This window comes from Ipomoea nil, unplaced genomic scaffold (genome assembly GCF_001879475.1).
Source record: "Ipomoea nil cultivar Tokyo-kokei standard unplaced genomic scaffold, Asagao_1.1 scaffold0482, whole genome shotgun sequence".
NCBI classification, from domain to species: Eukaryota; Viridiplantae; Streptophyta; class Magnoliopsida; order Solanales; family Convolvulaceae; genus Ipomoea; species Ipomoea nil.
The window spans coordinates 4,558,141-4,610,000 of NW_017616910.1; the positions used below are offsets into that span (position 1 = coordinate 4,558,141).

Here is a 51,860-nt window from a genome sequence, read left to right on the forward strand (position 1 = left end):
GGTCACAAGCCCGGAAGGATTCAAGGTCTATTTTGCTCTCATGTACCAGTTCCACCCGACCAACAACGAAGCCGAGTACGAAGCGTTCATTAACGGCTTACAGTGCGCTCGGGACTTGGGGGCTGAATACATCCGGGCTCAAACCGATTCCGCCCTCGTGGTTGGGCAAGTTCTCGGAGATTATGAAGTCAATGGTGAGCGTTTGCAGTTATACCGAGACCTTGCCATGGAGAAGCTCGCTCAGTTCCGGGGATATACCGTCCGGCACATACCCCGATTGGATAACGCCGATGCAGATATCTTATCCAAATTAGCTCAAGACGCCCCGGAACACATGTCGAAGATAGCTCGGATCTTGGTGATCCCGAGACACAGTATCCATCGCCTACCGGTCAATCCAATCCAACCGGTGGAAGACAACTGGATCACCGATCTGAAAGAATTCCTCGAGCACGGTCGACTCCCAGGCGACCCCCAGCGTGCTCGAAAAGCCAAGCTGAGAGCCCCGAGGTTCCAAGTCTTGGACGGTCGTCTATACCGGCGATCGTATGGAGGCCCCCTCATGCGTTGCTTGACCGCATTTGAGGCTGATTTAGTCATGAAGGAGCTTCACTCGGGAATTTGTTCTTCGCACCAAGGAGGCCGATCGCTTGCCCGTCGTATCATGCTGATCGGGTACTACTGGCCGTCCCTCCAGCTAGACTGTGAAAAGTTAGCTCGGGAATGTGAGACGTGCCAATTGTTCGCCCGGATGCCTGGACGACCGGCAACCTTCTATCAGCCTGTCACGACCGCAATTCCTTTCGCAAGGTGGGGGGTAGACATCTTGGGCCCCTTCCCTCAGCTTTCCGGTCGGAGAAAATTTGTGATCGTCGCCATCGATTACTTCTCCAAGTGGATAGAAGCCGAGCCTTTAGCCACGATCACCTCTCAGCAATGTGCTCGTTTTCTCTGGCGAAATGTGGTTTCCCGCTTTGGCGTGCCCGTACATCTCATCAGTGACAATGGCCGCCAGTTCGTAAGCCAATACTTCCAGAACTTTTTGGCCACGATCGGGACGACTCACATCCGATCGTCGGTGGCTTACCCGCAGGGAAACGATCAAGTGGAAAATGCAAACCAGACGATTTTGGAAGGTCTAAAAAAGAAGTTACACTCGGCTGGTCGTAGTTGGGCCGATGAGTTGCCATATGTCTTATGGACTTATCGGACGACCCCGAGGGAAGCTACTTTGGAGACCCCTTTCGCCCTGGTTTATGGAGCTGAAGCCCGACTCCCGATCGAGGCTTGGATCCCGACTGATCGAGAGAGAACTTACAATGCGGAGGAGAATGAGCATGCAATGGCCGTAGACCTCGATGCGGTCGAAGAAAAAAGAGAGCTAGCTGCTCGGCGTATGGCCGAATACCAGAAGCGTGTTAAGAGTTCTAAAGACGTTCGGGTCAACCCTCGTTATTTTCAGGTTGGGGATTATGTTCTGCGACGAAGGGAGGCCAGTCAACCTTTAGAGGGCGGAAAGCTAGCTCAGAACTGGGAAGGGCCGTATATCATCAGCGCGGTCATACGGCCGGGCACGTACTGACTGGAGACGACAACCGGTCGGGTAATCGAGGGGACTTGGAATTCCGAGCACCTCGTTATGTTTAGGCATTAAGCCTATTTTTTGTAATCTTTTGACGAAGTGGGGGCTTGTCCTGCGAGTAGGTCCCGGTCGTCGGTTGTAATTAAGCTTTATGATTGTAAGTATTTGTTAAACCGCCTGCGAGCGGGAAGGTTTTAATGTATATACGATCGGTGATTGCTCGACCGCTTGCATGCGGCGGCCCGGTCGGTTATTCTCTATACCTCTAGTGCATGCAGATCGATTTATCTTCAAGATACACCGACCGGGCGAGCCTATCGACCGGTCAGATGCGCTCCACATCGGCGGACATTCGAGTCACGCCACCGATCGGGGAAGCCAGGAGCTCTCAGCATAATTCCCCGATCCGTCCAGCTTCTTTCCACGATTGCACCCACTCGTGCCTCAAGCGCACAATCGTGTGGGGGCTGGGATGAAGGAAGTATTTACAAGCCTGCCGCTCGGTTATATTCCGACCGTAGAGACTTGCTTATTTTCAAAATTTCGTCAAGGCCTAGAGCTCGGGTAAACCCGGTCGCTTTTGGCCAATTTACGACGAAACGTCAGATGCGAGACCAGGCCCGAGGGCCAGACGGTCGAGCGACTATGGTCGGCGTGTAAGCATGATCAGTTTGTACGAGTTAAAAGGAAAGACGTACAAGCACAAAACGAACAACTTTTCATAGACAAAAACGGGGTTCATTGATTGGAAATAGTGCCCGGAACAAATTCGGGACCGGGCTCCCGATCAGCGCTCTTTTACAAAAAGAAGAAGAAACCTAGTCTACTTCTTCAATTCCCGAGCTTCGGCAGCTGCCTCCTTCCCGCTCGAAGTGGCCGCCGACGATGCCCCAGGCTCGGCCGCCTTTTCCTTGGGAGCGAAGGGGGAGGGGCCGAGGTCGGCTAGGTCTGGGGGTAAAGCCAACAGGACCAGCTGAAGATCCTCTCCGTCGAGAGCTTGCTCCAACCGGGTACGGGCCCGCTCCAGCATTTTGCGTTGCCCGGACTTGAACGCCCATCGGCCGAAGGAGACGATCAGGTCCTCTCCGACCTTAGTTCCCCGGGCCGCCGTGAGAAACGCTGAGCCCGACTCGCTGTCCTTGAAGACAGTCTGCACCAGCTCGCTCGGATTATCGAGCCGGGCCTTCAGCTCTTTCGCCTCCCCGATCGCCCGTTGGGCGACTTTCTCTGCGAGGACCCGGTCTTCCTCACTCTTTTTCAGGCCCTTCTGGGCCTTCTCCAGCTCGGCCTGGATGTCCTTGATTTCCTTCAAGCGACGAGCGGCCGTTTTCTTGTGGTGGTCGGCTTCTTCGGCCAGCATGGCCCGACCTTGAAGGAGTTGGGCCGCTCGGAAAATCTGCAGTACAAGAAGATGTTCGGCGTTAGCCCGGTCGAAGACATTTGCATAAAAGAGAGAGTTAATGGAAGAGAGCTTACCTCGGCCAGATCGTAGCCAATCTTCTCGGCCACTTGGGTCGGGGTTATCTTCCCCAAATCCTCCCTAGCTGGCCCGGCGTTGCCGATCCGGGCCAGTATGGACGTAGCGTCCCTTTCTCGCCCGACCGAAGGGCTCGGGCTGCGTTGTTCGCGGCGGCGTTTCATGCCGCCCACCTCGGTCACGCCTCGGTCGGGGACCTTCTCCTTGCCCTGGGCGACTTCCACCCGGGTGATCAGGACGTCGGAGGGCTCGACGATAAAGCCCTCGCCCGTCGTCACGGTCGAGGTACTTAGTGGTCGGGCTGAGGGGATCTCCTTTTCCCCGGCGGGCTTCGCCTTCGCCTTCTTCTTGCCGCCAAGGGAGATCTTGGCGGGCAGGGGAAGGGGGGCATCTTCGTCACCGAACTCCGCCATAGCTGCAAACAAAGAAATCGAGTTAGTGTGATCGAGGCATAAAGTTAAGTCGGGAGGATTAGCTCGAGTTAAAACCTTTCTTCCTTCGCCTCGACGGTTTGGCGACCGTCACGCCCATCGGCACGGGCAGATATTTCTCCCGTAGTTCGTATGTAGGGGGCGGGAGCTTAGCCGCCTCAAGACTCTCGGCCGTTCGGAAGATTGTATACTCGTGCAGCTCGCTCGAGATCCGACTGACCGTCTCCTTGAGCGCTTGCGTCTCGTCCGGCACCACTTGTTTCCGAAAGTGGGTGCTCCAAGCGCGGTCAACCGGGAGAATCCAGGGGTCGTATTTGATGGAGAAAATCCTATTCTTCCACCCCTTGTTGTTCCCGGGCAGGCCTCTGATTGCGCACATGTCGGCTCGGGACTGTAACATCAAGAACCCGCCCCCGTAGCTGCCCGGGAGAACTTTGACCTGGTAGATGTAGTTGAAAAACTCCATCGTACAGGCGGCCTCATGCCGAGCGCATATCTGCGGAAAGCAGGCGATGATCCGGTGCGAGTTGGGGCAAATCTGGGCTGGGACGACCCGGTAGTTGGCCAAGAAGGCGTTCAGGAGGGGGGTGAAGGGAATGGCGATCGGAGCCATCAGGGAGTCGTAATGCATCCCGATCCACTTGCCCCGATGCCGATCGATGACATTCCCTAACTTCCGGCTCGTGTCGAATTCCACCCGACCTCTGAGCCTTTCAGCAATCCTAGCCGCTTCGCCTTTGGTCAATCGGCTCATTTGTTGTTCGACATTCTCGCTGTTCAAGAATTCGAACTCCGTTGCTGCTGGTGCGCTTGGCCCAGCTGTGTCTTCCTCGGCCGGCTCGGGAGTATTTTCCCGGTCACCTCGTCGAGGAGCAGTTTCCGGGTGGTCCCCAACCACCCGGGTAGGCGTTTCCCTAACGCCTTCGGGCGGGGAGCCCTGTCTGCCTGATGAGGCTCCTTCTTCTTCCTCTTCGCCGGAACTCCCCGATCCGCTTGAGCTGGAGCTCGATGACCTAGAGGAGCTTGACGCGTTGTCTTGTTCGGAAGCCCGCTCGGGGGCTGGCGCCGGTCAGTGGATGACCTCGGGAGAGTAGGACGTGATGTCCACCTCCTCGTCGCTGAGGTACTCGACCTCCTCGTCATAGTCCGCGATCGAGGCGTTCTGGCTGTCAGAATCCGTCATTTCGATCTACCTAGAGGTCGGTCGGGGTTAGTAAGGGACTTAAAATGTCCGGGACAGTTAGTTGGCCTAGCAGTTCTACCTAAAATGGAAGCATAAAGAAGAGAGAAGGGTTGAGAACTTACCGAATGGAGGAACTTTGCGGGGGAAAGCTTGAAGGTCCTTGCTCGATCGCCTTACTAAGGTGCACTGGTCGGGGCTCTCTGAGGATACCGACTGAAGCAGAAGAGTGAGGAAAGTTCAAATGAGGGCCTCAAAGGCCTATTTATAGGAGAGCATTTACGCGGGAAACGAGCCCACTTGCTTGACACGACCTGCACTGATTCCGAGGCGACGGTTGCAGTCGCAGAGGCCGGCAGTGGCCGACACGTGGCGAAGAAGGGAATGACAGCTGGCCGGTCGGTTTAGCGGCCGACGGTTGGGCTTCTTCACCCCGTCCCGTTTTTTCCCGGACGATCAAAAAGGCCCGGGCTGGGGGGCTCTTGGTAGGGAATATCCCGACCGACAAAGCTTCACCACGACCGAGATGCCTTTGTCCTTTTCTCTTTGTCTTTACAGGTAACAGGTCGGGCTCCTTGTGAAGAACCCGGTCGGGAGTTGCCCGAGCGACGGTGTCGACCGCCGAGCGGTAGCCCTTTGGCGAGAGAGCTGACGAAAGACACGTGGCGACTCTCTACGACGACAGACAGGGCACCCGGGAGGATGACACGTGGTGGCTACGTGGAGGACATGCCGAACGGCTGGAATCCTGTCCCCGGCATAGCGGCTATAAATACCCACAGTAGCTACAGTGTAGGGGACTTTTGGACGATCGATAGGTTGTTGTTAGAGAATCCCGACCGCAGTCAGTCGGTACTCAGAGCAACCAAGTAGATTGTACTTAGGGCCTCTACCGTGATCAATAAAGACATTTACTTGCTTTAATTGGTTTCGGGTTATTTCATATTGCTTCCGTATAATTAGCAGTATCACCCAGGAACAAAAAGAACATCAGACAACCGAAACAGTGTTTTAGAAGAGGCTACCGAAGATGAACCAGTACCAACAATAGGTAAACACTTACCGTCACCAACACGAAGATGATCCGGACCGTTATAAGAGACCGTCGAGGACATCAAAGACGGATCTGGGGTGGCATGGTTCGATGCACCAGTGTCGGAAAACCATTGCTGAGTGCTAACCGAAGCCGCATCATCCACAGGATACGCAACATGCGCTCTCGGCCCCGGAGCTCCATCGTACCGCCGAAAGCACGAAGCGGCCGAATGGCCCTCGCCGGAGCAGATCTGGCACTGGACAGCCCTGGCACCGCCACGCCCTTTGCCGCGACCACGGCCGCGGTTGCCGCCTCCATGCTGCTGCCCGCCCGAACGGCCTCCACCTCGCTGAGCCGCCATGGCGACCGGAGCAGCAGCAACATCATCAGCACATATAAAACCCTGCGAAACAAGAAAATCGGATAGCTCGGGCAGAGACACCGGAGCACCCCTTGTGAGCGACGCCACCAAAGGACGATATTCGGACCGCAAACCTCGGAATATATACATATTCTGATCCTCTAGCGTCACCGGACGGCCGGCAAGCACTAAATCCTCGATAAGCACCTGCGCACGGCCAAGATAGTCCGGGACCGAAGCATCCCCCTGCCGTAATCCTTGCAACTCGCCCACCAACCGGAGGGCACGAGCCCGTGTAGTCGAACCAAGAACCTGTTCGATTGCCAACCACAAATGCCGAGAAGTGGACTTACCGATTGCGAGGTGCATCATCTCGTCGGACAAGGATGAGATTAATAAGGAGAGCACGGCCTTATCTTGATGGAGCCATGCACTCCGAGCAGCGGAAGACGAAGCCGAGGAAGGCACGGCAGGAACAGCTCCCTCGGCAGGCGGCACGGCAAGCGCGGTGATCGGCGGACATACGGAAGTAGCATCGACAAAACCCAACAACCCTTGGCCATCAAAGAACGGAAGAAGCTGAGTACGCCAAAACAAAAAATTGCGGGATGTCAACTTGATGGAGACGAAGTGATGCGCCAAAGAGAAAGACACCCCCGACTGCAGCGGTGCAACAAGCGCGGCCTCGGAAACGGTCCGTTCAGAACTACCAACAGAGCCGTCATCAGATCCGAGGTGCGCCATTAGAGAGAGGAGAGAGAAACCTGCTGATACCAGATGAGGATACGATATATCTGAATGAATAATAATGAGTCTGTACAGGAGTATATATAGTAGTGAATAGTAAACCTATAACAAGACGAATACTAATAATAATAGGTAACGAATACTAATTACTAATAATAATAGGTAACGAATACTAATGATGATAGAGTCCTAATAGTAGTAGACTATCCCTTTTGTTGGTGCTGGACACTGGGGTTTCATTCCCCTAGTTTATCGGTTGTTAGTTTGACTTAAATGTTTTAGTTTTTACCCTTAGCATGTGCAATCACCATGGAGGGTGATTGTGGCGGTGACACTCCTTTAAGTTGTTAATTAAGTTTATTTCTGCTGCTTAGTTTATCTATGAAGGTTTAGTTTGTTAATCAAGGTTAAGAAAAAGGGGGTGTTACAATAGAAGTTGAGTGTAATCCTCATTTATAGGATGAAAGAAGGAGGGAAAATAAATGCAAGCAATCAAAAAGGAATCACCACAAATCAAAACGGCCAGGAGAGGATAATCCGGTCATCAAATCAAGGCTAGTAAAAAGGAAACTGATGGAGCGTTCACATTGGCTGGTTCTGGAAGCCGAGTACTTTCCAGCACTAGCACAGGTAGGCTCAGTCCTAGAAAGTAAGTGACTAGTTGATGGGGTATGGACCCAATGGGATAGAGGCCTAAGGGAGGAGAATGGATAAAAGAATGGGTTTGCTGCAATGGGCCCAAAGAATAGGGAAATCTGCCTCGTTGGCCTTGAGAATACCTCGTGAAGAGCTCGGACGAGTATGGAGCCAAGTTCGGGGATTCGGCATCAACAAGAGTCGGCCTAGCAGCTGACCGTTGCCACTTCAATGCCCGCCATTAATATGGGTCAATCCTGCCGTTGGAAGAGTCCAGTAACGGCGACCCAACGTCTCTTGGCCTTTATTTCCCATTACTGCGCATTAATGCTTGTATTTAGTTGGTGTAAGCCGGCTACCTATAAATAAACCTCCATCAAAATGTTGAAGGGGAGTCTTTTGCAAGTCCAGAGAACACTCGGAAATTATAAAGCTAGCCATAGATTTGTAACCATTTCTTTCTTTCAAAGTCATTTTCTACTTTCTTTTCCGGTGAATCCATCTATCTGACGGATTGTGTTGGACCTCCGTGGGATGCCAAAAGTCCTAAAATCAACACATGTCTTTCGTTAGGATTAGCTTCATAAGAATAAATTAGTAGCTAGTGCTTAATGCGCCCCACTTCCCTGTGGATCGATAACCCGGTACTCCAGGTATTATTTGTTTGAGAAATATACTGCATTCAATGAACATAGAGTTTTATAATTATGAACATAGAGTTCAGTAATTATGAACATAGAGTTCCGTAATTGTGAATATAGAGTTCAATAATTTTGAATATGAAGTTCAAAAGTTATGAACATAGAGTTTTATAATTATGAAAATAGAGTTCAGTAATTATGAACATAGAACCGTTTTCACCTTGCAAGGTGGACACGGTTCCACGGCATAACAATTGAGGTTATATTGGATGGGATATTAGGGCATCGGTGGTCGGTCCAAGAGCGGTTTGCTAGTCAAGCTCGACAGGTGCTTAATGATGGTCCAAAAGGCGGGCCCAATACGTATGGTGGCCCGGTCAAATAAATAATTGTGGTTGAGATAAAATATTAAAAGCAATTGTATGACAATCACACATTTATGGAAAGACAATCAAGTCAACATAAATTAACTCTACTTTCCTAAATATCCTTTTCTTCCCTAAATCAACTACACATTCTAAAATATTCCACTCTACTATAAGCAGATTCTATTGTTATATACACCGGAGTTAATAATAATTCAACATAACGGTTAACACAATTATATATATATATATATATATATATATATATATATATATATATATATATATATATATATATATATATTTGTGCGGTTGGCCTTCTCAGGTGCGATTGTGTGGTTGCTAAGGTGCGTGGTTTTCCTTCTTAAGATGTGTTATTTTATTTCTTAATGTGCGTGATTTGTATGCTTAAGTTGCGTCAGTTATTGAAACTTAAGGTGCGCCATTTTAAAACCTTAGGAGCGTGATTTGTGTTCTTAAGGTGCGTCGGCCTAGAGCTTTCGGTGCGCATGGTTTGTATTCTTAAGGTGCTTCGTTTGTGTGCTTAAGGTGCGTGGTTTGTGTACTTAAGGTACTCCATTTTAATGCTTAAGGTGCGTCAACTACACAACCCCACAAGAAGCCATCCCCGCACCTGAACCCTTCCATATTATATATATATATATATATATATATATATATATATATATATATATATATATATATATATATATATATATATATATATATATATATATATATATATATATATATATATGAAGCCATTCAGGTGAGAACAGGGTTGCCCAAAAGAGAACTAAGAACTAATCACAGCCATCCACGTGTCCAGATCTAACGGATCAGAAACATTGATTAAAAAAAACGTGGTCGCATTTTCGTAAATAATTGAACATTGAAGTGCAAGTAAATTGTGTTAAAAGTGCAAGTAACATTTTCATATATTGCACCTAAGTGCAAGTAAAATGTATTACAAGTGCTACAAATAATGTACACTAAGCATCAATATTAAGTGCACTTAACGTTATCATTAGTTGCACCAAATGTTGTTATTAAGTACACCTATGTGAAAGACTTTCATTAGGTGCACGGATGTTAACAATAATGTAAATTAAATTAGAGTTTTTTCCCATTTTTGTCCCTTGACTATCGCTTATTCTCAATTTTGCATTTCGACTTTTAATTGCACCCAATGTAGTCCTTTGACTTTAAAAAATTACCCCAATTTGGTCCTCCGTTACATTTTCCATCAACCAGCTGTTAAGTTCGGGGGTATTTTGGTCCATTCATCTGCTGCACACATTGACTTCTTCTTTTTCCTTTTCATTTTATTTTTAACCAAGACCTCTCTCAGAACTTCTTGGTTTGGCCCCATTCCTTCCGACATTTACCGGCTCCGGCACCTCGACCTTAGCGGCACCCCATGAACCCCAGAAACCACCGGGGAGTTAAAGGTGTGGAGGAGATTTCCGATGACCTCCGTATAATGCCGACCCAGGATATGAAATTGACTGGAGAAATTATTGTAGCAGAAGCTCCGAATCTGAAAGGGGTTAGCTTGACAACAGAGGATGTAGCAGAGGCGGCTTTGTACCCAGGCAGCGATGAGTCTAAGTATGTGAGTGGGATGAACCTGTTGATCAATGGGGGATATTCCACAACCAGGCGTTAATCGAAGCTCTGCCATGGAGGTTCCCGTCTATCTGGGTGAACCAGATTCCCAGTTTCTTGTAGCTGAACATAATAATAAGCTTTTATCCCCGTCGCCAGAAAAGAAAGACTTGTGCGAACAATCGCGTCGCGACTCTGATTTCGTTGACCACCGCCCCCCGTCGATCGAGGCCTTGCATGGGCAATCGGAGTCCACCGTTGGAGTCAGGGATGCTAGGGATGTTGATCGCCATCGCCAATTTGTTAATCTCCCACCTGTTGCGAACTCTCAAATCGCGATGCAGTCAACGTTAATGGAGGTTCTCCCGGTGGTCGCAGCTCTGCATGGTCACTCTGTGGTTGTGGATTCCTAGCTTAGTAGCATTCGTGATAAATCTTGGAGGAAGCTAAGCAGTCGGAATTGGATGAACAACCACTTTTCCAATTACTCTTCCGGTGTCAAAGTAGGCAAGCCCGAAGCTCGAACTGGACCAGCCGGCTTCTCACCGGGTTAGCATGTTTAAGGAACATAAGGTCCTGGTTTAGGAGGGGTTGTAGGGCATATTGAACTGCGCATATGTTACCAAAAACAGAGACAAAAAATAATTATTGTTATTTGTTAATTATAAAAGGAAACAAAAAACACCAAAAAGAAGAAAGAAAGAGAAAAAACTCCAAGTCTGTGATGATGGCATGGTGAATGAAGCCGGAAGTGTAAGTGTAGAATTTGTAAACGGAGCTGGAATAAGCAAAAGACCTGCGGCGTTTTATGGGCGTCGCCGCCTCCTTGTCCTGCGCCGACGCCTTCCAATACCTGACCCAGGAGATGATGACACCACGCCCCTCATGATCTCCCTAAGTGATATGAACCTGTTCTGGTGCATTATAACCTTGCGGCGGAGGGAAACTTTCAACGGGTTCACCTTTTCTCACGTAGAAGCTCGTCGTGCCTCCATTGCAGAGGTGCGGAGCTTCAAGGAAGAAGAGAACGGAGGTCCGACGCAGATGACGGTGAGAGAGAAAGCTAAGCCCAAGAGAGAAGAAACCCACAAAATACAACAAAATGACTGAAATACCCCCAAATTTAACGGCTAGTTAACGCAAAATGTAACGGAGGACCAAATTGGGGTAATTTTTTAAAGTCAAAGGACCACATTGGGTGCAATTAAAACTCAGAATGCAAAATTGAGAATGAGCGATAGTCAAGGGACCAAAATGGGAAAAAACTCATTAAATTACTTGCACTATTTAGTGAAAATGGTTGCACTTGTAAGTGATTTTACTTGCAGTTTTTACTTGCAAACTTGCACAAGTTACTTGGACTTTTAACACATTTTACTTGCACCAAAGTTCGAGTTATTTACAAAAATGTCACTGCATCGTTTTTTAAAATTACATATGATTCGTTGAATCTGGACACATGGATGATTGCGATTGGTTCTTAGTTCTCTCCTGGGCCTCTCGTTCTCACTTGAGTGCCCCCCCCCCCCCCCCCCCCATATATATATATATATATATATATATATATATATATATATATATATATATATATATATATATATATATATATATATATATATATATATATATATATATATATATATGCTAAGGATCCTGTGAGAATAGTGCCCTAAGAGAGAAATAAGAACCAATCTCAGCTTTACATCCGTAAAAGTTCAACAGATCTGATCAGATCTTTTTTAAAAAATTGGGGGCATTTTCGTAATTATCATTAACTTTACTGTGCAAACTTTAACACTTAAATATGCAATTTTTAGCAACTACATATGCAAACTTGGTAAATTTTATAAAATTAATGAAAAAGCTAAATTTTAAATCTAAATCGTAAAGGATAGACCTTAAGCAGTAAAATGTGAACCACTGAACCGAATAAAACCAAAAACTTAGTCATAAACTCTAAAATCGAAACCCCAAGTTCAATGCACTTTCACATTTTCTACAAGTGCAATCTTTTAATACTAAATATTTAAAATATTAATACTAAATGTGCAAACCTAGAAAAGTTTAAGAATTACTGATTTTAATTTTCAAGTTTGAATAGTAAAGTTGGTGATAATACAAAAATGCCACGATATTTTAAAAAAAAAAATTGATTTGATCCGTTCGATTTTTTCAGCTGTAAGGCTGACATTGTGGCTACTACCATCAATTCCTCATATCTTTGGAATAATTGTAAAGTATTGAGGTTGAACAAAAATTTTAGATTAAATACATTGAATACGGGGTTGATGCAAGAGAAGTTCAAGATTTTGCTAATTTGATTGCTTCGGATGGTACAGTTGGTGGCCCTAATGATCGATAAGGAGAGGTTGACAACAAAATATGTTATTACCCTCTATTGGTGACCCTATTGTTACAATTGTGGAAAATACATTTCTAATGTTTGGGAATGGGAATAGTGAACCTAGCTATCTTGATAGTTAGGTCATATTAGCACCAACGTTTGACGTGGTTAACTCCGCAAATGACTACATGAGTGCATTACATGTAGCTGAAAGCAAGACATACTTAAGTTGTGACATTGTATGTAACTCTGATTCAAATATATGTATCATGGCAAATTTGCACACTCCAGAATTTCTAAATCGTATAAGAGCTTCTAGTGTTCCTAACCCTTCATTGACGTTAAAGGTTGTTCACCAGCAATGTTATTGAGAAACATAGACTATTCACTTTGTTTATGCAATGGTACCAGATTGGTTATGAAAAAACTTTCACAACATATCATTGAAGGGAAAATACTTTCTGTTAGCCATGCATGAACTAAGGTATTGGTTCCTCGCATGACAATGACACCTTTTGATCCAAGACCAACATTCAAATTTCAAAGGAGGCAATTCCTACTTATGTTGTCATATGCAATGACTATTAATAAGAGCCAGGGACAAACTCTATCACATGTCGAACTACTACTGAAGAAACCAGTCTTTGTGCATGGTCAATTATACGTGACTACATCTCGGATTAGCAATCCCAATGGATTAAAAATATTGATATGTAGTGGTTCAAATAAAGTTAATTAGTACTTCCAAACTACTAACATTGTTTATCATGTAATTTTTTTTTAGAGTTTATTACCGAAATGGTCCCTCGATTATTGCGAAATTACCAATTTGGTCCTCGACAATTTTTCTTACCCAATTAAGTCCTCGACTTTGGAAATGTTAACCATTTTGGTCATCCGTTAAAATTTCATCCATAAAGCTGTTAAATTTAAAGACAAAAATGTAATTTCATATATTTTATTTATTAAAACTTTCCTTCTTCCCCGTTAATCCGGTCTGACCAAACAAAGTATCCAGCTCTATATTTTCAATTCCAATTGCATATTTGAGTTGGTTTTCCTGAACCATTCCTTGCTGTTTTTAATTCGTACTTTTGGATAATAATTTAATCATTTCATTTTTTTCTTAGGTTTAGTCTGTCAGCATTAATGAATTTTTGAAGCCTGCTGAAGTTGAGAGGTACTCCGGTTATGGCAGTCGTGGCCGTGGTTTAATCCTTTCTTTCTTTCTTTCTTACTTGCTTCCTTTCCTATTTCTCAAACTTTCTCATGATTCTCTTTTCTCTTCTTGTGCGAGGCAGGTACTCCGCCGTAGCGAAGCCCTAGCGAACGGTGCAAACTCGTGCAGCAGTCGCATCCGTATCAACGGAACCTCTAACTCGTGGGGGAGGTAGGACCTTCACGATTCGCGAATGAACCTAACCTGCTCGGCAATCTAGCCGGCCACATACTCAACTCGTCAACAGAACTGGTACTGGTGGTTCTTTAATCTTTCTTTCTTTCTCTGTGGAATTAGGCATCGTACTTTCAGTGTGCACACCCCCTGATCGGGATTCAAAGCCCAACGGGTAGTATCCAACCTAGTAACTCGGGAATATCAACCTCGTTACTTCTAAATATCTGTCGGTCCTCTGTGATCGTTTCTTACTCAAGAATATCGACCAAGTCACTTTCAAAATATTTGTCGGTCCTATGTGACTGTTTCTTTCTTTTCTCAAACTTGTTTCTTTCTCTTTTCTTCCGAAAGGACATAGTCCTAACGGTCCTCCAAAATACTATTTTTCCTCACAAATAGATAGCATATAGATATATCTCATGCAACTTGTTTCTCATGCAATTTCTCTTCTCATGCAACAAACTTACTTATGCAAGCTCATGCACATAATTCTCAACAACTTTTCTTTCTCACATTTTTAGAAATCGAATATCATGCAATCTTCTCAATGCAAATAGATAATGATTTTCTAAAATAGATATAGATTTTTGAAATAGGACTTAGGCTTACCTAGAGCCATTTATATACTTTGCTCAAAGGAATCTACTAACATGCTCTTTACTGTGAAATAATTTGCTTAAATCTCATTCACTGTGAAACAAGGAATCATGCTATGCTTCATGCTAAAAATCTCAACACTTCATAAATCTTCTCAATAAATACTTAACAAATATTGATCATGCTTCTCAACTCAAAACATACTAAAAAACTAGCAATGTCATTCACTGTGTAAACAAGGGATTTATGCATTGTTCTTTGCCAAATTCTCAAATACTTAGTAAAACTTCTCAACAAATACTATCAAGTATCTAGGCATGCTTCTCAATCAAATAGCAATATTCAAAAGCTATAATTTCATATGCTGATAGAGTTCACAGACAACAACATCAACAGAGCATTCATTTCTCACATTTTTAACTGTAAATCATGCTTTCTAACTCCAAATCAAACGAAACTAACTTCTACTAGTGCATCGTAACGAGCCCGAGTGTCCGAGTCTCAAGGGCCCATGAGTCCCGATCTGAACAACGCGTAGCTGAGCCACAGAGAGCCCGGTCTGAACTGCCTTTGGCCTGGTGGAGCTTGGTGACGGGGCTAGAGAAGCCCCGCCAAGCTGCGGTGCAAGGCAACGGACCGTGCCAAGGTCCGTTGCCCTAGTCCGCTGCCCAACAGACCATGCTAGGGTCTATTGGCTAGCTCCGTTGGGTAATCTGGTGCACCATCAATGTGTACCAGACACCTTCTTCTTCACTTGCACACAAAATCAGTGCAAACCAACACTTCTAAACCATAATAAATCAATTATAGATCATCAACAACACACAAATAGCTCAACCACAACATTTATCTAGCATTTCTAAACATTAAAATCTCAATCTAGCATTCAACAGAGATTAAAAAAATGTAGTTTGGAAGTCCATGATTTATACCTTAGCTTGTTCTTCTTCTTGTGTGGATCCCTTCCTCCTCTCTACTCAACCACTACCTCCTTCACCACCTAAACACCTCAAACAAACAATACATACAAAGCTTGAGGGAGATTCTCAAAGATTGGAAACAAAGAAGGGAAAACTAGGAGGAAAGATGAATGAATGGATGAGAGTGAAGCTTAGAAACCTTACTGTAGGAGTGTAGGATATCTTCTTCTTCTTCTACAGAACTCAAGAGTGGAGAGGCCAAGAATGGGATCAGGAAGCAACAATGAAATAGTGAGGTTTATAAAGAATGCAAAACCCTAGGTGAGAAGCTAATGATTGGTGAAGGGCAAAGGGGTAAATTTGGCTTGTTTATATAAAGATCAGACAAAGTGATAGAAAGTTGATGATTCACCTTGCATCATGGACCAAGGTCTCAAAAAGTGATTTTGAATAACTTGGGGTCAAAAATAGATTTCTAAAAATGATTTCTAGTTAAAACACTTGGTTCAGGTTTCACTCAGATTGACTTTTTGGGTCATACATAAATGTACTCGAAATTTAGGATTTTCGGAATAGAATAAATCTTGGTATTGAATTTATTTTAAAAAACTTATTTTAAAATATTTAATTCAAACACCGTTTTCGAAATAAAATTTTGGAAGAGTTAAAATGGCTATTTTAAGAATTTTATAAGATAGAATTTAGAAAAATTATTTTTGGGTTGTCACACCCCTCCCCCCCCCCCCCCCCTATCGTATCCAACCTCCGGTGGTGATAATGGTGGCCAACTGAGAACATCATCTCTGCATCAGAAAATCAACATAAAATACACATACAATTTACAGTATCATAAAATCAACATAAAATACACATACAACACCACTAAGAACATCATCTCTGCATTATTCTTCTCATCGCCACAACCGCCGCCCTAACGCCTTCGTCGTTGCCATTGTGTGCCGCCTGCTCTTCCGCTGGAATAACTGGAGGAGAATCTCGCTTGCTTTGCCCGCGGTACACGTACATAGGCCAGCTTCACGGAGACGTTGAACCCGCCGTGAGGGAGATGAGGGCTGCGGATTAAGGCGAATATGAATCAAATATTTGATTCAATTTTTTTGAATACGAATCCGCACCGACAGCACCAACCACCTCCCTCTCCGGCTGGAGGTTTTGGATTAAGTACAAGGTTTTGGAATGGCACATATCGGAACGATCGAGTTCTCAAGTTGAAGCAGCCAACGCCGGTGAACTTCGACACTGAAGTAAAATTGCACATACAAGATCGACGGGAGAGGGAAAGCCGTAGCTGATGGCCTGATGATTGCATATATGAAATTACATTTTTGTCCTTAAAATTAACAGCTTATGGATGAAATTTTAACGGATGATCAAAATGGTTAACATTTTCAAAGTCAAAAACTTAATTAGGTAAGAAAAATTATCAAGGATAAAATTGGTAATTTCACAATAGTCGATATACCATTTCGGTAATAAACTCTTTTAATAATTTGTAATTTTTATTCTTCTTTTTAATAAATCTCTTAATTTCATATTCTTTCTTTTTTGTTTTTTTGTTTTGTTTTTGCTTTTGTTTTTTGTTTTTACAAATTTTATTGCAATATGTTAGCTATATAATTAAATTTGTTATTTCAAATTTAAATTCAAATAATAATACAAATGTTGCTTATTATTCTAACGTAACAATAAATTTTTAAAATGAACATAATTAAACTTTTAAAAATATTAAATATTACATTGTATAGTTATACTTACATTTTTTTTAATAAAATTAAATGTGTAGTATCATAACATTAAAATAATACTTATAAAATTTTGTCTATGCATTGCACGGGGAAAATACTATCTAAACTTAAATCGGTTAAATTGATTTTTTTTTTTTAATTTTATTTCTCGTTGATAGCCAAGTATTGAAAAATAAAATTAAAAAAAAAAAGAATATCGAAATTTTCAAACCATAAATTTAAAACTCTTGGATGCACATGGAAGACCGTAGTGATGACTATAAATTTTCACAATCCTTAAAGTGTTCATTAAAATGGTTGCATTTTGTGGATTATGGAATTTACAGGTCTTTCATTAATGCACGATTTAGTGAATTAGTGTCATTGACTTTGTATTATACAAAAATCTAAAAACATATTACGTCTTAATCAAAGTTATATCCCTCATTTATGTCCATATTTTTAATGCTAATCATTTTGTACATTGTGCTTTTAGAGTTATACTATATAATTTTTTGGACAAAAATACACATATGTTATAACTTCCGTTATCTTTTCCTTTATTATTATCATGCACATGCATCCACCATATATTTTCTTATATTCTTTAATGATAATAATATTTGTAGACATTATATATTGGATTATTATAATAAATAAATTTGATTTCATATAGATTTTAATTACTAGGGATTTGTTAGTTATTTTAAAAAATATATAAATATTGGGCATATGTTTTTGCGCATGCACATAGAAAAAACTAGTAAAATGAATAAGGGTGAAATAGATCATCCAAGTATATACCGAATTGCAATTTAGTCACTGAACTCAAAAAAATTACTTCGAATTCCTAAACAATGCAAATTCATGCAATTTAATTTAAAATGACTTCTTTATCTGTTAATATGCTAACGTATCGATTATTGTATTTAAAAATAAATTTTTAATTCTGATAATTTTAAATAAAATAATTATTTTAAATAAAAATAAATAAACAACAGTTGGAGCCATTGTTTCCATGGTTGATCAGAGAAAAAGAAAACCCCTTTGTCTTTGGTCGGTTATGGAGACGAAGGGCTCTGTCTCCATAGATGGCCTTCGTTTCCAGCATTCTTTTTAATTTTAATTTTAAAATAATTATTTTATTTAAAATTATTATTAAAATAAAGTAAAAATTTTATTTTTAAATACGATAATCGACATGTGAACATATTAATGGGTAAACAAATTAATTTAAATTGAATTACATAAATTTGTATTATTTAGAGATCAATTGTAATTTTTTAAAGTTCGGTGACTTAATTATAATTTAGCGTAAGGACAGTCGGACACAGCAGAACATTATAAAATTTTCCTATTTTTAAAATAAAAATTTATTTGGATTCCCCAATTGGTCCGTCAGATTGTATCCGTTACACCCTCGAAGCCGCAGCCCATTTCCGCCGTCCGTCTTCTCCCCTCTCAAGCCCCTCAAATTCAAAATTCAAATCTCCAAAATTTTAACACCGCTCAATAAATTCCTATAAAAAGCCATCGCCCAATTTCATCTCCCATTTCCTCTTTCCCGGACAGCTCTCCATTTTCGCCCCTCCATCTCTCTCGAAGAATCTCTCGTTCCCTTTTTCTTCCTCTGAAAATGCGTGAGATTCTTCACATTCAAGGTGGCCAATGCGGCAACCAGATCGGGTCCAAGTTCTGGGAGGTGGTGTGCGCGGAGCACGGCATCGACGCCACCGGACGCTTCGACGGGGATTCGGATCTGCAACTGGAGCGCGTCAATGTGTATTACAACGAGGCTAGCTGTGGGCGGTATGTGCCTCGGGCTGTTCTCATGGATCTGGAACCGGGTACCATGGACAGCGTGAGATCTGGGCCCTACGGCCAGATTTTCCGGCCCGATAACTTCGTGTTCGGACAGAACGGCGCCGGTAACAACTGGGCTAAGGGGCATTACACGGAGGGAGCTGAGCTGATTGATTCCGTTCTGGATGTTGTTCGCAAGGAAGCGGAAAATTGCGATTGTCTGCAAGGTGTTTGCTGAAATGTTTGTTAGAATTTATTTTGTGATTTGATGATATTCATGTGTGGAAAAACTTGTAGGTGCTAACGTGTTCCGTTGTGATGTACAGGGTTTCAGGTCTGCCATTCGTTGGGTGGAGGAACTGGATCCGGAATGGGGACCCTTCTGATTTCAAAGATCAGAGAGGAATACCCTGATAGGATGATGCTGACTTTCTCTGTTTTCCCATCATCAAAAGTCTCAGATACCGTTGTTGAGCCTTACAATGCCACATTATCCGTTCATCAGCTCGTGGAGAATGCAGATGAGTGCATGGTTCTCGACAATGAGGCCTTGTATGATATTTGTTTCCGAACACTGAAACTCACCACTCCAAGCTGTAAGCCAACCTACTCTTTCAGGATGTAATTGTGTTTAATGATACTTCACAAATAATTAGCTCAAAAGTTGTGTTAATCTTAATGAAAAACTGCATAGAGGATAATATCCAAACATGCTCGATGCTTATCCTTTACTTATAGTTACTTTCTTCCATTTTTATTGATCTTGTTCTTGTCAATCTCAATTCTCAACATCATGGTTTGTTGCAGTTGGTGATCTGAACCACTTGATATCTGTAACCATGTCTGGTGTTACCTGCTGCCTGAGGTTTCCTGGCCAGCTTAACTCTGATCTCCGGAAACTTGCTGTGAACCTCATTCCATTCCCCCGTCTTCACTTCTTCATGGTCGGTTTTGCTCCTCTTACCTCGAGAGGATCTCAACAATATAGTGCACTGACTGTCCCTGAGCTGACACAGCAAATGTGGGATGCGAAGAACATGATGTGTGCAGCTGATCCTCGACACGGGCGCTACTTGACAGCTTCAGCTATCTTCCGTGGGAAGATGAGCACGAAGGAGGTTGATGAACAGATGCTGAACGTGCAGAACAAGAACTCTTCCTATTTTGTGGAGTGGATTCCCAACAATATGAAATCAACCGTGTGTGACATCCCGCCAACTGGTCTCAAGATGGCATCCACATTCATCGGGAACTCAACTTCGATCCAAGAAATGTTCCGTCGGGTGAGCGAGCAGTTTACTGCCATGTTCAGGAGAAAGGCTTTCTTGCACTGGTACACCGGGGAGGGAATGGATGAGATGGAGTTCACGGAGGCGGAGAGCAACATGAACGATCTGGTTGCGGAGTACCAGCAGTACCAGGATGCAACAGCTGATGAGGATGAGTACGAGGGTGAAGAGGAAGAAGAGTATGAGGATTGATTGATCCCATATGCACAAGTTTTACATACCTGTCTGTAGGATACTGATGATGTTGTATTGACAATGTCAAAACCATTTTTCAATGGGATTGCAATCTTTTACTCTCTGTTGGTTACTCTCAATATTTCATCAATCGCTATAACAGTGGGGATACTTACACAGAAGGAACACACCACTGAACAATGTCAATATGCAAGAGACAGATGACAACAATATGATAAATACTAATGTCCTAATTGCCAAACTAATTGTTTGAGACCTATCAATATCTGATAAGCCAACAATGGCAGGTACAACTATTTTGTCTTGATGCACAGCTCAATGGATCAATTAATCTAAAATAAGTTTATAAATTTTTCTTTAAAGGAAGGTATTTCCCCACTAATTTTCAAAGTAGGAGCAATAGGAACCCTCAAGTTTGGGATTTAAACTTGTGTATGTTTATATAGAGTTGATTGGTAGAATAAGATTGGTGGTTACTTGATCTTGATCTCCAACTAGCATGTCAAGTATGGGACAACTCCAGCCAAGAGCCAAGTTAGTTATACTGTTGGTTTGATAATCACAAGGTTACAAGTTAATCAACCAGTTGGAGCGTTCTATTAGTTTTCTTGGTTTGAATTAGTTAGCAGGGCCGTCCCTGGGCAAACTTGCCCAGGGCCGGCGCACAAGGCCCCCAAATTTTGGGGGCCCCTTATTTAAAAAAAAAATTATACTATATATATATATAGCAGCGAATAGCGATTCTGCATGCGAACTTTGCGAAGCCGACTAACCTATTCCCTAATGGCCCGTTTGGTTCACGGAATAGGCCAGGAATGACATAGCATTCCCAGTAATAGGTCTATTCATGTGTTTGGTAACCGTTTCTATTACCGGGAATAATATTCCCGGTAATACCCTATTCCTCCAGATAAGGTAATAGCTATTACCAGGGCCCCCCTGGTATTAGGCTATTACTGAGTTCTCATGAATAGCCTAAAATTTCTACTTCCTATTTTACACCCCGTCACCACCACCAGCACCACCACCCCCACCGCCACCAGCACCCCACCACCAGCACCGCCGCCGCCGCCACCACCACCACCATCGCCGCCGCCACCACCACCATCACTACCAGCATTGCCGCCGCTACCAGCACCACCAGCCCACCAACACCACCGCCACCACCGCCGCCACCACTGCTGTCACCGCCACTACCACCGCCACCAGCACCACCACCCCACCAACACCACCAGCATTGCCACCACTGCCGCTACCACCACCGCCGCCGCCACCACCGCTCCCACCGCCACCGCCACCACCACCAGCACCACCACCCCACCAACACCACCAACACCAACACCAGCACCAGCACCAGCACCGCCACCACCCGCCGCTACCACCACCGCCGCCGCCGCCGCCACCACTGCCGCTACCACCACCACCACCATCGCCGCCGCCACTACCACCACCAGCAACACCGCCACCATCGACACCACCACATATTTTTATAAGGGTATTTATGTCTTTTAAAACATATTTCATTTCTATTCCTTAAACCAACCAAACACGGTAATATAATTCCTAAAGTCTATTCCTTTTGAGAACCAAACAATATAATATAATTCTTATTCTATTCCTTGCCTATTCCATTCCTTATGGAATAGCATTCCTATTACCTCAAAATTCATTCCGTGAACCAAACGTGCTGTAAGTCCTTAATATAGCGTTCGAATTACGACGGAGTGGACGGACAGAGGAGAATCACGATTCACGAGATATTTCTACAACAAATTGTCTAGGTATTTGTTTATTACTTTTGCAGAGTTAATATATATCCAATCTTTTGAGCAGATGACGTGTGTGAAGGAAGTTGCTACAGCTCTCTGAGTATTTGTTCATCCTCCACTTTAATTTGAGTATTATTTATAATTTCAGTATTTGAGTAGTGCTCTTTTTGAGTTACTAATTGATTATGCAAAATTGTAAATTAAATTTGTCAATTTGGGAATTCTCAATTCACTAAATAAGTTATTAAAGATGATAATTTGCAGGCATTATATAATTTAATTTTATTCTTTGTCCAGCCAGTACAATTTAATGAATTGACGCAAAGACGAGATTCAACTCGTGTGCTACTGATTCTTCAATTTTTTTTATCATACAAATTCTAAAGTTCTTCAATTCTCTTGACAGGTAATTAAAATTACGTATTGTTTTACAATTTTTGTTTATTGTATTATTTACATGACTTAATAATTCTGATTTCAGAATAATATATTCAAGAATTTGTTTCTTGATTGATTATTTATTCATAGAGTTTCTAAATAAATTTTTATTTTTCCTTAGAATTTTATGTCTTCTAGAAAATATTCATCTGGGTTTGAGAAGCGTAAAAAGAAAAGAAGAATTGAGCAACTAACTCAATCTCAAAAGGGAGTTCTTGAAAAATTCATTATAAAAAAAAAAAAAATTGTTAGATGAAAAAGTCAAATAAAGGAGCAAAAAGATGATGCCAAGAAAAAATTGTTAGATGCTAATCTTCATATAGAAGATCAAGATGATTGTGAGATTGGAAAAAATCTAAAATCTAAATGATACTGTGCACAACGATGATAGGTATCACTGTGGCAATGAAAATAATAAGAATGTTGGTAGTTGTTTAGATGATGTTGGTCACAGTGATAAACTAAATGATTAGCTTTTATTTGACTTATATGATCCAAGAAATTGAGATGCCCTTGATTCTAATTAATAGATATTCTTGTGAAAAATGGTCCTAAAAGAGATTTATCGATAAATAAAGGTTCCAAAGATAAATTCTCTAGAAAATTTTCATCAGCATTTTACACAAGATATATGTCAATTTTGGCTAAAATACCCTCATTATTTCAACTATTAAAATTTTCCGGTGAAATTTGACCGGCAATTTGACCAGAGTGACCAAAATTGACAAAAATTACATACTCAAGGTACTAAATTGACACTTTTAAAAGTTAGGTGTTGAAATTAACGAAGCTCCTCTAATCATATGACCAAAATTGAAATTTTCTCTATAACTAATATAAAAATTACTTGAAAAAAGGGGCCCACGTTTTAATATTGCACAGGGCCCCAATTTTGATTGGAACGACCCTGTTAGTTAGCTTAGACAGGATTTATCCAATGTATACCTCGAGCAGTGGTTTTGAGTTTTGACAGTGGAAGTGACATATTGACCTTCTTGATTTGAAGTTGTCAATCAAAGTGGGGCTTACCCATTAAATACCATCAAATAGTAATTGCGAATTTCTCTCATCAATAAGTTTCCAACAGTCTTGTTGGTTATTGTGATTTTGAGTTTCTCTCTGTCTCATTTTACTTGTCACGTTTACTATTCGTTGGTCAAACCAATTATTATTTCTTTGTTTTTTTTTAATATTTTAAAATTTGAATTTTTTGTGTTTAATAAATATAATTTATAAATTTTATACAATAATAATAAATTTAAATTTCTAAAAATTTAAATAAAAATTAATTTCAATCAAACCTAATCAACCGAATCAGACATATCAAATGTGACGTTAAGTACTAAAGTGTGCAAATCAAATACGGAGTAATAAATTGTAAATTTTACAAAAGAAAAATTGAAATGGGCCATAGGTCATCAATAAAAATAAAAATGAAGGCCCAGATTAGGCGTTGTTGTTTTTCTTGGGGCCCAAAAATTAAAACGAAAAATTAGCTCTCTGGACTCCGAAGGGCAGCAGATTCTGCAGTTGGCTGATTGGAAAACAATGGCGACTGCTCTAGCAAGGCCATCGGCGGATCGAGCCGCCAGTTTATTCAGACTCTCCTTCAACTTCCTGAGAAATCTGAGCACTTCAGCCACTCCTCCCAATCCTCCGGCTGAGGCGGCGGCGGCCGGCGTTAAGAAGCCGAAGCGGAAGAAGAAGAAGAACTTCTTCGAGGTGGCGCAGTTTCTCCCCAACTGGGGCATTGGCTATCACATGGCTAAAACCCACTGGACTGACGTTTCTTACCAAATCACCAAAATCAATCTCTACAAGGTACTCGATACTCTTTTACGAATTTGGATTTAGAGTTTTTCTGAGGTTTAAAGGGTTTATGGGCTTGTTGCAGAGTGGGACGCACGGAAAGGCTTGGGGCATCGCTCATAAAGACGGTCGGTTTCTTCTTTCTCTCGTTTATTATATTTGCATTTTTTTATTAATAAATTTGGCATTTCTTATTAATTGAGGAATGCATGGAATTGTTCAGTTGAATAATGTCTAGTTATTAATTTATTGCGTTTCTGATTTGATGTTTAGTAAGAAGTATGTTAATTTTGAGCTGTTGATCACCAAAGAAAGTGATTAAAAACAGCAGGATTTAGTTAATTTGTAGTTTAAGCTTACAATTTAAGCTTACAATAATGTCTGATGTTTGATTTTTTTTTTTTTTTTTTTGGATAAATTGTGTGATTGATTGTATATGTTTGGTTGTGTTAGGGATGACTATGGTCCAGGCTGAACCATTGCTATGAAAACCTGAATTGAACTGTTAATATCCAGTTCCAGTATATATATACACACATCCGATCTCGAAACTATGGCTTATGCTTTCTCCTCGTTTCTTTACCTATTATTTTATCTATCCTCATCCACAAACAACTGCCTTGCATTGCTCCCATTGATGAAAGGTTGAAGCCATGGCTTCTGATACTAACAAACCAACACATGCCTAAGAGAAAATTGTGAGGTTTTGAAACCATGGCTTTTCCTTATTACTTGTACCTATTATTTTGTCTATCCTCATTGACAAACAACTGCCTTGCATGGCTTCTATTGATGGAGCTTCATCATTAGTGCCACCGCTGATGGTTGCCCCCATCAACCACAGCGCTCTCCAACTTTCAGTTACAGGGAGGGGTGGAGTTTTGCTGAGAGATTGGCCCTATTTGGTAAATGGTTATTAGCTGATTGGGTTAATTAGAGGGTATAACTAGTTGATAACATTAGTTGATTGTAGAAAAGTGCTTGGTAAATTAGCTCTTAGTATAATTTCTTTTCTGAAAAAGCTAATTGAAAAAGTTGTTTGGGGTAGCTTTTTGAATTTTAGCATTTTGGAGTTGCAAAAAGCTAATTAACCAAACACTTATATTGATTTTTTAACTAAATCAAAAAATTAATAGTGATCAGATAAGCCAAAATTGGCTGATAGGCTAACAATTTACCAAACAGGGAGTGGTATTTTTATTTTTGGTGTGGATGTGGAGGTGGCACAATAGAGAACAAAGAAGAAGGAAAACGATATAGGGGTTCTTCCCTAGTGCCATTGCCACCTTTATATGTTAAAAACAATCAGGTTCAGACCGAAACTTGAATCTTCTTATGAAGGTTTGGTTTCAATTGCCATTTGTTTAGGAACCAGAGCTAGCAGTTCATACACAAACTGTGGGCACCACTTGACAAGCTGAACTGAAGGGTTTGCGAATTCTTTCTCTCGACACTACTAGTCATTGTTATTATTTTTGGATTTGATACTTTCTTGCATCGTTTTTTTGGTTCTTTTTTCGGCTGGCACTAGGTTTATCTAAAATTCAATTTCTTACATGTTTCAAATATGTATAACATGCAGGTACTCCAATTGCCGACTCACCCAAGAAAATTAGTGGGGTCAACAAACGCTGCTGGAGATACCTACCAAACTCAAAAAAAGTCGAAGAGAACACCCCCAAGCTCGAGGTTCAATCTGCATAATTTCATTCTTATTATCACGGTCCAACTGCATTACTCCTCATAGCTTGAAAGTTGAAAATTCTCATATTTTGTTGAATGGTTACACATGCTGTGTTTGATGATGGCAGTGCCTTTAGTGTTATTTTCCAACATAATTGTACTGCCTCACAAGTGGAATTCTTAGCAATCAGATGTAAACTTATTGTGTTCTGTCTTTATCCATGAATTTATTAGGCGTACCCACTAAAAGTCTAAAACTATGAATAGCAACTTCATTGATGGGCAAATTATACTGTGGACACTGATAAATGTTCATTTTTAATGTATTTTAAGGTTCATTTTTAATTAGTATACTTACAAATGAACCTTCAAAAATTAAGCATTCAATGTATTAAAAATAAACTTTTAGTATACTAAAAATGAACTTTAAGTTAGTGGTGGATCACAGTATAATGATGGCATTGATGTTGGGTCAAGTAGACAATTTTAGCCAAAATTTGTTTGAAAAATGTGTTTTCAAGTATTTAGGAATGTATTTTACAAATGCGTTTCATGTTTTTCAAAAATTCCATTCAATAAACAAAGGGGTGTTTGGTAACATAGTTAGCTTATCAGTCAATTTTGGCTTATTTGATCACTAGTAACTGTTTGATTTTGTTAAACAATCAATATGAGTGTTTGATTAATTAGCTTTTTATAACCGCTCTAAAATGCTAAAATTTAAAAAGTTACTCAAAGTAGCTTTTTTGATAAACTTTTTGAGAAAGTCATTTTGCATATAATCAGCTATTAGCTAATAAGTTAATTTACCAGCAAATGCTATCAATTAACATCTAACAATTAACAACTATTTATCAAACACCTTCAAAATGAAATAGGGTTAAACGCTTTTCTCAAATGAAATGAGTCAGATCGGTTAAACCCAACAAGATTAACTCTTTAAAATTTAAACCAAAAAAAAAAAAAAAAAATGAAGATATGTAACATCACAAATCAAAGTTGAAATGAAATATGGACATTAGATGTAAGATTATACAATCAAGTATCTTGAAGAAGGGCTGCATAAAGGAGTAAGTTCCAAGTATCTGGGACTCCACCAATACACCAATGTGTGCAGTCTCTGCCATGGACTCCATTATACTTCATTATATGCCCATCTACTCTTAATCTTGAGAGCGTTGCCAAATCCAGAAGAAACACCGCTTTCCTTATTTCACTCAAAATTTTCTTGGTTATGTTGGTAACCGGTGACGCCGCCGTGGAAATCACTGTTTCATTTAAAGGCATGAACTCATTCTCGCAACTCGCCTTTGCTGTCTTCCCCCATATATCTCCACTGTATCAACACACTAAAAACTTTACTCCTATCCCTTCAACAAAATTCTAGTGCTATATAGAATCAGATCAGGTGAGAAAGTACTGGTGTCCCGGGAGAACGTGTAAATTAATTTCATTTGTCAATTTAAGAAAAAAAATGTGTTGGCATTTCTGTAATTACGGCAATACATTTAGAAACGCTTAATATTCACCCATAACTGACAATGCATTCATAATATATAATAGTGCGTGTTTCTAAATGCAACGCTATAATTACAAAAATGTTATTATATTTTTATTTTTATTTTTATTAATTCTCAGCTCTTGATCATCATAAATGAAATTAGTCATGAAACTACCCGTTCTCACGGGAGTCTGGTCCTCGCCCCCAATTGTGTGTGTGATATTCTAATAAAACCCCTCTTATGAGAACCGGTGAACGTGTACATAAAACACACAATCTCATATTTCAGTGCACAAATGATGAGCGTTGAAGAAAGAAAAATGGAAGGGTTACCGATAATGGGCAGCAGTTTCTCCTTGAAAAAAGACTTTAGTTTTGGTGAAATCCACTTCTCTGTCTACCCATTTTGCCCATGTTTGAAGAGCCATTTGAAAAGCTTGTACACGGTTCATGTCTTTCACTACCTTGCCGTCCACCTGTTCGATAAAATCCCACCTACAAAAAAACATTATTATTCACCCCATTCACAATCTCAAACCTCAATCATGTCGAAAGATGATGATAGTGTTTACGGCTGTTTTGGCGGCATCCTCAACCACCATAACCAACTGTTGAATATGAGGACGTTCATGTGTTTCCATATCTCTCCATTCTTCACAGACTTCATCTTCACCACTCGACCTATTCCTTCCTTCTCGATGTCAACCAGGAATTCAGAGTGAAACAAGATCACTTCAACATCATAATCCTGCAAATTAAAGTACATTCACATCGATCATGTTTTTATCATCTATCTATGCAAATGCAATACTTTGATTTACGGAAAAATCCAATTATTTAAAGGTGTGCTCTACATGAAATTCGTCTTGTGATCCTAGCTAGTAAATAAATCAATCTAAGTTGCTCATTGTTGACTGCAAAATTAAACTTGAAACTTTATGGTTGCCAAATAAATTGTTTGACTATGGATATATGAAGCATGTCTTGTGACCCTAACAGACAAAGAGCTACAAGAAGCAATCATTATTGTGTGGATGGTGGTTCACACAGTTATGTGGAATATACTATCAAATAATGTACATTTAGTACACAAGTAATGTATTTTAAATATATTAAAAATATACATTATATTAAGGAAAAGTACATTATTTTGTATAATGTACATTCAGTACAAGAAGAATGTATTTTTAGTATATTAAAAATGTACTTTTTATTATGGTCCATACAACAATTTGCCTACAAGAAGATAAACCAATGTAAGTTGCTGGTTACTAGGTCAACTGTTCAAATAATTTAGATAAACCTATTTTGTGACAATAGGTAAATCAATCTAAGTTGTCAATAACTGTCCGGCTCAGACCAATAAACAATCTAACAAAGAGTAAAATTTGAAATCTTGTGACTATAAATCGAGTATCGGACTAATTTGTTAGGATTGTCCCACTATCTATGCAATAGTAGTGTGACTTGAGCTTATATGTGTAAAACAGACCTGAAATGTGACTGTAACGTTGAGAGGAGTAAACTCTTCTTTGTATTTCACTCCTGGAACTGTGCCATGTAACAGGCAAAGAAGTGATTCAAAATTATTAAGACTCATAGAATCCCCCACATACATTATCTTCTTCCCCTTCATTCTCCTCAAGAAATCCTCCCCATCAAACCTTCACAAAATTTATAACAAACTTAATTGGTCAGTCCATAAATGCCCATTTACCTTGCCATTAAAATATGTGTTCCGTTCTGTTTCAACTAAAACGCTCACCTGGGCAACTCACACCCATGAGGCTGCCATCGATATTTGAGATACTGGAGATTAGTGCGGCCATATTTGATGCAGTGAAACTCCTTTCGGATAAAGGGACAAGACATGGAGTCATACAGAGGATAAGAATCATCCCACACCCATTTCCCCTGGAACCAGTTGCACTTTGTTTTCTTCATGATTGGTCGATTTCCTCCATTGCAGATAGTTTGGACTTGCATTTCCAGGTTGTTGCTTCCATGGATGCTCTCTCTGATCCAGTAATAAGGGGTCAGGGATTTGGAGCAGAAGTATACAAAGGCTAGGGAGATCATGAAGACAATGGATACACTGTTCCATACCCCTTTACCCATTTTTTTTTTTTTTGGGTGTGGAATATGTTATATTATGGACATAAATATAATGGGATTTGATGACCAAATTGAGAAGAAAATTTCAGACATAATGGCAACTTATTAGATGCATGCAATTGTAGGAAATGTTGATGACCATTTTCAATGGATTGGGGCTTAAGAATATATTGATGATCCATCATTTTCAAGGGTATTAATTTGTATATGTACATGCCTCGAAAGGGGTAACCGATTGGGTGGAACATGATTCTCTTATCAAAAATCATGAATTTGTATTATTTCTCTTATGTGAGTCGCGAGTTTTCCTCGTCACCTCAACAAAAATACGTATATACATGCATATTCCAATGTACACAATTTAATTTGTCTGTTGGAAGTGTGAATTCATTACTGGATTGCTACTTAATACTGCAATTATTATGTAGTTATGTACTTAGGCTACCCGAAAGTGTGAAGAGTAAATCTTGCGATCTTGTATAATAACTCACAAACCATACAAGAGTTAAACTGCATTAGGAAGATTTTGTACGACGAGTTCAACCAAAAAGGTGTTGACAGAAATCTGACATGAATCGAACTCGTAACATTCAGGTAACAAGTTTCATCTTATGAAATACGTTAATAAGATTTTGAATTAGATAAAATCCAACATAATTATCGAAAATTGGGTACATATACACATTACACAAAGCAATGTTGCATGATAATTTTAGGTAATACATGAGAGGGTTGTGATATAGAATCTGTCTAGTTGTCCACTTTTGAAGGATGAATCAGAATAAAAACTGATTAAAGCATTTATCTATCTCTTTTAACAGTTCAAAATTAAAATCAAAATCAAATATCCCTTTGATTTACTGACCCTTCCCAACACCCGAAAATGCGCTCTAAGTGAAACTCACCTTGTGACTTTAGCTGGCAAATGACCACACGGAGTTAAACCAGCTTAGATATCCCTTCATTCACATTTTCATGTAAGATATATGGGATTCAATCAAATCTTTATCTTTAATCTTTTGATGTTTTCAGCAATCAATTTCCATGCCCCAGAGGAGATCAGAACTGTTATGGGTAATAAGCTAAAGTAGAAGCAATAATTGGAATTACAATTACAATTACAAGCCAAACCTCTCAATTGACAAGGATAATTATTGTGTGCAGGACTGTACATATTTCTTGCTCAGTCTCTCTAAACCAATGCAACCACCCTTGGCATCAAAGTACTCTAAAAGTAAAACGCGTTGAATTTAAATAAAATCAGAAAAATTAGATACATACTCTTACTATATCTCCTTTCAGTCATCATCAATGTAGATGGTCTCTTGTTGGAACAGCCCACCAAAAACCTTTCTCACTTCTGCCTTTGAATCAGTTTGTTTGGCTTTGGGCTTAGGGGCCTCTGCTGGTTTTGGCTTCGGTTTTGGTTTCAGTGCTGCAGACTTGACTACTGCTTTCTGTGGAGGCAAATTCCGCGCCTTGGCCTGTCCCCTAACAGTAGCAAGCCGCACTTTGGGTTCCTCCTCCTCTTCCTCACTAGCCTTTTGAACAACGGATTTAAGCTGCGAGCTGAAAGTTTCCCAAGACAGTCCGGAGCTCAATCCTTTGGCTTTTGGTTCCTCCACCTCCTCAGTGCGCTCTTGAACAGCGGAGTTAAGCTGTGAGCTCAACTTTTCCCAAGACAGTCCAGAACTGAACCCTTTTGCTTTATCCAAAAGGCCATCCACTGATATTCCAGCAGCCGCAGCCTTCTCTTCAGCTTCTTTGCCAAGATTAACGGCCTTGGTTCCTTGCTGCTCACGCTTCTTCACTTCCTCTTCTTTAGCTGCTTGCTGAGCTTTCTCACTTGCTTCTACGGCTTCTTGCTCTGCCTTAGCTTTTGCAACAGATTCTGCATAAGCTTTTCTTCGGCCATCCTCCGGTATGACACTGTAAACATCACCATCTCTTATTCAGATTCTCATTAATTAATTAGATAACATACAACAAGAACGTTAGAGTACGTATGCATCAGAAAACACATTGACGGTCCCCATATACAGTACAAAATTCAATCAAACATTCACTTCCATATGGAATGTACAGTGAGTGAAAATCCCAGTGTAACCTGTATAGAGTGGATCGTCAAATAATTTATGTTAAGGAAACTCTGGTAATCCCCAGTGTATGAATCATAGTGGAGATGACAATACCTAAAAAGTTCATCTCCAGTCCTCTTTGTAGCTACGGGATCAGTACTCACTTCCACAACCTGAATGTGGGGAAAAGAATTAGAATTTCGGTATTTTATCTATGAGATAACTAAGGAGAAAACACTAGCCGGCCTCAGATACCTTATCTCTCCATCAAGAACCAATCAACAAGAAGAACAAGTACCTTATTTTCAGCCACCGCAGTGTTGGTGAAAACGTCTGCTACCAGCTTAGCTATCTGTGACTTGGCAACCTTAATTTTCCACAAGGGCAATACGTTAGCATGAGGAGCAATGAAGTAAATACATGAAGTGAAAAGGGTAGAACGTAAAGGTAAAGGGTCGTGTTCAAACTTCTAGTTAAATCCAGGATAAGAAAAAGAAATAGCATACATTACATTACTTTGTAATCGTTCGCATCAGTAGTTCCTTCAGCTGACACCACAACATTGTACGAGCTCTCGGGGGCAAAGTCATCCGTTAAGCTGGTCTTTATGAGCGTATAACTGATATCCGTCTCTATTATCTTCTGCAAAAATTCTTGGAGTGTCAATGGCTGAGACCGCGAAAACAGAGTGTTGAAGAACGACGTAATGCCATCAAGGACGTTGTATGTAGACGATGAGGCTGATCCATCGTACACAATGGCCACATGGCCAACACCAGCTAATTCAGCAGCTTGGATAACCTGCAAGGCATCAGATGCCGTGACCTCTTCCGTTGGTCCATTCTCAAAAGGACCAATGGTAACAACAACTTTGCTTGCATTCCCAATCGCTTTCGCAATTGATTCTGCGTCTTGGAAGGTAGATTGAACCGCGTTGAATCGTTTCGCCTCCTCATTAGAGATTATCTATGGCATTGATAAATCCATCAAACATCAAACCATCGTTATCTCACTAAATTATATGCATCTACTCAAACAAACAAATACCTAATTAAATTGAGATTTGTAATTAAAAATAGAATTGAAGCATGTGTTTCATCTCAACTAAAAGCCTAAGCTGATAGTTGAATTGCACATTAATGGTTATATGTGAGAAATTAGGTAATTTAACCTTGTATTGAGCAGCTAAAACAGCAAGCTCTTGAGCAGCAGCGAGATCAGGGACACCAGCTCTAACACTAAACCCCTCCCGGAGAAGCGTCTGAGCAATGCGGACTCCGGCTAGGCCAGTAGCACCGGCGACGTATACCGTTCCGGGGTCCTTCCGGCGCTGGCGGCCGAACGACAAGCCGGAAGCGGAGTTCGTCGGCGAGAGAGGGACCAGAGACTTAACATCAGGAATCTTCCCAAAGTCGAAACGGAAGGGGCTGGAATTGGGCGAGGTTTCCTGATCGTCACCGGCGCTGCTAAGGCGGAAGGGCGGGAATGGACCGGACTTCTTAGCGAAAACGGTGAGCTTAGGAATCCGCAAACCGACAAGTCTAGAATGGGGTATGGGTTTGGGGAGGAATGGATTAGAAGTGAGAGTTGGAGCCATGAATGAATGCTAGTGCGGTGCCTATTCCCACTTCTCCATTGAGCTCTTGATTAGCTTTGGTGAAAGACAAGCAAATAGCTTAGCATGGGACAACGGTGTAGTCTGGATGGTGCACATGAAATGAAATGGGTAGTAAGCAAGCTTTCCCGCCAATAACAGACAGCCATGTCAGCACATTTTATCCCCAAACACAAATTGCAAGCCAGACATTCCTAACCACTGGGTATGTATGGCATAAGACTATAGAGGAAAAATATATTATTCTGATTCTGAATTTCTGATATATCTACAATTCTACTCTCCATTACTCGTTTTAGATTTTTATTTATATTATAAAAATTGAATAAAAACTATCTGGAAAAATTAAGTCATTGGTTGATAGTTAATTTAGTAATTAGTCTGTAAAGACGATCTATTAACATTCTCAATTTGAATTAATCAACTATAAACAATTTAAACTAATTTAGGTCATTAAAATGAACATTTGGGAAGCAGGATAAAAACCATCCCACACTCTAGTCTAGCAATCTAGCAATATACTAAAAATATATACGGAGGATTAAAAAAATTCCAATGAGAATTTTATTGTGAATCATGGGGTAATTCATTTTACAAAAATCGGAGAATCAGCTTCACTATTCATGCCTTGTACCGCATTGAATTAGTGACCTTTACGGGGGCATTTGGTTGAAAGGAAAAAATTAAGTGAGAAAATAATTGTAATTTCATAAGAAATACATAATATAAAAATAAAGTGATAATTTAAATTATGATTTGCAAGAATAGAATTATTGAGAATTTTAATTTCAATATTTAGTATACATGAAAATTAAAAGGCAATAATAATAAGTATTATAAAGTCCAAAATGCTTATTATTAATAATCCTAAATACTATATTCAAATTTTGCTTTTGAAAATTTATATAACACGATATAAATAGGTTCTAGAATTACATAATCAAAGCAATAAAATAGATAGAAAAATTTTGAGAAAACATATTTAATTGAGATTGACTAACCGATTGACATTGTGTGTTGACAATCGAAGAAGACACTATTTTGTATTTAAGTTTAAAAAGATGAGTAATTTTGTTTCAAATTTATTTTTTTCTTTCTAAATTCCATGGAATTGAAATATCAAGAGAGCATGGGATTCTAATTCCTTGAAAATGAGAAAATTTCAATTCTACAAAATTGTAATTCCCTAACCAAATGAAGGAATTTGCTTGCCTTCAAAATTATGTGAGAATCGAATTGAAATTCCCTCCAACCAAACACCCCGTTATAGTTAATAGTTTACGCTGATGAAAGGACAAATACATGGAACTATGGAAGGCACTTTCCACTAAAACTTTGCAAGTGAACTAGGAGAAATAAATGGAAACCATCAGATACAACACCAAGCAAAAGTGGCATAATGTCCAGTAAAACTCATAGCAGAAAAGAATCAGAACAAACAGACCAAAGGAAACAAGCCAAGATTGATTTGTCCAGAACCAGAAGGATGCATCAAAATTCTAAATGGCCAAGGAAACAGACAGTTGTACAAGATTAAAGACTTTTTATCAAGTGACAAATAGCAGCACTATACAGCAAATATGAACCCCCAGGATGGTGTTTTAAAACACCATTCTACGCTAACTTGTTCTATGTATACTCTTCAATCTCCAACACTACATGTTTCCACATTCATAGATTCTAAGGAACCTCAAGAAATCCATTTATGATAATTCAAAATTCAAATCTCTAGTCTTGAAAAGAAATAATTCCATGTTTATGCAACTAGTAAACTACATTTCTTAAGAGGCAAATAAAGAGCATCCCATTTTAAAAGGAAATCTGACTTGTGGCACTATCTAGGCACAAATTTAATTTTGATGAAGTTAAAACAAGGCATTACAACAAAATCAAAGCATCTGTCACTAACATGTAAATGAGAGAGAACCTAGTCAAACAACCAGAGATGCAACTCCATTTTGAACACTATAAACGAAAGAATTACCATGAATAAAGAATATAACGTCAATATAGACAGCAATCAAAAGATATCAGCAGTGGTATTTACAAAATTTCATACAATTAATTATGCACTATACTGTCATACTGATACAACTGTTGCCATCAGCATTAACGGGGGAAGACAGGAACACAAGGCATCAAGAATAAAATGAACAATTCCAGGGACAACTTTCAAGCTGCCAGCCATGCAAGGGTTAAGCAGCACTTAGTAAGATCAAAATTTTAAATTGTTAAAGCATAATCTGAAAGACAATTAAAATTATCAATGTACATCACCTGTATTAGATTTCAATGTATGAAGCTGCATAGATCTGCTCAACCAGGTCACATAGGTGAAAATTTTCTCATCTATCAAATTAACCACAAAAACAACTTAGTAATTGAAGTAATAAGATTAATAAATTTCCATGACCTTCATAATATTTATCAGCAAAAGGACAATTAACTCAATCAGTCAAAGCCTGATATAAACCACAAAGTCAACCCATATCAAGGTAATATGCCAAGTATTTACATCATTGTTCAAACACCAATCACAAACACATTCCCAACAAAGCAGAGACTATCATTACCAGCAAAGTTAGAAGGTAGGTCAGCAAAAAGTTGCACTCAAGACAGTAGCTCAGGAAATCTTCATTTAGGCATTTTAGCTGTCAGAAGTAAAGATAGACTGGATTAAGCATCCATACAGAATACACCCATGCAAAAGTCTTGGTAAAATAAAACAAACAGTGAAATGATTATAATGATTCAGTAACAGCCCAATGTCCTAGAGCAGCATGCAAATTAGTGGCCAATGCTCTTTTTTGCTCTGAGAGACTCAAGAGCCTTCTCTCGCAACTCAATTTCAAGCTTCTTCGCTGAATCCGTCCCTTCAATCTCACGTCCATGAAACTCTTTTCTGGCAAGGTCCTCATCCGAAACATTACCATCGTTAGTCTTCTCAGCATCAGAAGGCGAAGATATAGCATTATCTGACTTCAATTTTTGTTTCCCAGCACGCCTCTCTTCCTTCTTACGACGTCTATCATCCCGACGTCGACGCTTCTCCTCCTTCCTCAATTTCTTCTCTTCTTTCTTCTCTTCTTTCTTCCTCCTCTTAGCCTCCTTCCTCTCATCCACACCTGAATCATAACTAGAATCATCATCAGAAGTTGACTCATGTCTGACAGATCTCTTGTGCTTCCTCTTTTCCTTAACTCTAGATCTTCGCTTATCACATTCCTCAGAACCTGAATTCTTATAAATTATTTGTTCAACATCCTCCACTTTCCTAGATGTCTCATGTAAATGTTTTGCCTCAACAGGCTGATCCTCTCCCTGGATGGCATTTAAACGACTGAGGTTCTTCTCATCAGCTTTGGGGCTCTCCAGATCCAATGATTCCCTATCCTTCTTAGCTACATGTGAGCCTCTATGAGTCACAGGTGACCTCTGTCGATCATCAAAATCTTTGATGTGATCCATCCTTCCAGATGCTTTTTCACTGTTGACAAAAAACAAACACATTAAAAAGACGTATTAAATAATATAGGTATACATGAGACTTCTATCATGAGTTTGGAAGTGAAAAGAAATGTTGTAAGTAGGGGTGTCAAAGTGGGCCGAAACCCACGGGCCAGCCCTAAACCGCCCGGCGGTGGAGCAGGTTAGGGCCTAAAGTATTTGGCCCGTGAAAATGCAGGCCTCGCAGCCTTGGCCCATGCGGGTTGGCAGGCTACGCGGGTTAGCCCGCAGGCCACAGGCTTCCAATATATGTACATATATATATATATACACACACACACAGCAAGGCAGCAATCTGCCTTGCTGTGTAACCTACCATTATTAAACAAAACTAAAAAATTAGAACTAATATTTTTTTTTTATGTTTTGAAGTTGGCCCGCTGAGTCTTTGAGCCCACTCGAAACGGGCTAGGTTTGAAAAAATCTAGCCCACGGGCCAGCCAGCATTAACACCCCTAATTGTAAGAGAATAGCAATTGCAACAGACCCTCTCATGGCTTCTTTTGGCTTCCTTGACCCAGACCCATTAGAGTGGCTCCTAGTCTCAACAGGTCCCCTAAAAATCCAGAACCAGCACATCTCAGAAAAGCACACAGAAAACTACTGAATTTCAGATTAAAAAAATATATTGATTTTGATTGATAAAGTCTTGCAACAAAATCACAAAGGTTACATCTAAAAATGAGAGACAAGCATTTAGTAACTACCTTAAAGAATTCACATCCCTCTCATCTGGGCTTCTCTCATATGCATCATGATGCAATTTATGCTCTCTTTGTTTTCTCAAAGGACTTGGACTTCCAGTTCGAATTATCTTTCCCCTCCTTTCATTCAAAATTCTCTTATTGGGACTCCTTGACCTATAGTAATAGATAGAAGCCATGTTCATCCATCAGAACACATACAACAAAAAGATATGAAACACTGCACCTTTTAGGCTTTTATTGCAGTGGATTTCAAGTATTAATGTATTATTCATTTATTAACATCCAATCCAATCTACTAATAACAAAGGGTATCTTCAATTAAATCAATTGAATTATTCCCTTCAAGGATTAAACAAATATAATCACAGATCAAGATTTTAAGCATTTAATTTAAAACTTTAAAAAAAAAAAAACAAAAAAAAAAAAAACAAAACAAAACAAACCCTTCCTTAACTTTACTTTCTAAAATAAGTTCCTGACCAATCAAATATTACGCTATTAATTCCTCTGCATTATCATTTCATGATAGATTTGATACTATCTTGTTTCTGCAAATTAGATAAAGGCAAATTGACACACACTTGTACAAATATAAACCACATTGGATTTATTTATTTTTAAAAAAAAAAATAAAAAAAATTAAACAGACTCTTCAAAATCAGAGAACTTTTTAATAAGTAAACATATATGAGTTCACAGAAAGCACAGAAAGGATAAGAGACCTCTCTTCACTGGGACTTCTTTCCCTGGCAGCTGGTGGAGATTCTGAAATGGATGGGGGTTTACGCTGTCGAGAGTCTGAAATAGATGGAGACCGACGAGCCAGAGATTCTGACATAGATGGAGGAGACCTACGGGGTGGAGATTCTGAAAAAGATGGGGACTTCCGTGGTGAAGGTGACCTTTTATGATGTGAAGACTTTCTATCATATAAATCGCTCCTTGGTGACCTAGAAGAAATAGGTTGCCTGCGTCCCACAATATTGGATTCCTTACGAACCACTGTAGGTTGTGAACCATCCTCTGAAGATGAACGGCTGGGAGAGTATTTCCCATGGCTTCTACAAAAGTGTTTTATGCCGATCAAAATTAACTTACCAAGTAAATTCTACAGGCAGAGTCAATATATTTAGTTCCCTAGCAGTGTCAAAATACATCAGAAACCACTCTTATATAATTAGCTGTGGTTCCAATTCAAATCATACACATTAGGATGAGGAACTCCGAATACTATCAACACTCTAAGGATCACAAAAATTATACCTGTTCTCTCCATTTCTCTGTTTTTCATCTTTTGAGTTTTCCATTTCTCCAATATTCTATTTTCCAGTTTTCCTTTCTCCAAGTTTTCATGTCTCTAGTTTTCCAATTTGATTTTCCAAACTCAATTTTCAAGAATTATATAATCATATAATCATAAACTCAATACACTAATGCTAAGTACTTAAAAGGTAACAAACATTAATAATTAATAAATAAATTGCAACTATTTAAATTAATTTGTTTTAATTGTGAAAAAAAATGCGCTTTTAGAGAGTCTAAGGTTTGTGTGAAGAAGAAATGAAAGAAAGGGAAAATCAAAGAATAAAGGAAAGAGAGAGACAGAGAGAGGAGGAGTTGAAATGAAATGGAAGAAAAAGGGAAAATTAAAGGAAGAAAAGAAAAGGAAAAAAAAAATTAAAGGGAGCTGAAGTGAAAAAAATGCAGGGAGAATTGAAGAAGAAAGGAAAGAAAAGAAAAAAGAAAGGGGAAAAAGAGCTGAAATGAAATGAGGGGGAAAAACAGTCTGAAATGAAATGAGGGGGGGAATGCTGAAACATAGCTGTCAAGGTTCAAATAAAGACCTACTGTTCATCCATTAAAGGTGCTTCCATTTCTCCAAATTGGAGAATTGGTTAAATAGATTCTCTAAATTCTGAAAAATGGAGAATGTCTCTATTCTCCAATTTGGAAAAATGTAAGTAAACAAGTTTTCCATTTTTCAGTTTTTCTATTTCTGCAGTTATTCATTTCTCTAGAAAGATGACTCATTTTTCCAGTTACTAAACGCACCCGCTATTAAGCCTGTGCAATAAATACTAGATGTACCTCATTCTTTCCGGAGGAGAATGAACAGGTGACATCCTCTCACGCTTTGGTGTTCTCTTCTTAATTGGTGAAAGGGCCCTGTGATGAACTGGTGATGCAGAAATCGAGTATTCAGGTGAAGCAGACCTCCTTTGAATAGGTGACCTAGATCTTCTCCTGACTGGGGACCTGGATACCCTGCGGCCAGAAATGGGGCGTCGAACAGTAGTTGGAGAACCACGCCGTGGACTCAAAGGAGAATGTCTGGAACGTCGCTTGAAGGGGGATGGTGATCTATGACGTATATGGGATGGCGTTCTTCGACGAACAGGAGATGGAGATCGACGCCTTAAAGGTGACCGAGGCCTTAAAGGTGACCGGAGTCGATGTCTCATTGGTGACCGTCGAATTGGTGACCTTGACCTACGCCAGATTGGTGATCGTGATCTTCGTCGTTTTGGAGACCTCGACCTACGTCGCAATGGAGAATGCCTGCGGTATCGCGTAGGAGAAGGTGACCTACGACGTGAACGAGACACCGATCTACGCCTTCGCCTTGGTGGAGACACAGACACAGATCGTCGAGGTGAATATTTATGGCGAGGTGTAATTGACCGCTTCACCGGAGAGGGGCGTGCCCTTTCAGAAGATATGGAACGCCCTCTTTGTTCAGGACTAGATCTACTCCTTGACCTACGCCTTTCCCTGCAGAAACAAGCATCAGATAGCCAGGACATTAGCACTTGTGCTTTTACAAAAAGGGAAATTCACACAAAAGAAATGCAATTACTGGCCAACAAGATGAGAAAGAAAAGGAAAATATGGAACACAACCAATTAAGATATGATAAATATTTGCTATAGCATGGGAAGCATACCCTGAGTAACTCCTAGAGTTGGAAAATGACCTGCTAATTGACCTTGAACGTCTGTCCCTGAACCAAGAAAATAAATTAGTCACCAAGCAGAATTGTAATAAAAATGGAGACAAATTCAAATTAATACGAAGATTATTACCTTGGTAGTGGTGAATGATCAGCTGAGTTTGGAGACCTTGAGGCCCTGGAAACATAATAAAGATATGTCTTATAGAGGCAGCACATAAAAGTATATTTACTACGCAATTTTATGAAGACTTTTGAGTCACTTACAAAAATAACAAGTCAACACATCCTTAGGAGTGACTTTTAGAAAATAGAATCAAGCCAATAATAATACAATGATAACTATTAGCATACACTTCATCCCTTTCTGACCTGTTTCTTCCTCTTGAACCATTTTTGTCAGCATACACCTTTTCAGCTGAAGGCATGGGGGAATCCCTAGTGTGATGCTTTGAAGATGGTTCCAAAGCAGCATGCGTATCTCTTGAAATGTCAACATCGCCGTCCTACAGTAGTTTGAGGTAAAGGACATGAACCCAAATAATTGCAGAAGCAAGCTGATTAACATGAAACACAAACCAAAGTTAAAACAAAAACCCAATACTAGGTGAAGGAACTCTGTCATGGAAAATTGAAGACTAACCGCCTTCTTTTTTTCTTGCTCAAGTTCTTGATATTCTCTCTCTTTTCTCCTCTGTATTTCATTTGTTATTCGATCAGTCTCAGCCTACAATCACAACCCAAGAACACATGAGACAAAACAGCATCTGACAGCTAAATAAGAAGCCATATCACAACAAAAATGGGAGAAAGACCTTTTTCTTCCTTGTTTCCTCTTCCTTGGCATCCAGGAACTGCTGAGGAACACCACTTGCATTGTTCTGTGCACTAAGGAGTAGTGACCAGAGCTCTTTCATGAACTTTCCAGTATTCCTTTCCATGAATCCAGTCAGTTGAATTTGAACCTCTTTCCCATTAACATCCTGCATACAGCAGCACACACCAAGGCAGTGCATCCCAAATCAAATTATAGTAGTGAATACAATGAAATAAGTTCAAACCATGTGGCACTAGTGCACTACCTTTCCTTCTAGAAGACTATATATGAAGTTGATAAGCACTTCATCTTCAATCCCTACGAGCTCAGTAACTCGCTTCGCTATCCAAGGTCTCATTACATCCATCTTTACTTTCCCCATATCCACCTATCCACACCGATCAACCAGCAAAACAAATATTCAAATGCCAATAAAACCCAGCCAAATCCATAACACAGTAAGCACACTAACAAGCAAGTAAAAACAAAAGTAGTCAGGTTTGAAACCATGGCCCCATCTCAACTTCCGTCACGTGGACATAAAAGCACAATTCAGAGACCAACTAACAACTGTAAATGCGATGTAAATCTGACCATACAAAAGCTCATCAAAATTAAGGTCACTAGAAGTTCACATAGTGTAGTTACACAAATAATTTGAACAAAGAGCTAGAAATACAAACCAGATGCTCCAATTCGGGAGCGAACTTCTGCGATTTCAATAGCTTAGCTTGCTTGTTGGAGAAGCGAGTATCCTGATCGGCGGACGTGCCCTAACATCATCAAACAATACAAAACAAAACAAATTCAAGCACCTTCAAAGCGTTAAACAACTCGGATCTACAAGCTATTTTCCAGTGGACGCAGAAAGTTCAACAAAAAAAAAAAACATGGAAATCGAGTAATTCGTACCCGGAAAAACCCTCCTGACATTTCCTAGGGTTTGTGAAGAATTCTAATGGTTTAGCGGGCGAGTATTGATGGTTGATATTTTCCCCAAATCGGATGTGGGAGCTCGGGCGGACGAAGGAGCGGCTACTGGCTTGCAAGTTAAAAGTTGGAACTAGATATGGAAGTGCATCAGATGCTTCCACGGCTTCTGGGCTAACTTTTTAGGCTGTATGTTTATCATACCCAAATTAACATTTTATGGGCTGAAGCCCAATTACAAAACAATTTCAATCCGCTCCACAGATATCCGTAAATTATGATGTGGACTCGTGTCCATAATGTATTGTGGACACGAGTCTAAAACGACGGCGTTTTTAGGGAAAACGCAAAAAATTTAATTTTGTCTTGTTGTTAACGGTGTTATTCGTTTGTGGCATTATGAATATACAGTTATGAAATTATGAATGTACAGTTATGAAATTATGAATGTGCAGTTATGAAATTATGAATGTGCAGTTATGAAATTATGAATGTAAGTTATAGAATTATGAACACAGAGCTCTGACATTATGAACTTACAATTATGAACATATAGTGATAAAATTATGAACATAGAGCTTCGAAAATTATGAATGTACAGTTATGGAATTATGAATGTACAGTTAGGGAATTATGAATGTACAGTTATGGAATTATGAATGTACAGTTATGAAATTATGAACACAAAGCTCTGACATTATGAACTTACAATATGAACATATAGTGATAAAATTATGAACATAGAGCTTCGAAAATTATGAATTTACAGTTATTGAATTATGAATGTACAGTTACGGAATTATGAATGTATAGTTATGGAAGTATGAATGTACAGTTATGGAATTATGAACACAGAGCTCTGACATTATGAACTTACAATTATGAACATATAGTGATAAAATTATGAACATATACTCCTATAACGAAGCGGTCTGAAATTTAAAAAAAAAAAAAAAAAAAAAAAAGTGGAAGATAACGGTGTCGTTAGTGCCACTAACGGCACCGTTACCGTGTCCAGCATGCATGCTGGACACGGGTCCATAGCATAACATTAACAGATATCTATCTGAATTCATTCCGCATGGATCAAGTTTTTTTGGGTGATAGTGGGTAATGGATCTTTAAAAAGTCAACTCGTGTTGAGAAGGGTTGAATTCATTCAACATTTATACGTACACAGCAAGACAAATCTAAAACTTACTACACCATAATCTCATTGCATGACGCTGCCCTTTAAGCTACCACCAGTAACCCAATTGCACATGACATACTACGAAAAAAAAAAAAAAAAAAAAAAAAAAAAAAAAAAAGATGCTGACAAGTACTGAAGATGAAGACAATGACAATGCTACCCAAAAGAGAATAAAGAAAACTTAGAGAAATTTAAATCGAAAGTAGTATTTATTTAGACTATCATTTTTACACTAAGTATTTAGACCAACGTTATTACAAAGTTGCAAACATTTATTATAGTGACAATTATAATCAATATCTTATATATTATCTTGCATTTATATATACTTTGAATTACTGATTTTAAATAAACAAAATCAACATTCAATTACCTATGCATTAACATCTCCTATATATAATCTTGCATTGATATACTCCGAATTACTTATTTAAAAATAATCATTGGGCATTATCTTATTCGCGCAATGCGCGTGAAAAAACTAGTATAAAATAAGGATTAATGCCCATTTTAGTTTCCATTTGGATAGTACATGACCTTATCCTCTAATATAAAATAGCAATAAGCAGCAGTAAATGAAGATAGGAAAAATTTTCCCGCTCACTTAAAACACAGTCGTTTAGTTAATGTATTGCATTCAATTCAATGGTTTACCAATATATTAAGAAAGTAAAAATTTGCTCAGTTTACGAACTTTAAAGAATATATAAACGACTGTTCAGATTTCCATATACAACATTTGGGAGCAAATTACACTTTTGATCCTATGACTATAGGGGGCGTGTTAATTTCGGTACTTGACTTTCAAAATTAACAATTTAGTCCTGTAACTATACAATTTCTAACACATTTGGTCCTTCCGGCCAAATCACCGGCCAAATTTGGCCGGAAAAATGTAAACCTTTTAAAATTATTTAGTCATGGGGGCAAAATGGTCCTTTCAAGTCACTTCTCCTTCTTCCTTGCACCGCTGGCCGGAAACGGAAGAACTGATACAGATTTTTAATTTTTGTCGTCCAAATATCGTGTTGGCTTGGGCGGCACATTTTATCCACAACCACAAAGCAGCAGCATGAAGTTTCTGTCAACTAATTGACAAAACAACTTTTCAGTCATCCACTAACTCCATCGTCTTCCTCTGCGGTAGCAAAAACCAGAGAAATTTGGGGCATTTTTGCTCTGGAGATATATTGGCAGCATCACAATAAAATTAGCATTTTTGCTCTTCACTTCACGTGGTTATTCAAATCTCTTCTTAGTATTACATATTGCAATGTTTTAAAGCCTAAAAAATTGGTTCAGAGGATGCTGATTTTTGGTCTTAACTATGCTTCCAACAAAGCCATCTCTGCCGTGGCCCCACCCTCTAGCAAACTCGCACCACCGGCGGCCCTATACAGCATCGCTGCAAATTGTTGGACCCATTTTTGTTAACTAGCACCCGGCATTGCTGCAAAGGAAGAAGAACGAAGAAGGAGGAGAAGGGAGAAGAAGAACATGAAAGGACCGTTTTGCCCCCACTTATATTTAATTAAAAATGGGTTACGTTTTTCCGGCCAAATTTGACCGGTGATTTGGCCGGGAGGACCAAATGTGTTAAAAATTGCATAGTTACAGGACTAAATTGTTAGTTTTGAAAGTCAAGTACTGAAATTAACACGCCCCCTATAGTCATAGGACCAAAAGTGTAATTTGCTCCAACATTTGGTTATCCAAGTATTGTATATTTATTACGTTCATTGGAATCATTAGGACTCTTTGGTATCCACAAGAATTGCTTTAATTACCTATTCTATAAATACCTCCTCTAATGGTAAACAAAGCAAGCAGTGCAGTTCATCTAGAGTAGAAAGATTGTAGCCGATTGTTTACAAATACAGTAACTTCAAAGCTCAATCATCATGGCCTCTCTATACACTCTGGACCGGGCAATATCTACGCACATATGAAATACCAGGAGGAGGAGACAACGAGACAATCAAATCTAAAGAATGCGTATACAAGACCAAGAGGTAATGGTGAACATTGTTGTTCTGTTTTTTGTTTTTTGTTTTTTGTTTTTTTTGTTTTTTTTTTAATATTTGTCTTACTTTGTGAAATATATTCCTTTTTATAGTGTTGATCTAATAATTTTTAATAGTGTTCAATTAGTATTTTGTATTCTACTTCTATGTTGTAAAAACCTTTTATTTGATATTGTTTTATTAATAGTCTCTCAAGTATTTTGTATTCTACTTTTATGTTGTTTCGTTAATTGATCATTTTTTTTTCAGGTTTTTGAATGTTGAAAACTTTTGAGAAGTTCAACAGAAATATGGATCATTTCATATTTTTTTAAAATAAAATTTCATTGTGGTAGTTTATTATTAGTATTGGTATTGGTATAGACTAGTAGTTGCACCCGTGCGATGCACGGCCATATGTATAGTATATTATATATACAGTATAAAATATAGTTATTGAAAATCTAATAAATTTGAAATGAATAAAATTGTAATTTGATTACACATTGTTGAAAACTTCTTTGTACACAACATTTTTTGTCTTACTTAGACATGTTACATTTTCGCCACAAATCAATATTTTTAAACCCCTTGGATTGCTAACTCTTGAAACAGCTACGTACATTTGCCCATGGTTAAAGACGAGTCTTTTTAAAAACAATCCCACTCTTGAAAGAGTTTGTCCTTGACTTTTGTTTATTGTCATGGCATAGGATAACATCACAGGAAATTACTTTCGTTGAAATTTGAAAGGCAATCTTGGATCAGACGGTGTAAGTGACATTATGGGAATTAGTACTCTAGTACCTGTATTTGTATCGCACATTATCTGGCCTTCCAACACGTGATCAGCTAACCTTGTTACAATCAACCTTGTACCGTTGCATAAGCCAAGAGTGCGATCAATATTTCTCAAGAGCATAACCGGTGATCCAACTTTCAAAGTCAAAGCATGATTAGGTACTCCAGAACATCGCAGACCATTCAAGAATTCAGGAGTGTGCAAATCCGCTAACATATCGGCATTTGAATCTGACTTACAAACTGAATCACAACTCAAGTACGTCCTACCCTCTGCTGGATTATGATCATTCATGTATTTGTTAATGCTATCTACCACATCCAATGTTGGAGCCAATATAGCACTATCCTTAAGATATGACATATCCACATGACCAAGTCTAAAGTTAGGGAAGGTGCTATCAACAATTGTAGCAATAGGATCATTATCACAATGTAGCAATAACTCATCTGGAATTATAATATCTGCTTCACCATCACTTGAATTACCAAGTGTTCCGTCACCTATATTAGCTATCCAGTTTGCAAACTCTTCAATTTCTTTAGCCTCATTGGGTGATTGTACACTTCTTAGTCGTAGATTCTTAGTTAGCCTACAAACTTTACACAAATTTTCACTCTCAAATTATGTATAGACAATTAATTCAACCTAACTATATATCGCAATTAGGTAAGAGTTTTACCGTTGCTTATGTTACTCATTGGTGTAATATCTTGAGTAAAACACCTGCTAATTGAAGACCTTATACGAATCGGTGCATTACTTTGGTCTGTACCTTGAGCATGAGTATCTGTTGATGAAGAATTATCCAATTTTTCTAAGATATATATAAGTAAACAAAACGCACATGAGTGCCATAATAATTGCAATTAAAAATATAGTCCACAAAGCATAAATAATTAGACCATTATTAGACAACCTAATTTGCAAAGTAAAAAAATAAATTCATTAAACATAACTACATTGTAATCCTTATTCCACACAATATGTTCCATCATATTGTGTGGACACTATTTTAAAAAGTAAATTTTTTAGAGACTTCAGTTTAGATCATTTATGTAGATAATGTACATTTTTTAGTAAGAATAAATCAATATAATAAGTGTACATTAATGTATTCTTCAAAAAATATAAAGGTACAGTAATTTATATGGCTAAATGTACTACCTAGGCCTACTGAAGAATATACTACACTTACCTAATATTGCTATTAAACATAATTTTCGTTTAGAATTGAAGTCCATATAAAAATCAGGCCTACTGACCCAGATGATTGAAACCCAATATAATTACGCAAATATGTATATTAAACCCGGCCCAATAATGTATAGATATAAAACGGTTCGTTTTTGCCCTAACCCGATATTTCAACTTCATCCGCCTCTCTCTCTCTCTCAGCTGCCTCCTACTGTATCTCCCTTCCTCTGCAAAGTACTCGCCATGTCCGAAATGTATCTCCCTTCCTAATCCTCCGTTCTCGTGAATTTGTCTGATCAAGTATGTAATCCATGGTTTCCGATCCGTATCCGTTTTTAAGCTTCTTCTACTCTACACTAAACCATAGCTTCGAACTCTTGGTTCGCAGCTCTAATCTCCAATCCTATAGTATATTAATTACATTGATTCTTACCAAATACCCAGATTTGCAGCCTATAGTCTCATATTTCATTCGCCGAAACATAACCCTAATTACTTTCTTTTGTTAAAGACTAATGGCTTGAGAAATAGTTCGCCATTTGGGTTCTCTAAGCTACTGCGCTAATTCCTTCCTAAAAGGTAAGTACATTCTTTTAATTGCATGTCTTATTTACTTCTAATAATTAGGTTAGCTGTGCATTACGAAGAACATGTATAATTTTTGAGGCAGCTCTGTTGTAACTTAGCGTTCGCAATTGAAATATGCACTCTTTGACTGCCAAAAAATGTATAGTTTTGACAGTCTAACCTATAGTTAGAACTATACTAATTATCTCATTTATGTGTTTCAGATGAAGAAGATTGTGGCTAAAATAGAACGGCATTACAAAAAGCAATTGCAATAAGCATGAAGTAAGAGATAATATTGTACCTCTGTTGTCATTCAGGTGCCTCCTCTTGTTGCCCATGATTGTAGATTTCTTAATTTGCCTCATCTACATATTCTGTGTGTCCTAATCTCTGTATTATTTTTTTCAGTTTAGATTTATGAATATTGAATAACTGATATTTGTATTAAGGTTTCTTAGATGTTCATTATTTATAATTGTAAAAAAACTTTACAGCAAGGTAGTTTTTTGAAAAGTAGACAATCATGGTGTGTGCTATCAGTGTGTGCTATTTAATTTCTTCAGTAAATAATGGTGTTCCCAAGTTATTAATAATGTAGATTCTTGATTGATTCTCTCTTAGCAAATTACTGACATTCTTTTTCCAAGAATTTTGCAAATGCTTAATAATTTTTCTGCTGCACAGTTTTTTAAAGTGATATATTTGTTAGATTTGGCAAATTTTGAAGTTCAAAATGTCTATTGGTGTATTTATAGAGTTCATTGAATTGAAAAATCCTTTTTTTAAGAACTGTTTACTATATTATTTCAATTTAGTCATCTTTAATAAATTATAACAGCTAATTTTGATTAATGTCACCAAACTGTTAGGTCAAAAAATTCTTTTTATTTTCTGGCAAAAAAGTATTATAATTACAGTAACGGTTTGGTTTTGTAATTTTTTGTTTTTAAACTTGGACTAATACTTAACACTTTTCACCTCTTATTCTTTTAAAACAGTTTTTTAGTTTAAGTTAATTTAAGGAATCCAAATCTTTTAAAATCTGATGCATTAGTGATAATCTTTCATGCCTTGAAGTATTCTGAACAATTATTCACATATACTAGGAATTATTCAGACCCAAAATTACTTTTATTTTTGTTCAAAAAGTAATTTAATTACAGTAAGTTTTTGGTTTTCTATTTTTTTTAAAAAAAATTTGGACAATGTTGGTTTTTATTGAGGTTTGTATTCACTGTAAGAATCAATAGTAGCAGCCACACTTTAAACAGATTTCTAGCTTTCAAAAAAAAAAAGTAATGTTTACACAGATTCTTAGCTTTCAAATCTCTATGCTCCCTGTATTCGATCTTAGAGATATGTAATAGAAATCGAAATATCTAAATCATTTTGAGATCTCCAAAAATAATTAGTCAATCTATATTTATGACTTAAATGTATCAATCGATGAAACTTGACCTATAACTAATACTTAACCACTAACTACTTTATTTGTTTTGAATTAATTTTCCAATGTTGAATGATATTGTTGATTTTATTTTTTTTTTACCTTAGGTTTTTTTATATATGACTTGGCAGTTATATAGTCAGAATAAAGAGAAAACATGAAAAATAGTGAGATTGGCAGTCAATTAGAAATACACTTTAGTGAACTTAGGTTACAATGAATTAGAGCACCAAAATTGTCTAAGTACTATCATTCTTTATGCTGGTCTTGAATTAGCCATGTTCATATTTTTTTTTTTTGGTTGAAAAAGTATTTTAATTACAGTAAGTTTTTGGTTTTTTTTTTTTTTTTTAGGGTTTTGGGTTTTGGGTTTTGGGTTTTGAATTAATTTTCCAATGTTGAATGATATTGTTGTTTGTATTTTTTTTTACCTTAGGTTTTTTATATATGACTTGGCAGTTATATAGTCAGAATAGAGAGAAAACATGAAAAATAGTTATATTGGCAGTGAATTAGAAATACACTTTAGTGAACTTAGGTAACATTGAATTATACCACCAAAATTATCTAAGTATTATCATTCTTGATGCTGGTCTTGAAGCAATTCCAACTGCATCCTCAGGCTCATGTACTCATTGACCTTGCCATAAAAGTCATTTAAGTAAACATCCTGAATACTTTGTTAAACACACACACACACACACAAAAAAAAAAAAAAAAAAACAGAGAGAATAATAGTAACACATCTAACAATAGATAACCAAAACATAATATAAAATAGGCACACAAAATAACAAAATACATCCACATCAACTGTCTTCAGAGTTTAAAAGGAACACAAAATAAGAGTTTAAGTGGATCATAAATATAAAAAACTTAGCACAATTCATAGTTTTGAAAGTTTTTAAAAACTCCAATTAGTCTTTCAGTCCTGTTTTTCCTTCTTCACTACTGCCACCTTAGACCTTTTCATCCCTTTTGAGGATGAAAACTCATCCATCAATGATCTTTTCACAGAATCTAAATCAGCTTTATCATTCAGCGGGGTTTGTGAGGGCTGTGTATTAGCAGGACTATTGACCTCTTCTCCCTTAGATGCTTCCTGCAAATTAGGAAATCAATATAAGTTTGAACTGAATTTCTAACTGTGTATATGTATATGTAATTCAATTAAAAGTTAAAAAATTTCACCTCAGAATGTTGACTATGGTTTTCATTCTCTTCAATCATATGTGAAATGAGATCTTTCTCTTGATTATCAAACAATTTGTCACAATAGCTTGAGAATAAGTCCTCATGCCTAAGGACTTTCAGTACATTGAAACATGGATTAAGGCCTATCATTTGTGCTCTCTTAAACCCAACTTTGAAAATCATTCTCATCCCAGTAAGTACCTCCAATTCAGGTGGAATGTCAACATCAACCTGCTAAGTATTACGGTAATTAACATTAAATTGTGGTCCTAGGTAGTAAATAAAATTAATGTGGAATTAATAAACTACCTTTCTGTACTTCTTATACAAAACAACAGCTGGAATGCCAACCAATTCAGCCACTTCCCTATCCCATAGAAGGAAAGGTACAGAAAGGTACCTTTCTGGAACTACCTTTCTGTACTTCTTATACAAAACAACAGCTGGAATGCCAACCAATTCAGCCACTTCCCTATCCCATAGAAGGAATGGGGCATCTTTTGTTTTGTCTAAGGCTTTTATCACCACTTGATATCGGGTTGTACCTTCCTGATATTGTTTTTGACACTTTTCACACAATAGGTATCCTTCCTTTTTCTTAAGTTTCCTATTACACCCCGGTTTCATGCACGCTAGGTAGTACTACTCACCTTTTGAAGCCTCTATAGCCATTATTTCAGCAGGGACATAATAAATGACCATCCTGTAATATTTTTAAAACAATTAGGGTCAGCATAAGATGAAACATTTGACAGAAAAAAATAATAATAAATCACTCACCACTGCAAGCTTATATAGATCATATATTGTAGACACAATCAGTTCACCATTTTTGAAACCACTAATGCCAGCGGATTCCGAGTGCATATTGCCAGTGCTTATACTCTTTACAGGATGATCTTGCACTTTTAAACTTAGAAAAAAAATACAAAAATTACAGCATCTAAATCAGCTGAATTGCATAGGCAGCATAGACATAATTATTTAAGTATATGCAGTTAATATACTTACTGTGATCTGAATTCCTTGAACTCATCAAAATCCCCATTAAACCATAACTTTGTCGCATCATATGATGAAGTTATTCTCACCTCACCTTAAAAACAGAAAACTTTTTTTTTTTTTTAAATCACCATTTAAACTATTTTCACAGTAAGAATAATTAGAAAATATGACTAAGGTT

General features: G+C 38.8%; 5 protein-coding genes across 9 annotated transcripts; 2 read left to right on the forward strand and 3 right to left on the reverse strand.

Annotated features, from left to right (window-relative positions):
* Positions 1–18,480: 18,480 nt before the first annotated feature.
* On the forward strand, positions 18,481–20,450 carry LOC109173842 (tubulin beta-1 chain-like). The gene is made up of 3 exons (XM_019323173.1): positions 18,481–19,096; positions 19,196–19,465; positions 19,677–20,450. The coding sequence occupies exons 1-3, from the start codon at positions 18,703–18,705 to the stop codon at positions 20,348–20,350; spliced, it is 1,338 nt and encodes a 445-aa protein (XP_019178718.1). The 5' UTR covers positions 18,481–18,702; the 3' UTR covers positions 20,351–20,450.
* Positions 20,451–24,057: 3,607 nt separating this feature from the next.
* Positions 24,058–26,369, forward strand: LOC109173684. Its single transcript, XM_019322964.1, has 3 exons — positions 24,058–24,381; positions 24,455–24,497; positions 25,952–26,369. The coding sequence occupies exons 1-3, from the start codon at positions 24,109–24,111 to the stop codon at positions 26,071–26,073; spliced, it is 438 nt and encodes a 145-aa protein (XP_019178509.1). The 5' UTR covers positions 24,058–24,108; the 3' UTR covers positions 26,074–26,369.
* A 721-nt stretch (positions 26,370–27,090) lies between these two features.
* Positions 27,091–29,671, reverse strand: LOC109173563 (protein trichome birefringence-like 38). Its single transcript, XM_019322803.1, has 5 exons — positions 29,319–29,671; positions 29,046–29,217; positions 28,126–28,301; positions 27,887–28,048; positions 27,091–27,388 (listed from the first exon to the last, which is right to left on the reverse strand). Exons 1-5 carry the CDS (start codon positions 29,669–29,671, stop codon positions 27,091–27,093), a joined length of 1,161 nt encoding a protein of 386 aa, XP_019178348.1.
* Positions 29,672–30,751: 1,080 nt separating this feature from the next.
* On the reverse strand, positions 30,752–35,711 carry LOC109173683 (protein plastid transcriptionally active 16, chloroplastic). Its single transcript, XM_019322963.1, has 6 exons — positions 35,634–35,711; positions 32,918–33,555; positions 32,263–32,712; positions 32,045–32,113; positions 31,861–31,919; positions 30,752–31,597 (listed from the first exon to the last, which is right to left on the reverse strand). Exons 2-6 carry the CDS (start codon positions 33,341–33,343, stop codon positions 30,967–30,969), a joined length of 1,635 nt encoding a protein of 544 aa, XP_019178508.1. The 5' UTR covers positions 33,344–33,555; positions 35,634–35,711; the 3' UTR covers positions 30,752–30,966.
* A 92-nt stretch (positions 35,712–35,803) lies between these two features.
* On the reverse strand, positions 35,804–42,390 carry LOC109173681 (serine/arginine repetitive matrix protein 1). Of its 5 annotated transcripts, none has more exons than XM_019322957.1 (13): positions 42,255–42,389; positions 42,026–42,115; positions 41,608–41,730; positions 41,341–41,508; positions 41,169–41,252; positions 40,889–41,031; positions 40,659–40,703; positions 40,520–40,576; positions 39,664–40,347; positions 38,298–38,636; positions 37,576–37,728; positions 37,356–37,424; positions 35,804–36,848 (listed from the first exon to the last, which is right to left on the reverse strand). In XM_019322957.1, exons 1-13 carry the CDS (start codon positions 42,273–42,275, stop codon positions 36,149–36,151), a joined length of 2,676 nt encoding a protein of 891 aa, XP_019178502.1. In that variant the 5' UTR covers positions 42,276–42,389; the 3' UTR covers positions 35,804–36,148. The 5 variants fall into 5 exon arrangements, with proteins under 5 accessions (XP_019178502.1, XP_019178503.1, XP_019178505.1 ...); XM_019322958.1 differs by having other exon boundaries at positions 35,981–36,848; positions 40,898–41,031; XM_019322960.1 differs by lacking the exon at positions 37,576–37,728 and having other exon boundaries at positions 35,981–36,848; positions 42,255–42,390.
* Between the last annotated feature and the right edge of the window lie 9,470 nt (positions 42,391–51,860).

What these genes read in the sequence shown, in the direction of transcription:
- LOC109173563 (XM_019322803.1), bottom strand. Translation starts at nt 29,671, where the DNA reads ATGGGTAAAGGGGTATGGAACAGTGTATCCATTGTCTTCATGATCTCC. An exon ending in CATGGGTGTGAGTTGCCCAG is followed by an intron (nt 29,218 to 29,318) that starts GTGAGCGTTTTA and finishes AATTTTGTGAAG; the next exon opens with GTTTGATGGGGAGGATTTCT. An exon ending in AGGATGCCGCCAAAACAGCC is followed by an intron (nt 28,049 to 28,125) that starts GTAAACACTATC and finishes GTTTTTTTGTAG; the next exon opens with GTGGGATTTTATCGAACAGG.
- LOC109173683 (XM_019322963.1), bottom strand. Translation starts at nt 33,343, where the DNA reads ATGGCTCCAACTCTCACTTCTAATCCATTCCTCCCCAAACCCATACCC. An exon ending in TTTTAGCTGCTCAATACAAG is followed by an intron (nt 32,713 to 32,917) that starts GTTAAATTACCT and finishes TCAATGCCATAG; the next exon opens with ATAATCTCTAATGAGGAGGC. An exon ending in ACTGGAGATGAACTTTTTAG is followed by an intron (nt 31,598 to 31,860) that starts GTATTGTCATCT and finishes TGATGTTTACAG; the next exon opens with TGTCATACCGGAGGATGGCC.
- LOC109173684 (XM_019322964.1), top strand. Translation starts at nt 24,109, where the DNA reads ATGGCGACTGCTCTAGCAAGGCCATCGGCGGATCGAGCCGCCAGTTTA. An exon ending in CCAAAATCAATCTCTACAAG is followed by an intron (nt 24,382 to 24,454) that starts GTACTCGATACT and finishes GGCTTGTTGCAG; the next exon opens with AGTGGGACGCACGGAAAGGC. An exon ending in GGGCATCGCTCATAAAGACG is followed by an intron (nt 24,498 to 25,951) that starts GTCGGTTTCTTC and finishes TATAACATGCAG; the next exon opens with GTACTCCAATTGCCGACTCA.
- LOC109173842 (XM_019323173.1), top strand. Translation starts at nt 18,703, where the DNA reads ATGCGTGAGATTCTTCACATTCAAGGTGGCCAATGCGGCAACCAGATC. An exon ending in AAATTGCGATTGTCTGCAAG is followed by an intron (nt 19,097 to 19,195) that starts GTGTTTGCTGAA and finishes TGTGATGTACAG; the next exon opens with GGTTTCAGGTCTGCCATTCG. An exon ending in GAAACTCACCACTCCAAGCT is followed by an intron (nt 19,466 to 19,676) that starts GTAAGCCAACCT and finishes GGTTTGTTGCAG; the next exon opens with TTGGTGATCTGAACCACTTG.
- LOC109173681 (XM_019322957.1), bottom strand. Translation starts at nt 42,275, where the DNA reads ATGTCAGGAGGGTTTTTCCGG. An exon ending in AGGAAACAAGGAAGAAAAAG is followed by an intron (nt 41,253 to 41,340) that starts GTCTTTCTCCCA and finishes TTGTGATTGTAG; the next exon opens with GCTGAGACTGATCGAATAAC. An exon ending in TCTCCTCCGGAAAGAATGAG is followed by an intron (nt 38,637 to 39,663) that starts GTACATCTAGTA and finishes ACACTTTTGTAG; the next exon opens with AAGCCATGGGAAATACTCTC.